The sequence below is a fragment of the Cupressus sempervirens genome, chromosome 3, assembly GCF_028749045.1.
Source record: "Cupressus sempervirens isolate cs-2001-9-10 chromosome 3, ASM2874904v1, whole genome shotgun sequence".
Classification (NCBI taxonomy): Eukaryota; Viridiplantae; Streptophyta; class Pinopsida; order Cupressales; family Cupressaceae; genus Cupressus; species Cupressus sempervirens.
The window spans coordinates 121,250,434-121,322,522 of record NC_143120.1 but is presented as its reverse complement, the minus strand read 5'-3'; the positions used below and the strand labels follow the sequence as shown (position 1 = coordinate 121,322,522).

Here is a 72,089-nt window from a genome sequence, read left to right as displayed (position 1 = left end):
CATTGATGATTACAACCAATGAAACATATTTTCCTTTATACAAAGTCCTTATAACTAATTGAGTCATCCCTGAAGCTTTCCCAATGTACAATTAATACTAAAGGACCATCATAAGATATTATAATTAAATTCCACATGCTATAATACAAGTTACATCAATTACAAAACTCCCTTGACCTTCAACGAATAATCCATACATTATCCTTCACAAGTCTTCACAAAATAATCATTTGATTCTGACATGTTAGCCATAGCATCACAAACATGTCTTCAACCAGAATCCAATTCCATTGAACAAATGTTGACCTCTCTAAAAAGATACAAGCCAATTGCCAATACTATGTTTCTTGTGACCTCCTCAATAAACTATCACCATAAAACTTCACATAAATTTGTTTGATCTTTATAATTCTTTCCGCGGTGTTAGCCAAAGCATCATAACATGTTCTTGAATTATAATATGAGTCCTCATAATATAATTATCAATCATCTAAATGTGCTAAAAAATCTTCCTCTATAACTCTGACACTACTCATTAGAAGTTTGATATGTTAACATCAATGACAAACCAATTCATAAATGCAACACATAAGCACTCAATCATCTCCAAAAAAAATGCATACAATCTCCCATAAGCATTCATATGAAAAAAGGTCAAACGAAAGGTTTCCCAAAGAGAACCAAGTAGGCACCACATCAAGTGGGAAAATCAAAGACATGAAGTACATGTATGGTACAAAAGAAGGGTACCATACTGAAGGGGATGAAGTAAAAGATAAAGAAATAGACCAAGACAAATTATTAGAAGATACTAGAAGTTGATTGAGAAACCTCACTCTCTCACCGAGGGAAGAGGTGTTAGGGGTCTGAGGGGAGAAGAAGAGGTTGAGGACAATGTTACAAGGGATACCAGTGCACCCACGAGTGTTAGAGGGACACAAGGGCACAATAGCTAAATTAACCTATTTGGCTCTAACACATGTTTATGGAAGTTATACACTACACTGGTAGTAACAAAAACTATAGTCATGTATCAAAAATAGAAATTATCAAAATTCACAAGCAACGAGAAGCAAGACCTCATGCACCATTATAGAACTTGTGAAGCCATATGGTCTCCCAACAAGGTGATAGACCAAGATGAATGGGACAAGAAACTCTCACCTATGTTGAGGGGAGCGATGATATATTAGCACTCAAACGTGGATAAAACCAAAGCCACCTCATGGACATATTTTCAATTGCTACAAGACTAATAAAATCATGGCAAGAAATTACAACACCAAATAGGTCAAGGATGAGAATGTTGGGTGTATGATTGTAGGTTGAAGGAGTTGTTGAAAAAATAAGACAACCAACCAATGGATGGCCTAAACAAGCAGTAGTTTAGTACAAGGTTGACACCCTCACTGAAGAAGAAAATGAAAATTGTACCTCCACCATCGTATGCAAATGTGTACAATAAAATAATAGACCTAGAAAGCAAGAACAAGATGACTAAAAAGAAGCACAAGTCATCATCCAAGGATGATGATTCCTCCACACAAATAAATGACAAGGAATCAAGTAAGAAAGTACAAACCCTCCAAATAACATGCTAAGAATAATGTCAAAATTCAAGTCCTTGAAGATCAATATGAGCAAAATGAGGACAAAGATTTGTATTGTATAGTGTAAAGAAGAGAGTCATGCCAAAAGAAATTTTTATGTGTTATTTGTTGGATTATGGGTTCATTACACTAAGGAATACCCATATAATATGAAGATATAGGGCCCACAAGTGGTGTTTACCCAAGAGCCCTTTACATTTATAGTAGTGGCCAACACTCAAGCGAATAACACCATGACATCGTTTGACAACTTCTAGTATAACAAGCATGAAAGAAGGAACAACAATAATAATAACAATAACAACAATAGTTGGAGACACATCCAATACGATGTGAAGGAAAGACAAATGAATTAATGTTGCGTATGTAGCTTGTGGGGACATTTTTCTTGGGATTGCCCAAGGGAAGGAACACCTCAATTCTTGTGTAGATGGTGTGGACCAAGAGACCACAAGGATGCAACTCGTCCAAAGTTTTGTGTCAACTTGTTGAATATTGAAAAGGTGAGCACAGGGGATGAGGTATTGGCAGTCACTCATGCATAGGCAAAAAAGGCCACATACGTCGGCCCATGTTCAAAGAAGCATAGAGTACAAGATGTGAAGATCGATATAGAAAAGAGTTTATCATTGAGAGGAGTGAGACACATGAAATAGAAAGTACCTCACTACAAATAGAGGATGGGGTGAGAAGAACATTTTGCAACAAATGAGGCAGATAGAGGTTCTTGTCAAACTAAAGGACCTCTTGAAGACAATGCCACAACTACGCATGATCCTTCTAAACATTGTATCAGTTCCAAACTATAAGACATACCATGCATAACATACAAAGGAGTCCAACGAACCTTCCATAAATCCAATGGTGTTGGTTGTCAACAATGGGCGAATCCGACTACAGTAGAAATGGATATTCTTGACACCCATTCTGATAGACACCATCATTGATGGAGGATCTAGCATTTTTTTTTTTTTTGAGGAGGCATGGAAGAAGTTGGCAAAGACTACACTTTGGGCCACCAACCTTCCACTTGGTGGCTATGTCAAGATTAAATCACAGACAAAAATAACAATTACATGAAATATAACCAATAATAGAAAATAATAGATCACACAGAAAAGAACAAAAGGCACCAAGATTTAACGTGGTTCACCCAATCCCTGGGCTATGTCCACCAAATAACAATTTTGATATTATTACGATCTAGTGATTACAACGTGATCACAATTCATAATCCCTTACAACTCAATACCGCTGCAAGAACCAATTTTTGCATCACCACAATGAAACAATCCCAAACCCTAAGCCTTTTTATACAAGTATTTTTATGTCATTTTAGGGTTACAACATGTCGACCCAAAATCCTAATAAAACAGGACCAAAAAAATTTTCATGAAGTATGTACAGTACTTTCCTGATCAGTCACCACAATCTAACAAACTTCCACCTGGGGACTAATCGGGCTCCACATTAAACAACAATCTCCCACTTGGAGACTGATCATGTCGCTATACCACTACCACATAGGGCTCCCACTAGATCAAACTGCCCTGGACTCTGTTGTTTTTTTATTCATGTTCAGTCTAGAAGACCAACTGAAGCAAAAGAAGAGTTCAGCTTCTCCCTTGTTACTACCTTTTTAAACATATCTATTGGATTTTCATTTATATGTATCTTCTCTAGCTTTAATTGTCTTCCCTCCAAAACTAACCAAATGAAATGGTACCACAACTGTATGTGTTTGGTCTTTGAATGCAAAGTTGAATTCTTTGCAAGATGAATGGCACTTTGACTATCTGTAAACAAATAATTATCCTTATGAGGATGTCCCAATTCTTCCAAGAAGAACTGAAGCCATATCATCTCCTTGGTTTCCTTTGTAGCAGCTACATACTTTGCCTCTATAGTGGATAAAGCATTAACCTTTTGTAACCTAGAAACCCAGCTCACGGTTGTCTACCAACAGTAAAGACATAACCTATAGTACTTCACCTAGTATCAATATCCCCTGCCAAATCTGAGTCAACATAGCCCTATAAATCAGTAGTAGAGCCCCCAGAGTGTAAACACTTATTGGATGTTCCTCTCAAATATCTGAGAATCCATTTGATTGTATTTCAATGCTCAATTCCTGGATGACTCATATACCTGCTAAAAACTTCCACTGCATGTGCAATATCTGGCCTAGTACATACCATACCATACATCAAGCTTCATACATCAGAAGCATAAGGTACCTTGGACATCTTATCCTCTTCTTCTTGTGTCTTGGGACACATCTCCTTAGTCAACTTCAAATGACCAGGTAAAGGTGTGCTGACAGCTTTAGCATTCTTCATAGAGAAACGTTGCAACAACTTCTCCACATAATCAGCCTAAGATAGCGTCAATGTTATGTTCTTCCTATCTCTGCAAATCTTCATACCAAGGATTTGTTTTGTTGCCTCCAAATCCTTCATAGAAAATGCATGTGCTAACTGACGTTTTAGCCCCTTAATATGATCCTTGTTAGACCCAGCTACAAGCATATCATCAATATATAAACATAAAATAATGTAGTTGTCATCATTCAACCTTTTAAAATAAACGCAATGATCTGAATGACACTTGCGATATCCATACTCATGCATAAAACTGTCAAATTTCAAATACCATTGCCGAGGTGCCTGTTTCAAGCCATATAAACTTTTCTTCAATTTGCACACTAAGTTCTCCTTACCTTTGACCTAAAAACCCTGTGGTTGAGCCATATATATTTCTTCATCCAAATCACCATGAAGGAAGGTTGTTTCAACATCAAGCTGCTCTAAATGCAAATCTTTAGTGGCCACAAGATTTAAAACAGTACGGATAGAAGTAATCTTAACAATAGGAGAAAATATCTCATCAAAATCAATACCTTTTTTTTGTGTAAATTTTTTCACAACTAACCTGGCTTTGAATCTTTTCTTACCTCCATCCTCTTCTTTTAACCTGTAAACCCACTTATTCTGTAAAGCTTTTTTACCTACAGGTAATTTGCATAAATCCTAAGTCTTGTTTTTCAGCAAAGAGTCCATTTCTTCTTTCATTGCAGACTCCCACTAAATTTTAGTATCCACCTACATGGCTTCATCATAACATTCAGGTTCACTAGTATCTGTTAATAAAATAGAATACAAAGAGGGAGAGAATTTTTCTAGAGGTCTAATTTGCCTTGTTGACAGTCTAACATTCGCCGATGTGTGTGGTATTTTTTGTTGCGGTTGTTGCACATCATGAGGAATGGTTGGAACATCAGCTTTTGTAGTATCATCCAGCACTACATAATCATTTTCTTTCTTCTCATGTTTCTGCAACAGATCTTTGTCCAACACTTTCTCATTGAATATGACATCCCTACTTCTTAAAATTTTATAATTTTCAAAATCCCAAAGCTTATAACCAAATTCATTAATGTCATATCCAAAAAATACACATTTCTTTAACTTAGCTTCCAACTTGGTTCTATTTTCAAAATCTATGTGAGCAAATGCTTCACAGCCGAAGGTTTTGAGAAAAGAATAACTCACCTTCTTACCAGTCCATGCTTCCTCTGGAATACCACAGCCCAATGGAGTATAGGGACCTCTATTAATCAAATATATAGCAGTATTGACAACCTCCACGCACATGTGTAAGGGCAACACAACATGCAACCTCATGCTCCTTGCACACTCTATTATAGTCCTATTCATGTGTTCAGCCACTCCATTTTCTTGTGGAGTCCTTGGAACAGGTTTTTGTCTACGAATACCATTAGTGGAGCAATAATCTTCAAATTCATGACTGCAATACTCACCACCATTATCAGATCTGAGACATTTTAATTTCTTACTAGTCTCATTTTCAACCAAGCATTTCCATTTCTTAAAAGTTTGAAATACATCATATTTTTGTCTAAGGAAATAAAATCATATTTTTCTAGTTGCATCATCAATAAATGTAACATAATAATGAGAGCCACCAAAGGAAGATACCTAAGCTAGTCCCCATACATCTGTATGCACAAGCTCTAATTTCTTGTTTTTGTTTTTCTTCCCAGTCTTTACAAAACTAACTCTCTCTTTTTTTTCATACACACAACTTTCACAAAAATCCATATTAACACATTTCAGACCTAGTAAAACTTTCTTTGAATGAAGTACTTTCATACCTTTCTCACTCATGTGCCCAAGTTTTTTGTGCCACAACGTTGTATCAGAATCTACAGTAGCTATTTGTTCTCCCTACTCAACTACAGCAATTGTTCCTAAACATTCATTTTTCTCTGAAACAATTAAAGTAAAAGGAACAATATGGCCTGTACAAAGATATAAGGTGCCTACTTTCACACCTTTTGCTAATACAAGGGAACCTTTTGAAACCTTCCAATTTTTATCATTAAAAGCAACCACACAACCCTCATCACCGCATTGCCTTGCTGAAATTAAATTTCTACTCAACTTTGAAATATGTCTTACCTCATGTAGTAGCCAATGATTCTCATTCTGCAACTTAATTTTATTTTTTTCCTTTCCAGCAATCTGACAGGGTTCATTATCCCCCAAATAAAGAAGCCCAAAATCCCTTTGGCCATAATCAATGAAATAACCTCTATGAGGTGTAGCATGAAATGAAGCACCAGAATCTAAAATCCATGAATAATCAACACTTTCTAAAGACAAAAGTAAAGCATCCTCTTCGGATTTGTTACTTACCACATTTGCCTCCTTGTCTCCATCTGATTTATCTCCTTCATTTTTCTTTTGATTCCAACAATCTTTCTTTTTATGCCCTAGTTTCCCACAGTACCAGCAGTCGTTCGGTCCTTCGATTGAGACCTCCTCCCCTTTGACTTTCCTCTTGATTTCCCACGATTTGTAGAATTACTTCCTCTCTCAGTCGTTCTACCCCTACTTTGTGCATTCAAAGCACTTCTTAATGTAGATCCACCTGAGGTTTTCCTACGAGTTTCCTCACTCAAAACAACACCGATCACATCATCATATTTTAGGGTACTAGATCCAGGAATAGAATTACTCGCAATCATTCTAGCTTTCAGGCAAATAATACAAAATCAAGAGAGCCCTAATTTCCTCCTCAAAATTGATACCCACGGAAGATAACTAACTAGTAATAGTATTAAACTCATTCAAATGATCTACAACAGATCCACCTTCTGCCATTTTCATATTAAATAAACGCTTCATGAGAAATACCATGTTTGAAGCGAAGGGCTTTTCATATAGTTTCGCTAGGGTTTGTGTCAATTCTTCTATTGTCTTCGCTTTTGTAATATTAAATGCCACTGATGGTGCTAAGCATAATCGAATGCTTCTAAGTACCTTTCTGTCCAAAAGATCTCATTCACCATTTGACATAGATCCCTGATTCTTGGCTTTGCCTTCTAACGGCTTCCATAAATCCTTATGATAAAGATAGTCTTCCATTTGCATTTTCATAACTGGAAGTTCTACCCATTCAACTTGTCAACCCTCAACTTACCCTCGTCTGCCATCACTCCCACTCAACCGTGAGACTTTCCTGTAGAGGATAACTGAAAAACAACCTTGCTCTGATACCACCTGTTAGGATTAAACCACAGACAAAAATAACAATTACATGCAAATATAACCAGTAATAGAAAATAATAGATCACACAGAAAAGAACACAAGGCACCAAGATTTAACATGGTTCACCCAATCCCTGGGCTACATCCACCAAACAACAAGTCTGATATTACTATGATCCAATGATTACAATCTGTAATCCCTTACAGCTCAATACCGCCACAAGAACCAATTTTCACATCACCGCACTGAAACAATCCCTAACCCTAAGCCCTTTTATACAAGTATTTTTATGTCGCTTTAGGGTTGCAACATGTCGACCCAAAATCTTGATAAAATAGGTCCAAAATTATTTTTCCAAAGAATTTATGAAGTATGTACAGTACTTTCCTGATCAGTCACCACAATCTAACAGGGTATTAATCATTACTCTTTATGCTAATCTTCGAGAGAGGGTGTCTAGTGCAAACTAATGTAAACCATAATTGAAAATGAAACACTTTATCTATGAAGAAAGGAGGCATAAAATTCACCGTTAACCTCAAGATGTACAAATGTTGAGTGAGGACCTAGCATCCTCGGCAAAATCTGAGGAGGGCCAAGATGAAGGGAAGCAACAGATGGAACCCAATGAGGAGGGTATCCTAGAATTGGAAGGCTTCTTTGAGGATGACCTATACTCCATGAATGATCTCTTCCATTGGAAAATGAAAGATTACGAGTTGTTGCATTAAAAAATGCTTCAAATGGACAAAGGGATGTACAACTACTTGTTGCCTCTAGCATACAAAGAGTACACTGAATGGGAGGCCCAAGTGAACAAGGCACCAACACATCAATTTGACATGGCAAAGCCAATTCGGTAGGAAGAACCCTTAATAAAAGTTACCAAGCTCAAAGATGAGGATAATTCAAGAAACATCTTTGTGGGAGGTGATTAAAACCCCATCCTAAAAGCGACAATGTTCAAGATCTTTATGGAGCATACAAATGTATTTTCTTGGACATGCAAATATTTAAAGAGAGTACCTTGATAGATGTACATGCACCACATTATGTTGGTACCTGGTGTCATACCAGTCTAGATGATATTGTACAAAATGAATAACAAGTAAATTGCATGAGTGAACGAGGAGATAAAATGCATGTTGGACGCGAGTATTATTTTCAAAGTGTAAACAAGCAAATGGGTCTCTCCAATAGTTATATCATTAAAGGAGGCTAACCAAATACAAATCTATGTACACTTTTGATGCCTCAATGCAGTCATGGTGAAAGACCCCTTTCTAACTCCCTTCATTGATAGAATCCTCAAAGAAGTGGTTGGGCATGAAATCTATACCTTCATGATTGGGGAGGGGAGTGGGGCGGGGTGCGGGTTAATCAGTTATATGCTTTAAACAACTTTCATCAGTCTTAACAAATTCAAAACATTTAACAAAACATATAGCAACCACACACACGATATGTTAATTAGGGAAACCCTTGATCAGTGGGAAAACCTAGGTGTAATGCCCACAAGATAATGTACTAATATAGAAAGTTCCTTGTGAATGGATGTGACCTTGTTGAGAGCCAAATGAATATAGTGAAAACATGAGTCCCTATTAGGAGACTTAAATTTTCGTTAGAAGATTTTGACCTTGTTATGAGTTGTGCCAAGCCTATTACGAGTTGAAAGGAAAATAACTGAACCCACATTGGTGCCGGTAGGAGATCATGAGTTGGACCACCCGGTCTATTTCACCAAGTTGTCTATGGCTGAGAAAATTTACAACACAACGGAGAGGGAGGCTCTTGGAATAGTGTACATTTTTAACCATCATAGTACGACCCCTAGAAAGAGTCTTGTGATTGACAACCAACTCACCTACATCAATTCTGGAGAACCACTAGAGGGAGTGAATATGGATTCCCCAAATGTGCATCTATTTCATATTACAATCTTGCTAGTGTGGTACACAAGTATTGCCAACTAACTATCCACATCCTAGTTTTCAATGGACATGTTGCCTAGATAGAGGAGGAAGTTGGTCAAAAGGAATAAAATGTTCTAGTTAATCAATGGATTGTTGTATAAGATGGGACCAAACCAGGTGCTCCAAAGGTGTGTCATGGGGGAATAAGTCCCTAGTGTCCTTTAGGAGGTACATGAAGGTTTGGTTGTCGAATACATAGAACTTGACACTATGAAAAGGAAGGTAATACTTGTTGGTCTATGGTGGCCTACATTATACAACGATGCCAAGGAGTGGGTCATCGTTGTGACACATGTTAGAGGGCCAAAAAACCCTTGAAGCAAGAATTCTTGCCCTTGAATCTCTCATAGGCACGAGTTGTTTAAAAGGTGGAGACTTGACTTCATAGGGCTGCTAAAGGCTAGTAGAGCAAGGAGGTGTGGATACTTCTAGTGGCAACAAAGTAAATTACAAAATGGATTAAGTTACAAGCCTTGTCAAGCAACTCAATATTGAGCACAACAAGATTCATTTATGGACAAATTGTCACAAGGTATAGTATCATGATACAATTGACTAGTGATTGTAGGGGTCGCTTCGTCAATCACGTCATTTGTTTGCTCACCGTGGAATTTAAGATCCTTCATTCATTGTCAAGTCCATATTACCCATAAGCAAAAGCCTAAGTTAAAACCACAAAAAAAATATTGATGTATGTGATCTATAAATAGCGTGGAGTAGAGAAAGAAGACTAGGAAAAGAAGCTATTGTTGGTACTCTGGGCCTACCATGTTACATACAAGGTAACTATCAAACAAACACCATTTCAATTAATGTATGAACATCAAGTTATTGACTCTACAAAATTCATGGATCCAACCCCAAGGATAGCAATAGAGAATCAACTGGGAGACATGGGAAGTCTTCAGAAGAGGTCATATGCCTTGAACAAATTGGATGAGCATCAAATGATGGCATGATACGATTCATTCCTGACCAACTTGTACTGAAATATAATGGAAGAAATGAGATTAAACTAGGAAATTTTAAGGTCAGGTGGCTTAGTCCATAGAAGGTAAGAGAAGTCAAAGGAAATGGAGCAATCAAGTTGTTCGCCCTTGATGGATAACACATTCAGATACAGTTAACAGATCCTAATTGTAGCCCTACCATGAAAGGCAAAGGCGGCAAGAAGGGTGACTCGAGCTAGTGAAAGGTGCTACGTGAGGTAGACTTATTATTTTAAAAAAAAATAGAGCTCATGACCGCATGGTGACTCCACCATATAGGTGACGAAAAACATCATATGAGTGATGAAAATCATTGTATTTTGTCACCAATGTACATGTGACTTTGGTCATTATACAGTGGTCCACAAGGTAGAAATTGATGTCATGTGGTATTAAGCTCGTAGAAAACAAGAGGCCAACCTCAAAAGATAGAAGATGCATCATATATTGTGGCCAGCGAACTCTGTATACGAACCCTACCTAGCACAAGATTGTACAAAGATCGATAACCTCGAAAGATTAAAAGTTGATGTTGTGTGAAGAACACAAAAGCACACAACAATAAGGAAAAAGAGATCATATGAATGTAACACATGTGCACCAAATAGAGAGGCGTAGTACGACACGAATAGTCATTCATCACCTATACAATAGATGATAGGAAGCTCGAATAAGTGGCATTGTAAAGAGAACACGATTGTTGAGGATGCAAAGGTAATCAAAGGGCCAAAAAATTGTAAACAGTATGGTCTGGAGATACCAAAGACAATCATGGCTAGAGGAACAATTGAGGAAGAACAAATGGTGAAGAGTGTATTGTAAAATAATAGGTGAAATAAACAAGTATAAGTCAAATCCAACAACCACACAATATGCACAAGATAAAAATGTCACACATCACCCTTAAGATGAAGCACAGAAGTCTAGAACAAGATGATAACAAGCCAAACAGTTAGAGGTATTGTAGGAAGTGGAGGCACGGAAAGAAAGGAACCTGGACATGCATTCAAGATAGAGACCTTATGGGAATTAAAGGTGGAAATACAAGCATACGTTGTCATTGAGTGACACTAGGAAGAGCTCGAAAAGTACAGTGATCAATGCGACAATTACATATTGGATACTATTGGGAGAACAATTGAAGTCACATAGTATAGTCTAAACAAAGCAAGGAAGGGTTCAGAAAGGTTTTTCATCCCATGAGAAATTATAGAAATAACCAAGTGTTAAAGGAAATCAAGGAAATAACGAAACAAATGAGGGAAGCTGCACAATAGAGATACGACCACAATGGGCGGAGATTGAGGTTGCAAACAATTACGAAGTAGTGTACCTTAACTGCTTTTGTTCACCTTGCACAAAATGACAAATGGACGATAAGTATTGATGGATCCCAAAAAGGACTAGAAGGAACAATTATAGTTAACCTCAAGCAGATCATTTGGGATGAAGAGGGATGCAAAAAAATGATGCTCTCATGTGAAAATTGCAAGAAGAATGGATACAGACTCGAGGAAAAAGAAGAAATCAAAGCCAAAGGTGTTAGGGCAGTCTCACACACAACAGGAGTATGTAACAAGGAAAAATATAGTTTTTGAAGGACTCAATAGATTGTAGTATAAAAAATGGTGATAAGGAACACCAAATATTTGACTTGGTGAAGCAAAGTATTAAGAGGATTGAAGTTCATTGAGTCATACAAATGCGGGATTATGAGGGTGCCCTTTGTATGTTGGTGGAGGCCTTCGACAACTTTACACATAGTAGTTATTTTGAATATCTCAAGTATAATCTCAAGGTATCCTTCACAACCATGGAATTCACGAGCTTGCTCGGTATTCCTATTAGAAATGGAAGTTAAATTGATTTGAAGGCCAAGTAGATGACTCACAACGAGATGGAACATTTGATACCATTAGTCTCACTGACTCTCATGCCAACAAACATGGACCTTGTAGCTAGTGCCTCCAAGAGTCGACGGATGTAGTAGTCATACATTGTTGAAGTACCATGGTGTTGTCTTATGGACATGGTGAAGAGCAAACTCATTGGTTCTAATTGAGCCTTGGACATTTCCCTCCCACAGATTCTTCTCATGAATGATATCAAGAATGGATTGGTCTATGATTATGTGTTCTTGTTGTCAGACCGGATGTACAAGTTTCTTATGATCCAGCACAAGACCTTTTATATGCCACATTATGCAATTGGCTTGTTATTGGATGCTACATGAGTGAAGATTCCACTCGATGAGTTAGAAGTGAAACACTAAGGTACTTTAAGTTACTTTGGCACATGGCGAGCTTCCAATATTTTATTGGAGGCATTTGAATGATGGTAGTGCAACTACTAAACAAAGTGCTAGGTAGTTTCTAACTCATAGTTGGAGGAAGACAATGACAGTGGCCAAGAGGAGACCATTGAGAGCTACGGAGAGTCTAGGGACAACCAAGCGATGAATGTGGAGATGGTAGATTCAACAACCACATCACCACCCGTTGGCATTGGAGCTTACAATGGAGTAGGTGTTGAAGTTGGCAATGGAATTTGCATTGGAGTAGGTGTTGAAGTTGGCAAATGCAAGCAAAACTCATAAAGGCATCCGTACAGTCTACTCACACGTGTGGTCTGCAACTGATTCTCATTCTAACCTCCAAAATCTTCATCCCATGCTCAAATACCCAAGCATGGGTGGTTACAACCACCAATTTCTTCATTTGCAACTTTTTGGCAAAAGTTGCTTGAGCAACTTTTGAGCAAATTTGCAACGTTTGAGCAATTTTGCTTTTTTTAGTGTTTTAGGCAAGTGGGTGCTCCTAGACATATCCTAGGACCCTAGTTAGGAACCTTAGGACCCTATAGGTGATCAAATAACCTAGTTACTCAATCTTAGCAACTTTTGACCCACTTAACAACATTTTGCCCCCATGAGCAAGTTTTGCCCTTACAAACATATTAGGACAAGTTTGGATCCAAAGACCATTGGATCTTATTAAACTCACACAAAGACTCTTAACTAACCCTAAACAACATCTAAACCAACACCAAACCAAAAAGGGAGGTGCTCTACACCACAAAGTTAGTAGTGGAGTCTACTAGAGGTATAGTTGTGACAAAGTCAAATGTGGCAAAGTTCGTTGGAGCCCCAATTGATCAGGTAGGAGATTCAGTACTATATGGTAAGGCAGAGGTAGTTGAGATGGTTCCCATGGAGACAATGGATGTGATCGAGGTGAAGGTCAGAGTAGTAGAAACTACAACAGTGGAACATTCGCAAGGGGCAGAGATTTAGGTTTGGTGGATAGCATTCTAGTGACGGGAGGTGCTCCATCTCGAGCAAACATGAGTGTTTGGCTTAGTAGATTTCAACTCGCACCCATGACCCCTATGGGAGCATTTGTCATATCTCTGTGATACAAGGTGTCCCTAAAGATAATGGTATTACAAGGAAAGACTTCACCAATAGGACAAATAGATATCAGTATATCTATAGTCATGCAGTTGGAGGAGAGTGCACCAGTGTCACAGTTGACCATGGCACCTAACATAAGCCTATCAAATCCTTTGATTGGGTCTTGGTGGCATTGAGCAGTACATTAAGGAGATGGCAGCATGGGCTAGGTGCACAATAGCCTCCATGCAATCACAAGAGGTGGTGGTTGAGGTACATATAGAATCCTTGTTGGAGTTTGTTAGGACGAGCTGCAAATAGGAGTTTTCCTAATGTTTTGAGTCTCGAGGGTGGCCAACCACCAAGACTCTTGAGATGATGGAGAGTTGGGGCCTTTTAGAGGGCAAGGGTGATTCCTGGAGTAGGGAGGGACAAGTTCAAGCTCTATTCCAAAAGGTGGACCAAGCATTCAAAGAGGGTTATTGTGAGTTGCAGAGGACTCAACACATAACCTCTGGGGTTGAATCTCAACAATTGGCAGTTGCCACAACCATGGAGGAGTTTTCATCTCACTTTTAGTTGATTAGGGAGCAACATAGACGTGAGTTGGCTCAATAGAGGGTTGCATGAGCAATTGAGAGGGAGGCCCTACCAATACAAAAGACGACCATAGCAACATAGTTGCAAGAGGATATGACAAAGGGTTATGCTTGAGAGTCACCTTGCTATTGCCCTAGAAGTAATAGTAAAGAAGAATAGGGAGGTTCTTGAGGTTGATTTTATGGTGAAAACAATCATAGAACAACAAATGATGGTTGAGCGAGATCTAAAACTGAAGATGGATCAAGTGTAGGAGTTGTGAGCTCGTTTGGTAGTGTCTACACCACCATCAACATCGTCTTCATTTCTTTATTTTTCTTCTTTTTTTGTGGGGTAGGGAGCGGTGATGTTGGTAAAATAGTTGTTAACGTGTGATTAGTGTGTTTGAAGGGATAAGGAGTTGGGTAGTTGGTTGCGACAATTCGTTGCAACCCTTCGGCACTTTATATTCTATGTATTTGTATCCATTTGTCATCATTGTGAATGAAGAAATAATGTTTTCATTGTAAGTTTGAATACATGAATAGACATTTCCTAAGAATAATAAAGAAGTCAAGTTATCAAATACTATGTCCTATTGCATTGTATTACTTGCTATTTATTATGCATGTGCTAGACTTGTTACCCGAAAAGGTAAACACCTATTCACTAAAATCACATATTACCCATCACAACTCCTAGTGGAGCTTGGGATGGATGGAGGGCACGGCCTCTGAATATTTGAGGAGAAATGGATAGCATTAAACACGCAAGAATCTTGATATAAAACTCATCCCCCAATGAACCTTGCAAATGATCAACGGAACATCGTTGTCAAATCTCCCTCTTTGTTACTTACCACACGTGAAACCCCATGAAAGCTTCAGCAGTTCTCCAATATCCACCTAACCTCCATTCTCTCTTTTCCATCAATGGAGGAACATATGGAGAGCAGCATCAATAGATTCCATTTCCCACAAACGAATTTTTCCCAATAAGTTTGACCAGTTTTATTTTCAGCTGAATGTCCCCCAGCAAAAGACAAATGGTGAATCAGGTGCAAGTTTCCCACATAAATAGCCTAATCAGGTGCGAGTTTCGCACATAAATAGTCTATCAGCTAACAAGTCTTGGGAAATTTTGGCTAATAAAATATCTCATAGTTTTCCATACAAAACTATTATATAGTTTTACACCTTATTATATGCTACGTAATTCTGCTCTCCATAACAATGAAGCACCTTTGTACTGCTAAATTTCTTTAACCAATCTAAAATTTCTTCGAGGTTGGGGAAAAATGCATTTTTTACAACCCTTGCCACTATTACAGAATCCCTTTTAATCTCTACCACTCTGGACCTGCCATGAATGATGCTTGGATTCCTGCCCTTACAGCTTCTTGGTATACTTCATTGTATATCTTGTGACCCAAATACTCTTGCGACACAATATAACTTATCCTTTCATATCTCATACTACATTAAATTGTTCTTTGGATTCCCATCAAATTAAGTTTTACTTCATTTACCATACCTTCTCTTCCCAGAGAATATATCTGAAAACAATGGTCTTAAATGTGATCCAGCACCCTTTGACCCATAGTTCTGGGCATTAACGGCCTTCCCAAAGAGATCATTCCTGTTCCTTCACATCATAACCCGTTACAAGTCAAAGTTAACCCTCATCACGGAGACATTTTGATTGCCATAGCATTTTGATCCTCATATCAGAAAAACAATTCTTCATGACCTGTGTTCAATTTAATAATAGACTGATATTATCCGAGTAACAAGTGCAAACTGCTAACAGATGCATGTCCCTGTCCCACCTCTTGCAAAGACATCATATTGCTCCTTTAATTCATTCTTCAATCGATATTCCTTTAATTCATTTTTATTTGATACATTACAAATTGCTATTCAAGGAAGCATAGATTGTTCTTAAACACTTTAAATTCAATCTTCAGATCCACTTCCCTTCAATTGCATCCAGAACACTCATTACCTTCCATATCATTCACAAGAGGATTCTTCTTAAACTTTCTTTTAGGAAAGCTCGCCATCATCCAATCAAGATGTCTGCAAATGAGTTTCATCAATTCCCAGTTCCAGAACTGGCTGTAAATATATGCACAATTCACCTGCATAATCTCTTTGCATCATTTTTGGAAATTCAGATTTAGTACACAATATATTGGCTACATCAAATGACAAAATGCATTGCAATATGCCACGTGAACATAGATTTAACCAGAAAAGGTGCCAAAAAAATGCGGGTGATAAATTGTATCCATTGAGACAACTGTTCTTAAGAATAGATTGTCATTCTGCAATAGGCTAAAAAACATTCTGCTATAAATTTGAGCAAAATACTGATTGTGTTTCCTATTTCGTGCCTTACAATCCACTAAGAGCATTTTCATGTATTAAAGAAACGCTAATGACCTGCAAATACATGCAGCTTCTAGCAACCATGAAGCTATAAAAGACAATTGTCTAAGTTAGCATTATGAAAAATGGTACTGACCTCCTAGTCACAATATAAAACTATGAACAGAATCAATAATTATTTCTGAACATGAAAAGAGCTGAATAGGAAGCCCTAATAGGAATTCATGACCTTTGCCAACGTTTTCAAAATAAAACAGTGGCAGCAAATGGGGTTGACATCAACAAATTTTTCAAAAAAAAAAAAAAACAGTTTTTATAAAAAAAAGTTGAAACGAAAAAAACATAGTTCTGTTCCATCTTTGTCCAAGTTGTTTCACTTAAATTTTATTTCAACAAAAAATATTTTACCGCTCAAAACCTTACTTATAGATAGATGTCTGTCATAAATGTTTGAAAATGTAAAATCACCATCATTGAACATTTTGTGATTGAAATGTAAAAATGAACCCCTTTAGGATGAATAAATATCAAAGAGTGATTGCTCAACAATAACGATATATGCATCAAGAAAATTTGGAACCACATAGATCAAAATAAAAAATTACAAGTGAACATTTAAAGATATAGGCATTGTTGTATTCTGCTTTCTTCAAAGATTACTTCATCGCAACATGAAACATTGACAAATCCAAAAAATGCTAGGTAGAAACGAATCAGTATCCCTCCTTGATACAAACTTTTTTTTGGTAGAAAGGGTTCTGCAAAGAAAGTTTTTACCGAGTGCAACTTTGTTGTTCACTGCAGCATATATTCAAGAAACATAGTTACTAAAAGAGTAAAATCTCATTCAGCATCATAATCACCGCAAATAATGTTTGTCTCGTGCTCTTGTCAACACCTGAACTCATTGTGCAGTCTCTGGAGTCTCTGAACCTCTTCCTTCTGATTTATAAACAATTCATCAGTACCAACAATCCAGTGTATTCCAAAATGAAATAAAAGTGACGAATCAATTTATTCATTGTCAGAATCTCATAAAACTAAACCAAGAAAATTATGAATTGAAAATTCTTACTACTAAAAAAACTTATTGTTCCATGTCAAAAAGACATAAAGGTGAGCATCAGATAGCGATTAGAGAGAACTACACAGCAGAACAATGGTGAAAAGATTATCCAATGCATATGCAGGGATAACACAAAACCATATATTTCTAAAAATACGCAAACTACTAAATATACCTGATTCCCAGAGTTTAAAAAGCCCGATATTAAATGCAGCATTTGACCAACAACTTTTAAAGAGTACTTCATTAGCAAGGTATTCTTCACACCATGGTAGAAATGCGTGAAATGCTGTTTTGGGGAAAAACTTGGAAATGACAGCAAATTTTCCGAACTCTAAAAAACTAACACAAAAGTTATTCAGAAATGAGCATAGTACTGAATTTATTGGACATATTTACTGATTTTCTTCATATTAGATCAAATTAGAGTTCAATAACCATCATAGACCAAAAGATGAGTTCAATGTGTATCCACTTCAATTTAATATAACTAGAAATTATAAATTACATTTTTGAAGTTCATAATCTAAAAAATTCTTCAAAAGCGAAAAGCTCAGAAAGTCCACTGCCATCGTGTAGGTGTCCTTGAACAAAATGCCATTTACATTCCTTTTACATATAAAAATGCCACTATTTTGACAAATCATCACTGAAAACATTTTTGTTAGACATTCAATGATATGTCAATTAGTTTTCAATTGAAATGCAGTCGAACACATCAGTAAAATTGCCTGTTCAGATGAATATGCATTTTAAATCAATAGTATGCCAAGTTAAAATCTTTGAACCTTTTGTATACTATGTAGATTGCATACAATGAATGATTTCATGTAAATCTTCATTTTATGAAATATCCATCTGTTTGAGAAATCATTGGCATATGAATCATTTTGACCACTCACATTAATATAAATTAGTTTTCATTTTCATCTCTGTAAAAGTGCAAAACCTTTAGTCCCTCTATTTTCGGAGACTGCTTATCTGTCTTGATGTGGAGGTAATGCGAGTATATTTTTATCTAGAAAATAGGGTGATTGAAGACTCTCTATCTTGTGTTGCTTCAAATACATCAGGCAGATAATATGATATCCAAAAAATTCGGAAGAATATTGAGTGCAAAAGATATGTTTAGGGTTCTGATGATGGGAGAAACATTGAAACATTCTTATCATGGGGGAAGTAGTTGGCAATTTTTTTTAATTAATTTTTATTAATTACAGAAGCTGTAAGACATTAAAATGTTCAGATTCTCCCATTTTTCAGAGACTTGTGGGAAACGTGAAAATAATTTGACCAAATAGTAGCATGGTGCTTGAATTAATGGCTTGAGCAAATGGATGAAATTTTGACTTGGCCAAAGAAAAAATGTCTGCTGGGAAAGGCAGTATGCTAGAGTTTTATGTTGAAGATTATAGCTGTGATAGAGATCTTTACCTCTGATATTGCTATATGTTGATATTTTCACGTAAGCACGACGTGGCATCCATCATGTGCTAAGTATCTCACCCTAAATATGTGATATTTTAATATATGAAAAATCATGCAACATGTGAAGAAACCAAAATTTCTTCATATTAGATCTAAATTAGAGTTCAATAACCATCATAGACCAAAAATGAGTTCAATGCATAATTACACCACCTTGGGGGACGGGGGGATGGTGGAATGGGGGGACAACTTTCCAAGATAGGGGGACAGAGGAGCCTTAATTTGGGGAGGGTGGAGGTCAGCGGGGGGACAGTGGCGGGGGATAGGAGGGGGTGTGTATATATATACATATGGTACTTTAAATGCTAGTTATGAAAAGATGTATTGCAATATAAGAGATGTCAAAGAGTAAATACTTGAACATTGGATGGAATTGGAACATCGAACATTGAACATAAATAGTCGAATCAGCAAATAGTCAACATTGGGACGTCCCCCATCCTCAGCGGAAGTGGTGGAATCTGGTGGCACCTCTGGGGACGGGGGGCCGGAGTCCCCAATGCGTCCAAGTCTTTGGAATGTGGGGCAAAAAGGGGGGGGGCGGATGCATCTCCGTGTTACTATGGTTCAATGCGTATCCACTTCAATTTAATATGAATAGACATTTATAAATTACAATTTTGAAGTTCATAATCTATAAATTTCTTCAAGGGGTAAAGCTCAAAGATTCTGCTGCCATCATGTAGGTGTCCTTAATCAAAATGGTATGGCTGTATCATCGTCAACAAAAGCCTCAAGCATAGGATCATGTTAGGAATGCAATGAACTTTCAAATTGTGGCTCACCAGCATCAGCTTCTACCATGTCAAATGTTGTCACTTCCACTACCGAAGTAAGTAGTCAATTCATCATCAGTGAACACTGTATACACCTCATAAGCAACCAAATCTAACTAGAGATCAAAGTTATCAAGGTCAAGCACCTAATATGCCCCCTGTTCCTCTATCTTCTTTGGATGCAATCACAATGACAGCAATTCAAATGCATATTGGTCAACATGTCACACTTTTTTGGGGGAATGAAGTAAAAAGAAAACTCCATTTGTGCTTACAACCTTAAAATGATACAAAGCTAAGCTAAGATGCAGATTACAAGATTTTGAAGATCACGTGTCACTGCAAATATTTGTCACCACAAATCTCTAAGGACAATATTTATAACTTTGGAAGGATTTTAGTAAACTTAAAAAATAAACAATAAACAGAGAACAAAAATTAAACATATATGGCTTTTTATCCAGTTACCTAGTGGCTCTACTTTGGAGGCATAGAGGTGAAGAAGCAACCTTCCCTCAATTGCCTTGAAATTTTGTAACTAATCATATATGATGTCCCTAAGGTTCTCACTGGAGACCATCCTCTCATTAGACAGGTTAAGCCCATCCATATCCTTCTTGTCCACTTGAAATGAAGTGAAGAAGAACCCGAGACTCGCATAGTAAGCAACAATTTGAATGTGTTGATGAAATTGTCACTTCCACCTCCAATCAATCAATAATGCAACAGATAAGTTCAAATTTGTTTTTATTCAACCCAAACAAATGATGACCCATTTCTTTGCCCCTAGTCATGGCCTCATAGAATTTGTCCCCATCAACCAACTATAGACCTCTAACAAATAGTTCTAAGGCATAAAACAAAAAAGTATCTAAAAAATAAATTAGAAAATTATACTAGATTGGATTTATTTTTTAACATGAAGTCAGCAAACTAAAATATCATAATATCACAAAATCAGTAAAGTGTGACATAAAATAAGTAAACAAAAACAAAATCTCTTAACGATTTTCTCCATGCCTATGGCAAAATTATCCTACAAAATCGTCTTCGCAACCCTCTAAACTTTGGCCTTCTTGCTATAAGGGCTCTCTAACAACCTTCTGCTCACAAACATGCACTTAAGTTTTGGCAATGTGGCTACAATATTTAGCTATCAGATTTAATAGAGCAATGGAGTTGATAAATTTTCTCATATAATTTGCCATTATGATCTACAAATATATAGGTTGAATAAGGCAACAATGAGCCTTAAATTAGTACACACAGGTTCAACCAATATTCTATGTTTAGCAATAGATAGTAACAAAATAAAACAAACTAAAACAAATAATAACAAACTACAATTAACATATAAACGTACTAAACAATGGAATATCCAGCATTCCCCCCTTATTACATCATTTCTTTGAAGTACTAAACAAGAGAACCCTAAAAAATTTCAAACTTCACACATGCAAGAGGCTCGATGAAAATATCCACACATTTTTCCTGTGTAGAGCAGAAATGGAGCTGAATGTTGTTTTGCTGAACATGTTCTCATATTAAGTGACAGTCAACTTCAATGTGCTTGGTTAGTTCATGTAACACTGGATGTCAAACAAGCTTGAGAACAATTTGATTGTCACAATAGAGGACTATAGGATTGTTTTATGGTACTCTCAATTCTTCAAATATGTGACATAGCCAAACTACTGCATGATATTCTGCTTCTGCTGAAGAACAAGCAACTGTGGCCTGTTTCTTACTAGCCCAAGAAATAGATCCTATACCCAAGAAGAAACAAATCCAAATGTGGATTTCCTAACATCAACTAAACTTGCATAATTTGCATCAATATACCCTGTCAAGAAGAATTGATCACTCCTTTTATATTCCAAACCATGATTCATTGTACTCTAGATATACTTTAGTATCCGTTTTATTGCTTTCCAATGAGACATTTTTGGTTCTTGTTTGAATCGTGATATATAATTAACAACAAAACTAGTATCTAGTCTAGTGTGAGTCAAGTAAATCAAACCTCCAATCATTTGTCAATGAAGAGTTGCATTCCCTCGAGCAGATGTATCAGATACAGATAACTGCAAACCTAATTCCATAGGAGTAGACATAAGTTTAAAATCCATCATTCTGAACTTCTCGAGCAATGTTTTGGCATATTTTATTCATGATAGAAAGATATGGTGATTTGTTTGCAATACGTCTAAGCCTAGACAAAATGCAGTAGCCTGAGATCTATCATATCAAAAACTTTCTTGTAATCATTTTTGGTTGTTCCAGCCATTGCTTCTGAGCTGCCTGTGATAACTAAGTCATCAAAATATACACTAGCAATCACAATATCCCCCCTTGATCCTTGAGGTAAAGATTTGGATAATATGGATGCCTAGTGAAACCATGTTGTGGAAGATGTTCATGAGTTTTTATATACCAAGCTCTAGGAGCTTGTTTGAGACCATATAGGGACTTCACTAATTTACAAACTAGCTCTTTTTTATTAGGTGCAACATATCCCTCCGGTTGGGTCATATAGGCCTCTTACATAAGGTCTCCATTTTGAAATGTATTTTTTACATCCATCTGGTATAGTTTCCAATCAAATTGAGCAGCTAAAGCAAATACCATTCTAATGATCTTCCTTTTTGCAATGGGAGAAAATGTTTGCTCATACTTAATCCCTTCTTTCTGGGCATAACCCTTGTCTACAAGTCTGGCTTTATGTTTATCTATACTACCATCTGCTTTATACTTAGCCTTAAAGATCCATTTACAACCAATGGCTTTCTTACACAGTGGTAGATTAACAAGCTCCTAGTATTGTTTGTCATCGAAGATTGATTTTCTGCATCCATAGCCTCCTTCCAAGGCTTTGACTCTAGTGCTTCCTGAACAGTAGCCAGATGAAAATTATCAACTTAAGTTATCAAGGCTAAATTCAACTCATTGTAAACCATGATGTGAGTCCTTGGACCTGAAGTGGAAGTGTCTGGAACTCCTTTCAATTTTGCATTTTTGATGGTACTAGTACAACAATTTGGTAATGGTTTTGTGACATTGATGGGCGTCAACTAACCACCAACATTCACATCATTTTTCCCATTCATGTTGAATATAGGAGCACTATCTGATGCACGTGATGATGTAGGAGAACTTACAACATTCTTCTCATCAAAAATTACATCTCTACCGATGTATACCTTCTTTGTCTTAGGATCCATAATGCGTTATGACTTAGATTCACTACTATATGCAAGAAGAATACATTGAAGTGAAGCTTCATCGAACTTCTTCCTGTTTAGGAACATGATTATGGATAGTGCATCCAAACATATGAAGATGAGAGAGAGAAGGCTTTACCCTTGCGGATGCTTCTTCTGGTGTGATGCCATCAAGAGCTTTTGTTGGTGCATAATTCAAGAAATAAACTGCTATATGAACAGTTTCAGCCCAATATGCATGCTCTAGCTTGAGAATCTTTCAACATACTTCTGATTATCTCCACAATGATGTGATTTCTGTGTTCAACAACTTCATTTTGTTGAGGTGAGTATGCTCCAGTCAATTGACAATGAATTCCATTTTCCTTCAGGTACATGGAGAATTGTGTTGGTGTATTCCCCTCTTCGATCTAGGTAGAGAACACAAATACAATAATTTGTATATTTCTCCACAAGAGTGTGAAACTCTTTCAAATAGGAGAAGACCTCCTATTTTGAAATTTATGTTGCACACAATATACCCACATTTTTCGAGGGTGATCATCAATAAAACGTTGTAAGAGTTTCTATCCTTTATGACTAGGAGTTATCCTTTATGACTAGGAGTCATAGGGCTGCACAGATCAATATGTGCCAGCTGCAAAGACAATGATCACTAGGATAGAAGGGTGCTCTATTTTGTTTTCCAGCAATACAACTAGAACAAACAACACTCGACTTTTATGTGGCAGAAGCCCTTTTACCATGCTTTTCTAAGTTTTAGCAAATAATTGGTGCTTGGATGACCAAATCTATGATGGCATTGAATACAAGGTCATCATCCTTGGTCACTAAGGCTTGAATATTAGCAGTTGGATCAAGCCTAAATATTCTACCAATCTCAGAAGCACCGGCAACAACCTTTTTCATTTTTACACTTGTCTTTGTATCCTGATTCATATCAAATTCAATCCTAAGATTATGATCAAGAAACTGATTAACAAAAAGAATATACTTGGTAAGTCATGGCACGTACAAGACATTAGTAAGACTACAAATATGTACGCCAAACCTCAAATGTCACCAATACCTTTGATGTCGTAAGTGATATTATCTCCAAGTGTGACTGTATCATGATGAGGCTTCAGTGTACAAAACCACTTCTTCTGTCCAGTCATGTGCTTGGTAGCACCGTAGTCCACGTACCAAATTGAGGTTGATTGTAAACCATCTTTTGAAGTGTGGACTGAAAGCATGTATTCCTCATCTAGAGAATCTTCTACTTCAGCAACATTGCTTTGTTGTTTATGTTTGTCCTCCTACTCCCATCGTGTTTTGCCACTTGGAAATGGTTGCTTTTGATGTGATTTATTGGATGATCCTTTGTTGAAGGAGTTGTACCAACAATTTTTCACATAATGTCCAACACCTTCACTTGAACACTTCTTCTACGGTCTAGATGAATTAGCAAATTTGGGAGGTCTATTAAACTGCTTCATAGGCTTCTTCACTTTATGATACACTGTCATGGCATGATCCTCCCCACTATGTTCCTGGCTTATAGACTCTTTCGTTTGAAGGAATAACACTAGCTTCTCAAAAGTAGGTGTCGTTATCATGACATTCAAAGTTGTCACAAACACCTTGTATCTAGACAATAGTGTCCATAGAACAATAGGCGCCAAGAAAACATAATCAATTGCTTCTCCCGGTGCTTAAATGAAATGTCCCTTTACTGGTTTTGTATGATATTTCAAGCCTCAAATCAGATTTTAAAAACCAAACAACCAATATTACAAAGCTCCACCAATTTCTCAAATAAACCCAAATCGGGTATGTCCGAAATAGTGCCAAAAACTTCACAACTTCACAAATTATTAATAAATCTGAAAATGGACATTTTTACAGAAATTTCAGCAACATAACAGCCTACAAAATGACATTTCCAGATTTGTATAGCCTTTACACAACAGCTCACAAATGTAGGACAAAACTATGCTCAATCGGGCTCCCAAAATCAACACAAAAATGCCCGGAAACACCACAAAAACACTCATAAACTATCTCAGAAGTTTAATCACGCCCCAATACATATATTCAGCTCTATTTTAACATCTTAAAGTCTGAAATACAGCAGCAACCCAAACTGATATGAAACACTCAACTGAAAACACCAAACTCAAACCAAAAACAACCCCGAAAACCCACAAATCGGCACTATTCAGCACAAAGGCAAACTCTGTATGAGCATGCACATGGAATGGCTTCAAACTCCCGTCCCTAGCCTTTCTGAAAACCTGCAAACTCTCGTTCTTGGGTCTCCTTCTCCACAGGTTTGGCAGCCTCTGAAGAACAACAAAGAAAATCAACAAAAATCAAGTTCTAGAATGAGCCCAAAATGCCTCCAAACCCCTTAAAAGAGGGCATAACCCTAACTCACGTCCAAGAAGGGTTAATAAAATATAATTTAATAATATTTTTTTATTTATTAGTCCATTGGTTTCCAAAGATTAGCCCCTTTTGCCGAAACTTCACCTTTTTGGAGCCTGCCTGCCTTAGCAAAGTTTATTATTTTTAATTATTTTGAAAAGGAGACATGACAAGTCCTCCCCTCCCAAATATTGCTTGTCAATGAAGGTTGGAATTCTCAAGAATATGTGCTCCTTCCCAAGTTGCATCCTCTAGTGGTAATTCTTTCCATTTGACCAAATGCTCTATGACGCTCCTGTTTCTCAATCTTTTCTCTCTTGTATCCAAAATCTCTTCTGGTATCAAAACTAATCTCCCTTCATCATCAAGAGATGGTAATTCTGTAGATACCATGGTTTTCTGGCCTAAAACCTTCTTTAGGCAAGATACATGGAAAATATTATGTGTTTTGCTATTTGGTGGGAGCTCCAATTCATAAGCTACTTCTCCTACCTTCTTGATGATCTTCTAAGGCCCATAGAACCTTGGCTTGAGTTTCTCTACCCCATTCCTCTTCAAGGTGCTTTGCTTATATGGCTGCAACCTAACAAATACCAAATCTCCCACCTCAAAAGATCTTTCAATCCTTTTCCTATCAGCATATAACTTTTGTTGGTTCTGTGCATGTTGTAGATTATCCTTGAGGGACCTTATTATGTCTTGGCTTTGCTTGACGAAATCACTTGCTGCAGGTACTCTGCTATCAGAAAGTATTAGATCAACAAAGAAAAGGGCATCATAAGCATAAAGAGCACGAAAAGGAGCCATACCAATAGACATGTGATGAGATGTATTATAAGAATACTCCTCTAGGTGTAACCATTTCACCCAAGCATATTGTTGATTTGAAACATAGTTCCTCAAATATCCCTCTATCCATTTATTAACCATCTCTGTTTGTCCATCTGTTTGAGGGTGATAGCTAGTACTGGGAGTGAGTTCAGTTCCTGCCAAATGAAAAAGCTCCTTCCAAAAAGAGTTGAGGAATCTACTGTCCCGATCACTAACAATGTTTCTAGGCAAGCCATGTAATCTAAAAATTTCCTTGAAGAACAATTCGGCCACTTGTGATGCCTTGAAATCAGATGTGATAGGAAAGAAATGTGCATACTTAGTTAGTCTATCTACCACCACATATATGCAATCCTTACCTTGAACCTTGGGCAACCCAGTGATGAAGTCCATGGAAATACTTTCCCATTTTTGTTCAGGAATAGGAAGTGGCTGCAACAACCCTGCAGGAAAATTTTGCTCACTCTTGCTTTGTTGGCATACCATACATTCTTTAATGTGTTTAAGGACATCCTCTTTCATACCCTTCCATGAAAACCGCTCTCGAATTTTCCTGTATATCTTGAAGTATCCCTGATGACCAGCCAAAGGTGTGTCATGAAAGGCCCTCAATACCCTCTCCTTAGTTTTTGATCTTGGCACTAAGAAGATCCTGTTCTTGTAATAAATCAATTCATCAACAACCTTGTACCTATTATCATCCACTAACTTATCCAAAATCTTGGTGGCAAAGGAATCTTTAGCATACTCTAAAATTATGGAGATTTTCCAATCAGCAGAGATAGATGATAAGGAACACAAAGTGGGCTTTCTTGAGAGAGCATCAGCAACCACATTATTCTTTCCTTTCATGTATTCAATATCAAAATCATAAGCTTGCAATTTGCTTACCCATTTTTGTTGACGATCATTCAAATCCCTTTGGTTCAAGAAGAACCTGAGGCTATTATGGTCCGTCTTTACAATGAATCTCCCACATACCAAATATTGTCTAAACTTATTAAGTGCATGCATGATTGCCAACATTTCCTTATCATAGATGGAGTAACCTTTCTTTGATTGATTTAATTTTCTACTCTCAAATGCTATTGGATGTCCCCTTTGAGTTAGGACAGCCCCTATACCTTCTCCAGAAGCATCACATTCAACAACAAAAGGTAAAGAGAAATCTGGAATTGCAAGCACAGGGCATGAACTCATTACCTCCTTAAGCTTATCAAATGTTTTTTGTGCCTCTTCTGTCCAAACAAAAGCTCCTTTCTTTGTCAAATTAGTCAAGGGGGCAGCAAGCTGAGAAAATCCCTTGGCAAATCTCCTATAGTAGCTACACAACCCAAAGAAACCTCTCAACTATGTAAGATTAGTGGGTGGAGGCCAATCCAAAATTGCCTGGATTTTTTGTTGATCAACCTGTACTCCTTTAGAACTTATTATATGTCCTAAATATAGGATCTCTGTCAAACCAAACTCACATTTAGATAGCTTAGCATAAAAGGATTGCTGCTCCAAGATTCCCAAAACAGTGTCTCTGTGCTTTAGATGCTCTTCCCATGTTTTACTGTAAATCAAGATATCATCAAAAAATACCAAAACAAATTTTCGAAGATGCTGGCTGAATACCTTATTCATACAAGATTGGAATGTTGCAGGTGCATTAGTGAGGCCAAATGGCATAACAAAAAATTCCAAGTGCCCAAAGTGACATCTGAAAGCAGTCTTTTCCACATCTTCACTCCTCATTCGGATTTGATGGTACCCTGATCTTAAGTCAATTTTTGAGAAGTATACAGCACCATGTAACTCATCAATGAGTTCATCTATGTGTGGTATGGGATACCTATTTTTTATGGTATTCTTGTTTAGAGCCCTGTAGTCTATACACATTCTAATTGTACCATCCTTTTTCTTGACAAGTACCACAGATGATGCAAATGGACTAGAGCTAGGCCTTATGAATCCCATGTCCAGGAGTTCTTGAATAGTTTTTTCAATTTCTTCCTTATAACCTCTTGGATGGCGGTATGGGGTCGTTATAACTGGTTTGGCACCCTGTTCTAACTCTATAACATGCTCGAAACCTCTATCTGGTGGTAATCCTGGAGGCAAGTCATTGAAAACTATACTATGCTTATCTAGAATACTTTGAATTTCAAAATGGAAATTACCTTGATTCTTTGGAGAGTTTGTTGGATGGATCATGACTCCTGCTGCCCATGCTACTTGTCCTCTTCGAAAAGTCCTCTCCATCCTCTTTGCAGAGATCGCCCTAGGTGCTCCATTCGATAAACCTCTCAATATGACTTCTTTCCCATTGGAATGAAATTTAAACTCCATAGTTTAATGGTTCATGTAATAGCCCCCAATAGAGTGCAACCATTGGACACCCAATACAAGATCTGTCTCCCCAATACCAACCACATAGAAGTCATCACATAACTCATAATCTCCTAAGGTCATCTTGAGTTGTTTCACCACCCGTGTGCAAGGCATAGTGAATCCATCAGCTACAGTAACATTGAATCCCTCAAAATCTTCTGCTTTAAGCCCTCTTTTCATGACAAATCCCTCATCAATAAAATTGTGAGTTGCCCCACTATCAAGAAGAACTGTCAACCTTTGCCCTGCTAGTACCCCTCGAATTCAGAAGGGATGGTATCTTGGGACTCCTGATAATGCTGCTAAAGTGCCATCCTTGCTGATTTCTTTTTCTTTCTCTTCTTCTACCTCCTCCTTAGTATCATGAAATTCCTCATGCTCCTCTGAATCAGATTCTAAAGCAACTTCAATATAGTGCACTTGACCTTTCCCCAAACATCTGTATCCTGGAACCCATGGTTCTCTACAAGTAAAACAAAGCTTTTTCCTTTGTAATTCACTCCTAGTCTCTTCATCTACCTTCTTTTTTGCCACATTCTTCACATCTTTTGGTGGTAGTGTTGGAAAAGTCTTTTTTTGAAAATTTCCCTTATGTTGCCAAAGATTTGAGGATTTTTTATTAGTGACTGATTTTATAGGCACGCAAGTTTCAAGTTGCAAGCTTCTTTTGATAGCTTCCTGTAAGGTTGAGGATGAGAAAGCCTTAACCAAACCCTTAACAGAATCTTCTAAACCATCAAAAAAAAGATAAACAATCCTCTTTTCACTCATATCAGGTACCATAACAGCCACTTTTTGAAATTCTTCTATATACTCATTAACTGATTTGGTTTGCTTCAACTTTGACAATTCTTTAAAGTACTCTTCATCATCCTTGAGGTCAAATCTATCTATCACTCTTTGACTGAAATCATCAAATGTAGTTACTTGATCGTGACCTTGAGTAGTCATTCCATGATACCACCAATCATAGGCTGCATCTTCCAAGTGTAGACTTGCAAATTGAACAGCATCACTCTCTTTCATGGGGTTAAGTGCGAAGAAAGTTTGTAATTTTTGTAGCCATGTTCTAGCTGAAATTTTATTTGTTCCATCAAAAGTAGGTGCTGTAAACTTGTTTATTTTATTTTTGAGCTCTCTTCCACTTGTGTCATGCTCCCTCCTGTTCTCTTTCTTGGGCATCAAAGTGTTCATCATATCCACATATTCTCTAAAAGGAACTGAACTACGAAAGTCATCATCTAAGCCATTGTAAGTAGCTCTTAATGTAATCAAGTTACCTGTAACCTCTTCCACAGGATTAATGGCTGGATTTGGTACTGGTGGCTCCTCTGCAGGCAAGAAAATAGTTTTGGTTGATTTAGATGGTGTGGATCTCCCATTTCTTGGCTCCTCTGAAGTGCTCCCTTTCTCATTAATAGATGCAACTCCTTGTCGTTTTTCTGTCAATATTTGCAAAGCCTCTCTAGTTTCCGCCAAACCATCCACTATTTGCTTCTCAGTATTTTGGATGTCTTGGAAGAATTTCTTTGCCATCTCATCTGGATCAGCCATACTTTTCTCTTCCCTGGATTTTGTACTTTTACTTTCAACTGGAGGTTTGATCAAAATTTCTTTATTCTTTTCTCGCTGCAAATATCTTTTTTCTCTTTCACTTAGTTGCATGCGACCATAAATTTTGACATGCAACTAATTAGAAGCAACATGCAACCATAAATTATGACATGCAAGATCTGGGTAGTTGTCAAAACTGACATACAAGATCTGGGTAGTTGTCAAAACTAACATGCAAACTTCTACAAACCCTCAGGCTAGCAAGATCATGGCTCTGATACCAATGAAATGTCCCTTTACTGGTTTTGTATGATATTTCAAGCCTCAAATCAGATTTTAAAAACCAAACAACCAATATTACAAAGATCCACCAATTTCTCAAATAAACCCAAATCGGGTATGTCCGAAATAGTGCCAAAAACTTCACAACTTCACAAATTATTAATAAATCTGAAAATGGACATTATTACAGAAATTTCAGCAACATAACAGCCTACAAAATGACATTTCCAGATTTGTATAGCCTTTACACAACAGCTCACAAATGTAGGACAAAATTATGCTCAATCGGGCTCCCGAAATTAACACAAAAATGCCCGAAAACACCACAAAAACACTCATAAACTATCTCAGAAGTTTAATCACGTCCCAATACATATATTCAGCTCTATTTTAACATCTTAAAGTCTGAAATACAGCAGCAACCCAAACTGATATGAAACACTCAACTGAAAACACCAAACTCAAACCAAAAACAACCCCGAAAACCCACAAATCGGCACTATTCAGCACAAAGGCAAACTCTGTATGAGCATGCACATGGAATGGCTTCAAACTCCCATCCTTAGCCTTCCTGAAAACCTGCAAACTCCCGTTCTTGGGTCTCCTTCTCCACAGGTTTGGCAGCTTCTGAAGAAGAACAAAGAAAATCAGCAAAAATCAAGTTCTAGAATGAGCCCAAAATGCCTCCAAACCCCTTAAAAAAGGGCATAACCCTAACTCACGTCCAAGAGGGGTTAATAAAATATAATTTAATAATATTTTTTTATTTATTAGTCCATTGGTTTCCAAAGATTAGCCCCTTTTGCCGAAACTTCACCTTTTTGGAGCCTGCCTGCTTTAGCAAAGTTTATTATTTTTAATTATTTTGAAAAGGGGACATGACATTAAATGGAAGCTCTCAACTCTGCAATCCTTTCAAGAAAGGATTCCAATTGTTCTTCATCTTCAAGTTGTGTAGCTGAACCTATAAATTCAGGATCTGAATCTAATTCTTTACCTCATACACTGTCTTGAGCTTGTCACGTGTGTCTTTGGATAAGGACAAGGCACGGACAAAAGACTGAACATCATCAGTGGGCCTTTTAGTTGGCTTGATCAAATTTCTTTTGTTTGTTGGCATCTATCTTATGGTATGTTATGGCACCATTGACCACATCCCAAACTTCTTAATCTCAAATTGAGTTTTGAGTTTCATCTTCCATGTTGAATAATTATTTTCCCACAATAGTTGAGAATTAGACAGAAGAAATTTTGGAGAGCTACCTATTGTCCTTAAGCTAGATGCTGATATTTTATTTCTTCTCATTAAAGTATCTCTAAAAATTGTCCCCTTTAAAAAAGCTGAGTAATATAATTTGGTTTAAAACATATGCTTACATTTTTTCATTTTGTTCCTATGTTTTAAAAATAAAAAATAAAGACTTGGCCATGCAAGTGACTCTACATTGAGAAATGCATCCCACAATCATAAGACACTACGAATGCTCATATTTAGAGTTTCATATAAAAGGCCACCATATTAGATTTCCAATCGCTTGTTATGTGTGCAACTCCAAGCTGGAACAAGCTTCAAACAAGTCGAACAATATTCCAGCACCCCTTGTGACCTCTTTTTGTTTCGTGGCCCTAATGTCAATGATTCTCATGTTTTGCCAATTTGCAATAGGCGGCTTCACTACCAAATGGTATCTGGGATCCAATGTGGAAGTGGAGCAGCCAAAGGCATTTGAGCATATTCACAACTTGATTTCGTTCTCCCAATGTCGTTAGCAAGCATTTGCCCTTTCTGCCAGATGTGCCCCCAAAGTGACTAACATACTTGGTCCAAAGCTTTGCATGGACTCCTATGACTAACCTCACCGACAATTTCTGGGACGTGCAAATCACCACATAGAGCTCTTTGACTAGTTCCAAAATGATCATGGTGTTGAAATTCAAGCTCCAAACGACCAAGGCAAGGAAGTACTCATCCTTGTACCCATTGTAGATGAGCAACGATTTTGGATTCCCTTAGAGATAGGATGGGCATTCATGTCCTTATGACCAAATAATAGGCACAAGGCCTATAATGCTCTAATATATATTGTCACTTTCAACATTATGTGGTTATGGCCACTGTAAGAGTTGTTATCAATCCTAATGCTCTAGTCATCAAGGAAAAAAGTGATAAGTTTAGAGGCTCCTCGAAAAACAATGGTCACAAAGATTTGGCCTCTACTGAAAACATAGGCAACTACATATGGAGATTCAATGCCCTTCGCCATACCAAGATTGGTGTGGATATCCTAATCTCCTCGAATAAGGTGGGTAAATGTAAGGGTCGGCGCTTTAGATGACAAAGAACTCTTTAGAGATGATTTCCCACGCTTTAGGTAGAGATACAATGCCTTATTTGACTCTCATGACTTCAACACATAGCTTTGGCAATGACAACAAATCTTTAACATCATACAATCCCTCCAGTATTGCCCCACTCTGATACCATATCAAATGTTATAGAGTAATCAAGTTGATAATTAATCTCATATCATATGTCAATATGATCTACAAATATTGCTACCCCAAGTTTTCTAGATAGGGGAACGAGGGGGCATCAAAGTAGGTTTCTAAGACGGATTTTTTCCCCTGAAGAAGGGGATGACAAGGGACAGCAGTGGGGGCAGTTATATAAAATATATGGAAAATTTCAAATCTATAGGGAAATTTAAAATATTCATATGAAAACTTGGATACAGCACGCTTATATACATTATAGAACATTAACATATAACTTGTGTTAAATAATTTAAATTGAGAGTGAAGTAAAACAAATTATCAAAGCTCAAACAATTATTTTATGGGACAGTCAAGGGATGGGTTTTTGAAAGTCTCTAAGTTTCTGAGACGATCATATTATGTCAGAAATGCATTCCTAGGCAGCATTGACAAATATTAGGTCGAATAAGGCAAGTGTGTGTTCTTAAATAGCACTCACAGGTTCAACCAATATTCTATGTTTCAGCAATAGATAGTGACAAACTAAAACAAATAATAACAAACTACAAACAACCTATACATGTACTAAATGATGCAATATCCAACATTTGCATATAGATGAAACGAGTAAAAAATTGTGTCTCCTAATCACAAAGGGTGACGATCATATTATTTCAAAAATTGATGAAAGAAGTCAAAAATTGTGTGACGGCCATATTATGTCAGAAGTGCATCCTTAGGCAGCATTGACAAATATTAGGTTGAATAAGGCAAGCGTGTGTTCTTAAATAGCACTCACAGGTTCAACCAATATTCTATGTTTTAGCAATAGATATAACAAACTACAAACAACCTATACATGTACTAAATGATGGAATATCCAACATTTGCATCTAGATGAAACGAGCTATCAATGTGCTCCCTCATGAGATTTAGGACCTTGTAAATGCACTTTGCAGCATTCTACACATCTTCCATCAATGTTGTTTATCGACCTAAGTTTCTCTATATCCTCAAGAAGAAGAAAAAGTAGTTGACAACACAAGGACTTCAAAACAAAGTGCAGTGCCTGACCTCCAAATGTTTCATAGCTTTTACAAAAGGCAATTAAATGAAGTCCCTACATTTTTTATTTCGCTAAATATATTCGCTGACTATAAAAAGATAATAGCCCTCTTGAAGCAAAAAGGAATTTAGTTACAGTACAATTCCTACTATCCATCCATGCATCAGATAAAATCTTGTAATCCTTTTCTAAATTGTTTTTTATTCATCTACTAGCAGATCTGTGTTTTTGATTGCGTGCTGCAATAATGGCCCACTCAACTCATAAAAATTCGATGCTTTAAACCCCTTTATCTACCACAATTAATTCAATACCTGACCACTCCCAGTTAGTACTCATCAGCATGAAATGGAAAGGTATAGTGCCAAAAATTAACACATGCCAACAGCCTCACACTGCAATTTCCTATTCCACACAATATACCATCCAATGAAATTTCTGCACCAAGAGTGTTGTTGGGTCCAAAAAAAATGGAACTACAACTGCGCACACTGCCTAATCCTCATATCTTTGGTCTAATAGAAGAAGAGCCCTTGATATCCCCCTTTGACCCTGTAGAACTAACACGTGCCAATGCTTCTACCATCACTTTCTTTGCCTTTCCAATTATAGACAACTCAAGATTTTGCTTCATTCTGAACCTTCTAAGTTGCTTGTACACATGGGACATCTTGACAAACAATATGTGGAAGGTGATATTTCAGGCAATTTAGGCCTCCTCGCATATCCATCCCACTATATTTGCAAATTATATTCCGTACATTGCATTTGCTCTCTCGCGTGTCCAAGCAAGAACTCTAGGGTCACCACTACCACTCCCACTTACAAATGTTGTTTTCTTTTTGGGAAAAATAGAGATAAACATTATCAGAACAGGAAAATCAAACAAAGACTTGGCAGCCTAACACACAAGGAAAAAATGCATGTAACTATACGCTAAACCTTAGCAATAAATTAAAAATTAAACTATAAAAAAGGAAAGAACAAGTTACTAAACCCTGTTATAGTGGCACAAGACATTTAGAAGTAGGCACAAAATTTTAAAAAATTAAAATATAAAAAAAATATTTAAAAATAATTTAGAATTCATTACAATTACGTAGCCTTGAAATGCTACCGATATGGACTAATTTCTGCTTCCCATATGCCTGCAAACTCAAACACTACTGCTAAAAAGAGAGACAAATGATGCAAAATGATGGCATTTTCAGGCTGAACAGACATAACAAAAGACAGCCAAGATTTCAAACAAATTTGCAAGTATTGCCAGGTTTTCAGCAAGTTTTTGGATAGATATTCCGCAAGTTGTGCAAGTTACTTTGTAATATTGCAGCTATGCTTCATGCAATGCTGTGAATAACCAGATTACTTGATGAAGAAGAAGAAGAATAGAGGTTTATTTTTTCAATAAAATTCCAAAAATGTATACCCATTTAAAACCATCAACAATAATTTTAATTATTTTAGTCTATAATTGGTTCACTAAGCATGAACTTGGCCCGAATTAGGTATCATAAAATATTGACTCTTCAATTGCAACGAGTAAATATGAAACAACACAAACAATAATCATAAAAAATAAACTTACGTAGGACAAGCAGTTGAGGAACACAGAGAAGGTGTGTCATTAATGTCAAATTAATAAGAAACACATGAATCCTCAAGCACTAATGGTTTAGCTACTACAGTTCCTGATTAAAGAGTGTATTTCCATCAAGTTTTTTACAGAAGTATATGTATTGCTGGACTCAAATTTTACAAAAGGCATCTTCGCATCTTTGGGTAGTCAGCTATATTAATAATGGCACTGACCAGTGGCCAAATGTAAGAGGGATAAACAAAGGATGAAGAATATGTTGAAGAGGGAATAAACTATGTTGACATTCATGAATGACCAAAGTAGGTAATTTTGACTCGTATTTAGTTTTACATTTATTTGTAGAAGGAAATCTCTTGCACAAGTTGTGTTCTTGTGAACCTCTACTTGTAAATCATATAAAAATATATTAAGTAGCCCTATAAAAACCAGATGTTATAACACAGATTAAGCCCGGCATAACATACAGTGGGCTACAGCTGCTTTTTACTCCAAAAGGTAAAATGGTATAACAGAAATTCTTCATGAATTGCAAAGCAGCAACCATTTCAAAAAGAAGCCTTCAGCTAGTGTAGTTTGGAGCCTTTCTCAGGTATCAGTTTCTTTTAAATCATAAAAGAATTGATATTGCAATTCGTAGGACCAATTAGCACCAAAATGCTTGCCATTTTTTTTATATGCAAATTTCAGTGCTCGAGGTACCGCCTAAATATGTTTTTCCCAAAAATGCTTTGCGTTCTATATGAGAGAACTATGAATCTTCATTTTATATCGTCGAATTATCCCTTTAACATCAAACAGAGGACTCAGGAGGAAGAAAATCTCACTGTTAAGTATTTCAAACATACAATGTTACAGTTCTTCTCCTCTGACCAGGGCACTGTAATGGAATGTTCCCTTCATTTTTTAGTGGTTCAGCGGGTGGCAACCCAGGCCCAACACCCGCTAGCTAAATGTTTTCAAAAAGGTCTCGTCTCAATCAGAGGCTTTACAGACCTCAAAATCCATTTCAACCAGCTCCTACACAAATTAATCGGAAAGAACAACAAAGCGACCATCTAATTGTTTCAGAAAGGCAAATGAGCAAACAAATAAAAGAAACTCACCAGATTGTTCTTCCACTCCATTCTCTTCATCCTCCTCCCGAATGGCTGTGTTCAATCCATACGTCTTATTTAGATACTCCACACCGTCCTTTGTAAAGACAAGCTTATCGGCCCTTAAAATGTCATACAAATTCAAGTTCCTGGGAGTCAAAATCTTCAGAGTCCCAATATTCCGGCTGGACAGGCGCACATTATCCGGCAACTCCGTCGTAAAAATGAGCGAATGATCTTTACTGGGATCCACGCCCCACTTCTTGAGCGCAGCAACAAAATTCTTGGTCTTGGGAGAGTCAAACTTCTCTGTGAAGCTGTCAACTACAACGCTGTCGACAGCGGCGCTAGAAAGAGCCGTAGAAATGGCGAGACGCTTTTCTTTCTTGTTGATTTTGATGGACCAGTCTTTGGGCTTGGGGCCGAAAGTGACACCCCCACCATGCCGCAAAGGCGTCGTTTGCGACCCCCGACGAGCATTGCCGGTGCCCTTCTGTCTGTAGGGCTTCCTTCCTCCTCCTCGCACTTCGCCGCGTGTTAGAGTCGACGCCGTGCCCCGCCGCCGGTTTTGAAGCTCCGTTATGACGCCCCTGTGAACCACAGCGCGCGCTGTCTCGCGCCTCGCTGTTTTGATATCCAATGCCGCTGTCCCTGCCTTCTCACCATCGAACGTTATGACGGGGATTGTGACGGCCTCTGCGCGAACTGAGAGAGCTAAGGGCCGCTTTTTCCGTTTCTCCCCATTCCATGGATGGAGAATTGAGCACGATTTTGACAGGGTCCTCTGGAAAGAGAGCGACGGCGGGCAGAGAAATGTGGTGGTGGAGATGGCGAGTCCAGTGGCCATAAATGGGTTCGTGTGTTGCAGTTGAGAGTGTGGAAAGGTTTCTTCGTGCTCCCAACGATGTTATCCATTACTCCGGATTTGAGTTTATTATTGACAACCATGTTCCGAAGGATAGATAGATAGATAAAATTTTAACGTCCATGAGGCTAAAAATAGCCTGTGGGACAGCAAGACAACTCAAGCAGACTTAAGTAGCGCTGTTCGCCTCTTGTGTAGACTAATGATGAGCCCCCCCAATTGCTCAATGTACTCTTCGTTGAACAGGTTATGCCAAGAACTGTCACATATAGTATCCGCAAACTTATCCCTGCTATCCTTGTAGGCCTCACATTCTAGAATAAAGTGTTGTTCAGTTTCCACTTTCTCATAATTGCAAAATCTTCAAATTCTCTCTTCCCAAGCCTCCTTTGGCCTCTTCCAACGCCCGGTCTCACAACGAAGTTGGTGAGAGTTGGTTCTCAGCTGAGCAATAAGAATTTTAGCTCTCCAAGAAATGTTGGCTCCTATGTACACTTTTTCGAGTTGATCACAAGTGGGGTTGAACTCATTTATATAATATAGTTTCTTCCTCCCAATCTCGCTTCCCCAATTTCTCTTGTAGAATTTCTCCATAACAAAGACCTTTATTTCTTTATTATTTGTGGGGCACATATTGAAATGAATATTCCATTTACTCATCCACTTGATGTTTTGTTGCATCCATGTCCTTTTTCGCTTACATAGTGTGTCCCTAAAGACAACTTTCGACCATCTATCCTCTTCCATTTTTCCGATTCTTTTTAGATAGCTTAAAAGGCGAACCATAGCAAGTGCCTCGATAGGCGCAGCCCCCATTTCACTTAGCATGATGTCATATGGAACAGTGCTTTTAATTTTAAACTTGCTTGTAATCAAGCGCTTTTGGATTCCTTCGATTTGTTTCCATTGTGTTATAGTAGTGCTGCTGGCCCATAATTCACACCCATAAAGAACAACTCGCAGCACAAGAAGACCGAACAAGGTTTGAATAGTTTTCCAATCCCACAACTCCGCTTCACGGCACCTATTCTGAAGAGCGTAGAAAGCCTTCCGTCCACCTAATGTCCTTTTATACCTGCAGCTAGACCAGCTTAGTTTTTTGTTGAAATCGATGCCAAGGTATTTATATTCCGCAACTTCTTCGAGAACACTTCCATTGTAATAAAATTCATGTTGATGCTGTTTTTTATTATTAGAGAAAATCATAACCTTGGTTTTGCTGATATTGACCTGCATCCCCACCATTCTACAAAAGCGCTCAAGAGAAGATAGATGGTCTTGCAAACCACAAGCAAATTTGGCAATTAAAATGAGGTCGTCCGCATATAAGATAAAATTAGTAAGGGTGAGGCGTAAGTTTTCTAGGAAGTGGAGGTCGTGTGAACAACGAAAAAGAAAATCGATGAGTAGGAGGGAAAAACATCATTTAAAAAAAGGGGTTTTCTAATAAATATCAATTGATGAGCTTAAGGGGCTTTCTAATAAATGGTTCATAAGGCATAACATTTGGTGAAGGTTTTGTAAATGGGGTTGCAAGCGGGGGAAACTCCTTCATTAAGTGTACTCAAGCTAGAGTAGTACTAGGATGGGTGACCCCCTGGGAAGTCTCGATGCTAACTCCCTAATTAAGCACACTCAAGCTCACTCAAGTTGGAGTAGTACTAGGATGTGTGACCTCTCGTGAAGTCTCAATGCTTCACCTCTATGAGCATCACCTTGATCTAACGAGTGCTAAGTATTCCATTTATTCTCATTAGAGATGGATTCGTGTTGAATCACTACTCATGAAATAGGGGTTAATGAGTTTGACTCAAAAACTACACAGTTAAATCCTAATAGCAATATCATAATTTGACTTGTTGTGGAAATTATCTCCAATTTATCAATTGATGAGCTTAATGGGCTTTCTAATAAATGGTTCGTAAGACACAACATCCTAGGAAGTCTCGGTGCTTCACCTCTGTGAGCATCACCTAGATCCAATGAGTGCTAAGTGTTCCATTTATTCTCATGAGAGATGGATTCATGTTGAATCACTACTTATGAAATAGGGGTCAATGACTTTGACTCAAAAACCACACAGTTAAATCCTAATAGCATATCACAATTTGAAGAGAAGTTAAATTGTAATATTGTTATGAAATGATAGTTATTCGAATAAATTAATTTATGATTTATGAATTGTGCGAGCTATCCTCTTAATAAAATGTATCTAATAGTCAAAATTTTCAAAAAAAAAAATCTTCAAATCTACAAAAAATTTCCAGATTTTGTGAATTTTTTGCTATTTAACATTGAAATTGTCATGAAATCACACTAAAAATTTCGTAAAAATAGGTTATGTTTTTGTAATTTTGAATAAAAAGTCAAAGGTGCATTTTGTCTGGAGGATAGTAGTGTCCTTTATGAATATTTAATGATTGATAATAATTCATTTCTGGTGAGAATTAATGGATCACTTAGTACTCATTGTATTCAAGTTAGAGAGTTCATAGGAGATTACTTGTCTGAGTACTACTCCAACTCGAATGCACTTAGCTAGAGAATACCTTCCATCGTTTAGACCACTTTACTTGCAAATGAAGAAAAAAAGTTTAAAATGTCTTTTCACTATACAAGAATAGAAGATAAAAGTATTTAGTTTTTAGGAAGTAGAGATCCCCTAAGGTAAAAGAAAATGACTTTTTAATATATATTCACCCTACAAAATTAAAGTTTTATATTTATGAGACCATCAGACTGAAGATAAAAGTACTATGTTTATAAGATCATTTAAGTTTATGAATATGATTGTGTATGTCTTATTTTAGCATCGACACAATCAAATCCAGAAACTTATGACAATAATCATTAGAATAGTTTAGAATGTGGTGCAAAGGTACCTTAATATTCTCTTCCTTTCCTAAAAGGTTTACACTTGAGTATTTCATCTAAAATATCCTCCTTTTAGTTAGACTTCTGAACATTATTAGGTCATTTTAGAATTTTGTTTTATTAATAGTATTTTGTTGCATGATTTGAATTTTGGCTAATCTTTATTTAATAGTTATTACCATTTTCTTTTCTTTTTTGAAGCTTTTGGAGAGTTCGATTAACAAGATTTTTTTCATTAAGTCAAATACATTGAAAATTATAACGAAGAAAGATGCTCAAAATATTAACAAGAAAATGAGAGAAAATAGTTGTCACGACAATAGGACAAGACATTAAGAATCTTAACTATGTCTGAAAGATAAAGAGTTTGTATTTTTCTTGGGAATCAATCTCAATGGAAAAGTAATAAAAGGAGCTCTTTCACCTCAAAGTAGGATTCAAAAAGAAAAGACCAAATACTATATGGTATATATTTTCAATCTCCCTATTCTTATTAGTTCCTATTGTCATGTCACTTTTCTCCTAAAATTATGTATTTGAGGCACAATTATTACAATGATTAATACTAAAGTCAACATAATTTGTAACATACAAGGTTATTCAATGTATATATATATATATATATATTTATATATATATAGAGAGAGAGAGAGAGAGGTGATGATTCATAATATCTTTACAAGAAATATCTAACATTGTAAAATGAACAACACAATCACATAAATCAATCATATTATTACCAAATTCATATATTATATTCTCAATATCTTTCATCATCAAGGGTTTTAAATACTTATTTGAATCATGAACTCTCGAAATAATCATTCTCACTCTAAGAGCGTCTTAATGGTATTGACCCTGACAGCTATAGCAAATCTAGGAAGAACGAGTTCTTATTTAGAACCAACACAAATTCTTCCAAAGCATCAACACAACATTGTTTGAAAGTAATTACTCAACATGCATACAACATGCTCCAGAGTAATCAATCAATATGCATAACCATCTTGGTTGGGTCAGTTCCTAGTGTACATTGTACCTCAAGCTAGACACACATTGTGTAGCCCCTTCTTCTCCTTCTTTGAGTGATCTCTCTTCTCTTAGTAGTCTTCATTCTCCTTTGTAGACTTGCATGAATGTTTTATCTAACATTTTTGAAGTGACTTCCAAACCATCGAACTCTTTAAAAAAGGTTTCTTTTTAAGTTATTTAAATAAATAATTATTCTTGACATTTAGTTATTAAAGTAATATTTCTTTTCACTAGAACAACATAATATCATTTATTTTTATCTCTTTTTCAATTGTAAATGATTGTTTTATATTTTATAATTGTTTATTCTCTTGAAAAAAACTAATATGGCATCCTTCCCTCTTTAATTTGGCTTATGAAAAATCATGAGCACTAAAGTCTTCATACTCTCATTCATCTCTCATATTCTAAACTTTTCCAAAAAGTAATTACCACTCTTCGAGAGACTTACAATGCAACATCTATATATTTGCCTCACATTCACCAAGTAGTTTCAACAAATTAAAGGAACTCAATTCACAAACAATATGAGGCTAACCTGACAATGCTTTACATACATACGATAATACGCTTAAATTATAATAGGTGCCAATATTTTTGTATAAAAATAATTTCCTTTATTCTCTTTCACGCTCCATCTAATATCTTCACGAAGTCCCAAAAGAGATATAAATGTGTTCAAGTAGCATTGTATCGCGATTGTGGAGGACTTGAACAAATTCAATATGAAATGGGAAACATCACAATTTATTCAATTATGTGCCGACTAACCTTCCATCCAATATCTTCACAAAATCCCAAAAGAGATATAAATTTGTTCTAATTAGCCTTGCATCGTGATTGTGGAAGACTTGAACAAATTCAATATGAAATGGAAAACATCACAATTTATTCAATTATGTTCAGAATGTTATTTATTGTCATGATCATTTGCAAGCAAAGTGTTTATCTCTATATACGTTTTCCACCTACTATTTTGCTCTAGAGATTATCTTCAAGTTGCACACGTAGGATATAACTAGAAAATCAAATTATAAGAATGGCTCCTTTATTGCAAGGCTTTTGTATTAAACTCAATCACCCATGAACTTGTTTGCATTTGTTTCCTACCACTATATTCTACTGAGTCTATTTGTTTGTTTCATTTTTTTAACCAACACTATTTCCTCTCTCGAATAAGGATATTGTAAAAGTTGTTCCCTTCATTTTTATAGACAGCCCTTAAACATCACACACTATGGAACAAATTAATCTAAAAAAAAAGTCACCTTTTAATATTTAACACTTTTAATCTCCCAGAGGGTGGGTGATGGATGGGGGTGATTAGTTGGGTTCAGGACAGACCATATTCTTCTTGGGTGGGTGGGAGATGTAGGGGGTGAGAGGAAGAGATGCCTTAGGGCCCTTGGAATAGTAAGGGAGGGTAAGAGGGACACATAGGTTGAAATCAGACTCAATCAAATGCTTAAGAATTGATAGTTAATTTATGATTTTTGAGTCATCCACATTTTTTATTATAGAATAGATGGCAAACCAGACCCAATATTTGCTAGCTAAATATTTTTTATTTAAAGATCTTGTCTCAATCAAAAGCATCAAAACCTCAAAACCCATCTCAACCAACCCCCAAAAAACCATCTAATAGTGTTAGAAAAGCAAATGAGCAAACAAATAACCATTTCCCTCAGCTTCTATTCTCTAAAACATTGTAGATTTTACTAAAAATTTGAACATTTGATCTTTATGATTTGCATTGTTTATAGTCAAAACCAATAAATTTTTTTGAAAAAAATCACTAAATTTTCGTGAATTAGCCTGTCCCAAAAAAAAATCCATCTAATTGTTTGAGAAAAGCAAATATAAGCAAACAAAGAAAAACTCACTTGACTCCTCTTCCTCTCCCTCGTCTTCATTGTCCTCCCCAACGGCTGAGTTCAATCCATACGTCTTGTTCAAATACTCCACACCGCCCTTGGTAAAAATAAGCTTATCGGCCCTCAAGATGTCATACAAATTCAAGCTCCTGGGAGTCAAAATCTTCAGAGTCCCAATATTCCGGCTGGACAGCCGCACATTATCCGACAACTCGGTGGTAAAAATGAGCGAATGGTCCTTGCTCGGCACCACACCCCACTTCTTGAGCGCAGCAACAAAATACTTAGTCTTCGGAGTGTCAAACTTGTCTTCGAAGCCGTCAACTACAACGCTGTCGACAGCAGCGCTGGAAAGAGCCGTAGAGATGGCGAGGCGCTTTTCTTTCTTGTTGATTTTGATGGACCAGTCTTTGGGCTTGGGGCCGAAAGTGATGCCCCCGCCTGGCCGCAGAGGAGTCCTCTGCGACCCCCGGCGAGCAAAGCCGGTGCCCTTCTGTCTGTACGGCTTCCTCCCTCCTCCCCGCACTTCGCCACGTGTCAGCGTCGATGCCGTCCCCCGCCGCCTGTTCTGAAGCTCCGTTATGACGCCCCTGTGAACCACAGCCCGCGCCGTCTCGCGCCTCGCTGTTTTCACGTCCAGTGACGTCGTCCCTGCCTTCTCGCCGTCGAACGTTATGACGGGGATTGTCACGGCCTCTGCGCGAATTGAGAGAGCGCCTGAGGCCCGCTTTTTCTGCTTCTGGCTGGCGCTCCATGGGTGAAGATTTGAGCACGGTTTTGACGGGGGCTTCTGGAGAGAGATTGACGGCGGGCAGAGAAATGTGGAGGTGGAGAAGGAGAGGCGTGTCGCCATGGATGTGTTTTTGTGCTGCAGTTGAGAGAGAGGATGGTTTTCTTCGGGGCCCGTAAAACGTTATCCATTTCTCAGGATTGGAGTATTTTTTGTTGATAAGTTTTATCATGGTGCGGAGGATTAAATTAGGTAATATGGTGCGGAGGATTTTTTAGTTTACTACGAAGTGGGGACCTTTTGAAGAATAAAGAAGCTAATGATTTTTCTTAATTGTTAGTCTTGGTACGGAATTAATGTTTTCATTTGCCGAAATTTATTTATTAAAATAAGAAATGTAAAAATCTAAAGTTTCTAAGATTAGATTAAAAAAATCAGTTATCAAATGCTAATTCATATTTTCTAATTGTTTGTTAGTTAATTTGCTAAGGTTTATTTGTTTTTCATCCCTAAAAATTTAGAGAAAAAAAGAGTTTGTGTTCTGAAAGACAATTAATTATCCTTATACTCCCAACTTCCTCTTCTCTCGAACCTTCCTACAACGTGCTCATGTCAATTAAAAAAAATTAAAACAAGAAAAAATTGTCTTTCAAAATGATCAAATGGGTAGGGGAATGCGTCATTTTATGTGCAAGTTTGAATTTGGGAGGCACTCAATACCACATGTCACCATGGGGAAAAATAAGCTTCCAAGAAACAAAACATTAAAAAGAGATATCTTCCTAGTCTTAAAATAAGAGGAATTTAAAAATATTTTTTAAAAAGGTCATTTAGAGAGAGCACAAATTAACTATTATGACAATTTAACTTAATAAAATCCTTAGATAAGGCATTTTTTTTTCTATGTTACTTTTTTATAAAGAATGGGATTAACATATAAATGATAAATGAAATATATATATAGTTGATGTTTTTAATATAATAAATAGATGTGCATTTGTCTTTTTAAAATTATATTTAAAATAAATATAATGAGTTAGGATGAAATTTTTAAAAATAAGGATTTTAGATATATGAAAATTTTATATAATAGGTCATTTTTGAGAAATTTGTTAATAATATTATTATTAAAGAAACTACTTAAATATTGGGTGATAAGTAAAATTTACTTTATGAAATCTAAATCTGAAGCACTAGCTTTATTAATTGAATATTGGATAAGTACAAATTTAATAAAACTTTGTACATGGACAAATTCTATTCTAGAAATTGATCATGAGATCAAATGAAATTATACCAATTCTATATGATTCATAGCAAACTTGAAATAGAGAATTAATTGTTATAGATCAATAGAATTCAAATTGATCCTTAATCCCCATATCCAAAGAACTCTTATATAACACTCAAAAGTAAGTAAATGGACAAATTCTATTGAAGTTAAGGTTAAATCATAGTATTAAAACATGTTAACAATTTTGTACTCATCAATTCAACTTCTACTCAAAGAAACATTGACATATTACTGCATTTTTAAATATAGAAAGAATCCAATCACTTTGCTACACACCCCTTTTGTTTGTACTATATGAAATATGTTTCATGTTTACAACTTATGACTTATGCTTGCTTTATTCTATATAATATAGTATTTATTTTATGTTCTCAAACCTATATTCCAGATTCAATTTAAGGCAAGGACTCCAGCGCAATAAGAGCTCTTGTTAGTCATATAAAGCAGACTAATGTTTTCAATCATTTGTGCATTAATTATTATTATTTTATGTCGAATTGGAGGATCCTATAGCATCCTAAGTGGATGTTTGAATTAACTTACACCCATCTCAATTGTGAAAATTTTGTTTGTAGTTGATGGGTTGTGTTCTGATAAAAGAAGGCACAAGAGTTTAAAGAAAAAAGAGATTGTAGAGTCTTATGATTCCACAAAAAGAATTACCACGTTAAAATAAAATAATTTTAGCCATGCTTTAATTCCAATCAACCTTTTTTTATCCTTAATGTGCACATGAACTTTGTCTTTGTACCACTCAGAAGAGGTTATGAAAATATTTTAGGTCCTTTGAAGTGGGCAACAAATCATTTTTTAGTTTCAAGTTTTGACAACAATATGGAGTATAGAAAATTTATTAAACTAAATTTTGTTTTCTTTTGGTCGGTAATAGCAATATTTTATTATTAAAATAAAGAGTACATCGTTGTTCAATCTTCAATACAACTAAAAATTATGTCCAACTTCCACATTAAGAGACTAAAATACCTAGCCATAAAACTCACTACTCGTGCACTATCCTATCCACCTAAGAAATCTAAGATATACATATTGTTAGCATAAATACATTGGCAATAACCCACTATCCATGGCACTTTAATAAAAACTATGATAAGCACAAATTTCCCAACTAGTGTCGCATAAAATGTTGGATTAAATCCAAAGAAAAAATAAATGTTAACAGAGCCAAAACCATCCTTCAATTATTGCTTCATTCGTGTTTGGTTCCCTCCAAAAAGGCCTACAAATGACTTCTTCCTTGCTTGCATCTTACTTGAACTTTCCATGAGCACATATCTTTGCGACCACATTTCAAATCATAAATGTTCACCCTCACTTTATCCACCATTGATGAACAAAATCATCCAAAAGAAGCCAAAAAGAGACCTCACCACACCATTTCAAACTATCGCTCCTACAACTCTCCTTATGTTGTAGCTTCTTCTGTGATGAGGCACATTCCTGAGCATAACCCCATTCCCTTCACACTCAATCAACTCAAACCCCACTAGTTCTTCCTTCACTCTTTGCTATGAAAATGTTACATTCTGATACATTAGTAGTCTATCCACTTTTGCCCTCCATCTTAGAAATTACACATACCCAAAATGCCTACCTTCATCCTCATCTTCAAAACATTCACTCAAGTCATCTCCCACACCCAAAATTGCCCACTCCAAGATTGAGTCAATCTCACCAAGCACATCACTTTGAAACAAAGTCCTAGCAATCCTTCCCACATCCTATGTGCTTTAATTTGATTCCAAACTCCATGCCACAAAAATAGAAATGACATCCAAATTTGTCTACTAAAATGACATCCAAAAATAGAAAAACCCACTTTTCTCTACTAAAATGATAGAAGGTAGGACCAATTTTAGCCTATTTGCAATAACTTTAGAAATGACCCTATAAATCGTATTGCACAAGGAAATGGACCTAAAATCATCAAAGGATTCCTTAGCACCTTTTGTTGGAATCAGATAGAGAAAAGTATTATTAAAGTTTTTAAAGATAAAACCCCCTTTCTTGATTCCTCCACCACTTTACAAAGATCTTTATAGAAAATATGCCAAGCTTTTTAAAAGAACAGGGTAGGGAAACCATTTGGACTAGGGGATTTGTCACTCCCCAAATTGAATAATGAAGTTTTGACTTCTTTCGTTGAAATTGGTCTTAAAAGCCACTCATTTTGATCCCTTGTAATGATGCTAGGTATCACATCTAAAAGTCCATTGTCACCTTGTTGATCACCATGCCCTTTGGAAACAATACGAGCATAATACCTAATCATTTCTTTATTAATTTGATTGGCTTCTGTCAATACTAATCCTTGTTTATTTTTAATAGAAAAGATCTTGTTAAATTCTTTTCTACCTTTAATTGAACTATAAAAAAAAGTGTTATGATCACCTTCCCTCAACCAATTCTCTAGACTTTTGCCTCCAAAACATCTCTTCCATGTGCAAGCCCTCATTGTAGGGTTTCTTTAATTCATTTTTCTTGAAAGAAAGTGTTATCATCCATGCCATTATGAGCAACTTTCTTATTTAGATTTTCCAATTCCTTTTCTAGCTTGAATTTTTCAACAAATATATTTGTAAAAACCTCCCTATTCCACACTTTTAATTTCTCCTTCAAGAACTAAAGCTTCTTAAAAAACCTAAAAGCAAGATTACCAAAGCATCTAGGAGTTGTGTTCCACCAATATTTAATTAGCTCCGTGAAGCCATCTTTCCTCAACCACATTTTTTTAAATTTAAATGGAGTTCTTTTAGGTGCAATGTTATCCAAAACTCGTAGACAAATAGGGAAATGATTTGAGCCTGTGATTGGAAGCATCTCTACCTGACATAACCAGTTTGAGTCCATCCAAGCACCCCCTAGCAGAAATATATCCAATTTTTCTACAATATTTGAGAACCCCAAGCATCAATTTGTCCATCTGAACTCACCATTCTTCATTTCCATATCATGAAGAATGTTTGAGAGAACAAAGTCAGCAAAATCTTTTTGACTCTTGTCACACCATCCTTTTCACCCAATTTTTCAGTTGGTGAAAGGATTGCATTAAAATCCTTGCATAAAACAAACAAGTTTTCTTTAACCAGATTGATCTTCATGGAGAGAGAAGACTGGAGCTATGATTTCAAATCCCTTCTACATGATCCATACACATTAAAAGAAAAGAATTTGAGTCTCAACTAGAAGCATATCACCTCTACCAACTACCAATTATCACTTGATTTAACTAATATCACATTTAAAGCATGTTCTCTCCAAAGGATGCCCATACCTCCAGAAGCACCGTCTGCTTCCAAAAAAAGGTTACCCCATGTATTGAAATTCATATCATATTGTGAAATACTATAACAACTCAACTTTTTTCTTGGAGAAAAACTAAATCATCTTGGGTTTGATCAATACCTCGCTTGATCAAACCTCACTCATCAGTGTGAAATGTCCCTTTTCTGATTTTATATGATATTTCAAACCTCTAATCAAATCTTTAAGATCAAACAACCAATACTTCAAAGATCTACCAATTTCTCAATAAACCCCAAATCGGGTATGCCAGAAATAGTGCCAAAAGCTTCACAGCTTCACCTATTATTAATAAATCTGAAAGTGGACATTTTTACAGAAATTTGAGCAGCATAATAGCCTATAAAATGACATTTCTAGATTTTTATAACATGCACACAATAGCTCCCAAACAGAGGACAAAAACAATGCTCATCGGGCTCCCGAAAATAGCACAAAATAGCCCGATATCACCACAAATACTTAATAATCTATCACAGAATTATAATCATATTCAAATAGATATATTCAGCACTATTCTAACATTTAAAAGTTTGATATACAGTAGCAACCCAAACTGATATGAAATACTCAACCGAAAACACCAAACTCTTACAAAAAATACACCTGAAAACTCACAAATCTGCACTGTTTAGCACAAAGGCAAACTCTGCATGAGCATGCACATGGAATGGCTTCAAAATCCTATCCTTAGCCTTCTTGGAAACCTGCAAACTCCCGTTCTTGGGTCTCCTTCTTCACAGGTTTGGCAGCCTCTGAAGAACAACAAAGCAATGCGCAAAAATCAAGTTCTGGAATGAGCCCAAAATGCCTCCAAACTCCTTAAAAGAGGGCATAACCCTAACTCAGGTCCAAGAGGGGTTAATAAAACATATTTTAATAATAATTTTTATTTATTAGTCCATTAGCTTCCAAAGATTATCCCTTTTTTCCGAAACTTCACCTTTTTGGGCCTGCCTGCCTTACAAAAGATTATTATTTTTAATTATTTGAAAAGGGGACATGACAAGTCCTCCCCTTCCAAATATTGCTTGTCCTCAAGCAATGGTTGAACAATAAACCAATCAATCCACCTGGATCCCAAATGTAGTCGTGAACTATACTATTGTCAATTAACACAGGCTCCTGCAATATCCTCTGCAATATAACCAAGAGGAATCTATAATCAAACTGACAATTAATGCTCAACCAAACTCCAAAGTCACAACTTCCACAGTTAGAAACCCACGAGACACAAACTCTTAGAACATCAAAACCCAAGTAAAGTGGACTACCAACACAGTAAATACCATCAATGCATTCCACTGGCCTATACGAAATGTACAATCCAACTCTGCAACAATGGTGAATGCTCCCGAATGAAACTGTACCAAGTATGGAGAATCCACACACTATACAATGCCTATAGTCAACACAACTCTGTAGATCACCGACCACTGTCTCATAACCATAACTACCATGCACCCCTGATGGTGGAAAGCCATCACAAGATAAACAGCAAGAATTGGAACCCAAACCAAATTTTCTTGCCATAAACTCCTCAACACAAGGATCAAATGCTAACTGATGTACATACCTTGCAATATAATGTTGATAAAAAAAACCAACCTCAGTCAACAGCTCACCATGAACAAGTGATACAAACCACTGTGACTGATCACCAGCTAAGTCAGGAGATGTCATAGCCAAAGGAGTAGAATCAATAACAACACCCACTAAAGCATCACTCTGAAACTCCTGATCTAAGTCATGTATTATCAAGTTGTCAACTATAGAACCTATCGCCATGTCGTGCCCATCACAACTCTCATCCTGAGGCATTAAACTATCCCATAACTAATGATAAGCACTAGGAACCAAAGTACATCTCTGTATCATCATCTCATCAACATGGTCATCAAAGGTAAATTGATGAGCATACCTCACAATGTAATGCTGATAGAATGCGCCAATCTCAGTCAGTGGCTCAGACTGCAATCCAGATGTAACTGACTGCAATCGATCACTAACCAAGTTGGAACTGACTACTACCTCTAAAGACATCGCCAAGGGAGTAGTATTACTAGCAGGAACCATGCCAACTATCGGCTCACCAACATCACACATGGTCTTTGATACAGCATCTCTAGTCTTCATGCCATTAGTGCTAGAGGTCACCATCATGTCAAGCATACCACAACAATCTACTACAGCACCCAACTCAACTAAACCTGACTCTAGTGGGGATGAACCTGATATGCCAATGTTAGTATCAAGGATGGATGCATCCCCATCTCCACTATCTTTGACAATCTCGACCATGGACATCCTCAGATCATCAGACACCACAGCTTGTGACTATACAAAATCTAGTAAAGACTGTAGTTGCTCTAACTCCATGGTCACCTTAGCCAAATGAAACTGTGACTCCTTGAAAGCCAACTGTGTGCTCTCAAGAATCTCATAAGTCACCTCAACCTGCTCAGTAAGCTCACTCACTTCATCTTCCTTGGCCAACAATGCATCATATGCTATACTGCCCCACTCCATAAGATAATCTCTGTCGGCTACCAACTGCATATAATCCTGTCTCAGAATCTGGATAGCCTCCCATAAAGAGTGGAACTCTGTCAAGGAAAGATAACTGCCTCCCTGCTCATCACTAGTAGGAGAACCCATCCATAAACTGCTAATAATTGATGAGCAGCATCGAAATGTTGGCAAGCGATAGCAATGTCTCGCTCACTAACTCTCAATTGATTAGACACATGATGGCACTGGCTTGACTGTCTCCTACAAACCTCCTCTGATGCACTGTCTAAAGGAGTATCCTCAAAGTTACTAGTCTCTATATTATTACCATCCATATCCTGTGAATCAGCTCTAAAGCTCATATCAACAAACGGAGTATCAAAAACTGTAGCATTGCTGTCCAACTCCTTTGTACCCAAGGAAACTAAGTCTTCAAAACTGCCCACTGCATCCTCTTGGATGTCATCAATGCCAATATGATCCTAGGACTCATCTGTACACACTGCCAAATATGAAAGATCATCAACACATTCCAGCAAGTATGGTCGACTGGATATATGGACAAAGCCCAACACCGGTGTATAAAAACTAATACCAACATCGGACAAGCTACTAGGACAAGAAAAGACAACACCATGCAATCTGCTAATCAAATCCATGATAGTACCCAAACAAACACTGCTACCAAAATGTGTTAGAGATCTCCAGTCAACTGAATCCCAAATGCCAATATAACAATCTCGAGTCCATATCTGTAAACTAGAATCAGCTGGTAACTCAAGAAAAATCCTCACTTGAGTAATATGTCCAATGCCAATTAACTCCACATACCTGTCATGATGAGATAATGAAGTCACAATACTATCTTTGTTCACTTTCAGCTAGCTAGACAAATCGTGTCAAGTACTACCAACCTCAACCTCATGTGACGAAGCATCTAAGTGTGCCTGGTACTCTTTCTCAGCAAATTCATGAATGCTCAATGTTTGCTCATCTCTACCAGGTATCTCACCATCATGCACAACAACATCCTCATAATCATCATCTGAACCCATTACGCTGTAGTCACTACCTGTTGTAACTATACCATCCTGAATACCTGTGATATCACCCTTTAACGACCTGTATACAATTGTCTCAATTTGAGTATCAAGCTTACCATTACTATCAATCTGCATAATATCCTTTCTCACTACCTCCTGTGGCGGAGTAGAATCTGAGACCTCTGCTTGGCTATAAGCTAGTTTCTCAAACTCCTCATGCAAGTTCTTGGTAATTGTGTCACCTGCCCTATGAGAAAATCTACCAAATAGAAATCTGGTCAACTTATCCACCTTAGCTGGGTCGGACAACATGTCATTCATCATATGGTGGTGCTCAACCAACTGTTCAGACATGTCATGGCTTATTTTTCTAAGTTTATCTTGAATGTCTAAATAACCATCCTTTGTACTGTTCTGACTCTAGATATCAATTGTCCAAGATCATGTCCTCTGAGACTCTGTACTATACCTGTCCATTTTGGATAAAGTAGATGTAACCCCAATAGGTTATAACTTCTTCAAACACCAAGAACTAACATGCAAATGATTAGAAGTAGCATGCAACCATAGATTTTGACATGCAGCTGATTAGAAGCAACATGCAACCACCAAATTCACCAAGAACTAACATGCAAATGATTAGAAGTAGCATGCAACCATAAATTTTGACATGCAGCTGATTAGAAGCAACATGCAACCATAAATTATGACATGCAAGATCTGGGTAGTTGTCAAAACTGACATGCAAGATCTGGGTAGTTGTCAAAACTGACATGCAACTTCTACAAACCCTCAGGCTGGAAAGATCATGGCTCTGATACCACTGAAATGTCTCTTTTCTAATTTTATATGATATTTCAAACCTCTAATCAGATCTTTAAGATCAAACAACCAATACTTCAAAGATCTACCAATTTCTCAATAAACCCCAAATCGGGTATGCCAGAAATAGTGCCAAAAGCTTCACAGCTTCACCTATTATTAATAAATCTGAAAGTGGACATTTTTACAGAAATTTGAGCAGCATAATAGCCTATAAAATGACATTTCCAGATCTGTATAACATGCACACAATAGCTCCCAAACGGAGGACAAAAACAATGCTCATCAGGCTCCCGAAAATAGCACAAAATAGCTCGGTATCACCACAAATACTTAATAATCTATCACAGAATTATAATCATATCTAAATACATATATTCAGATCTATTTTAACATTTAAAAGTCAGATATACAGCAGCAACCCAAACTGATATGAAATACTCAACTAGAAACACCAAACTCTTACAAAAAATACACCCGAAAACTCACAAATCTGCACTGTTCAGCACAAAGGCAAACTCTGCATGAGCATGCACATGGAATGGCTTCAAACTTCTGTCCTTAGCCTTCCTAGAAACCTGCAAACTCCTGTTCTTGGGTCTCCTTCTTCACAGGTTTGGCAGCCTCTGAAGAACAACAAAGCAATGCGCAAAAATCAAGTTCTGGAATGAGCCCAAAATGCCTCCAAACTCCTTAAAAGAGGTCATAACCCTAACTCACGTCCAAGAGGGGTTAATAAAACATATTTTAATAATAATTTTCATTTATTAGCCCATTAGCTTCCAAAGATTATCCCCTTTTTCCGAAACTTCACCTTTTTGGGCCTGCCTGCCTTAGAAAAGATTATTATTTTTAATTATTTGAAAAGGGGACATGACACAGTGACATTGTAGCTCCTGACATTCCATGAAAGGAGCTTCATTTTCATTGGGAAGAGGTATAGCCTCTCCTCAATATTAGCAATTTGGACTGGTATGTTGCATTACTAGAAATTACACGCTTAACCTTGACTGAATTAGGACCACACTTTATTTTTTTGTAACATTAGGCTTTTGAACTTGTGAAGGTGTCTGAGAAATAGTTCTCTCTTCATTAAATCAACCTGATGTTCAATACCTAATTCATCTTTTCCATTAGCTTAATCATGAGAGTAATATTCTGAATGTTAGAATCTGAAAAGATTAATAACCCAGAAAACTAGTGCAAAGAGTAAATATCTAAACTATGAATGCAAATGATACAAAATCAAAATAGCATCATAGAGTTAGTCTCCAAGAGAGTAATGCAAATGCTGGAAGCAAAATAGCATTAAGAGGATGCAAAAATAAGAGATCCAAATACAAGCCAGGTAGCATGCTTATATAGGCTAGGAAGAGAGAGGAGGTGGCAACACCAACCAATGAGGAGCAACCATCTATCAGACTAAAGATAGCAAAGTATCTTCCCAAGATAGCTAATGGATGCTCACATGTAGGAAGGTGACACCTCACAACCATTCACCTAATAAGACATGCTTTATTAACCTAAGCGAGATTATTAAAAGTGTAGGAAAAACCTAGCAAAATAGGAAAAAATAAAAAACTACACTAACACCCCCCCATAAGCGAAGCTTAGGTGGATGTAGAAATGGGTCCCGGCAACGAGGCCATGTTAGGTACCCAAGTACAATGCAAGAATATGCAACCTCTAAAAGCAGGGAAAGAGAGAAAACCACAAGGGAAAAACCCTCCCCCAAAAAGAGGTAAGAACCTAGTGAAGAACTGAAGAAGTCTCCTGCTAGGGAAATTGTCCCCTAAAACAGGAACAAGGAGTGATCATGAAGAAGCAGCATCACTGAAGCATGAAGAACCGCAAAACTCTATCAAAATGCTGATCTATAGAACCCCCATGGAAATAGAAGGCACGAACCATCAACCAAAGGAACCTCCATGGAAATAGAAGGCACGAACCATCAACCAAAGAAGCATAGAACAACAATATATCCTCCCCTTAAGGTAGGTGAGGTTACAGGCAGCTGAAAAGATGGGCCAAAAATCTCCTACAACACAGGAGCCAAACACATCGAGACTGAGGTACAAACACAAATAAAGGCATGTGTCATCGACACTGCATGAGGAATTAGAGAAAGAGGGCCTATAAGAAGCAAACAACTATCCCCCCCATGGCACTTTATATAATAGTGCGAGTACAACGAATCACAATGATGAAAAGGATCCTGAATCGCAAGAGTGGCACTTTATCTCAGTGCATTGCATAAAGATGCTTACAGTGAATATCAACAATGATCAGAAAAAACATAAGGCTGAAACAACAGAAGGTAAAGCCCAAAACGAAGCAACTGAAGCAACAAAATCGATCTCTGGACCTGAAACAAACAGAATATCCACCAGAATGCTAAAATGCAAAAGACTGAATAGGATGTGTCTGGAACAGAATCTGGAACAACAACCAACATCACTGGAAAGAGCACAGAAAGAGCTTTCCAGCGATATAAAGAAGTCCAAAAATGGAGATCGGAAGCTCAAGATACGCCTCCCGGAGTGCAAAATAGAACATCTGACTTTGATTGCCATAATAGGCAACCAAACTGTATCAAAACTCAAAAAAACCTATACTAGTATCTCTGTCTTAGAACCAGTTTTTCGACGCTTCTTTCGGATCGGATAAATACCTCCATATGCAAAAGTTATGGCCAAAAAACCACAAGTAGGTCTTGATTTCAATGCATTACAAACCCTCATGAAGAGCATATGTTAAAAGTGAAACTTGGGCACAATAATCAAAGAAACGAATAGCACCACTACGATCTACTCGAAAAATCATGCACTTTCAAAAAAAGAATCGCCTCGATATGAGGTCGTATGAGAAAGTTATGATCCTCCGAAGTTTCCAAAATAAGAACTGTGCACAGTCACGACTGAGAATCTGCAATTTCTGATGAATTCATGCATGAAAATCAAAAAATAACTCCAATAGTGGATAGAGCATAAAAAAATAGCCAAGTTCATAACAAGAATCATCAAAATCGGAGTCTGTATGAGCAAGAACGAGACATTTGAAAACTGCATTCAAATCTGCGGCTGCCAACGGAGAGGGGTATGGCTGTAGCTTTGCATGCTCGATTCTGAAAAATATACAACTTGCATGCAAAATCTAAAAGATACCCAGATGGTTTTTCGGGGCTGCAAACAAAACCCAGAAAGCGTTTTTCTTGCTGATGAACAGAAGATGTTGCTGTAGTGTAAATCAGACGCCTTTAATAGTAAAAAATGGCTCCAAAAATTAAAAAACGACCCCAGCAATCAAAATATGGCATGCAAATGCTGGATCAGCTTCTTAAGTCCATCAATGGCATGCTGGAACCTGCAAAACTGATTGAAAACTCCAAATATGCAAGTTGGTTGTCAGATTTGAGATTGAAACCCCAGAGAAAAATTGTTTTTGTCAAAACTTTTCTGATTCTCAAGATCATCCAAAGATGCAAGAGAAGAGCATACTTCGTTTTTCAAAAAACTACAATAAAGTTTATTTGCCCCTCTCAAATCTCTCAAATAAGGAAACTAAAATCTACTCTTGCACATAGAAAAGCTCTGATACCATGTTAGAATCTGAAAAGATTAATAACCCAGAAAACTAGTGCAAAGAGTAAATATCTAAACTATGAATGCAAATGATACAAAATCAAAATAGCATTATAGAGTTAGTCTCCAAGAGAGTAATGCAAATGCTGGAAGCAAAATAGCATTAAGAGGATGCAAAAATAAGAGATCCAAATACAAGCCAGGTAGCATGCTTATATAGGCTAGGAAGAGAGAGGAGGTGGCAACACCAACCAATGAGGAGCAACCATCTATCGGACTAAAGATAGCAAAGTATCTTCCCAAGATAGCTAATGGATGCTCACATGTAGGAAGGTGACACCTCACAACCATTCACCTAATAAGACATGCTTTATTAACCTAAGCGAGATTATTAAAAGTGTAGGAAAAACCTAGCAAAATAGGAAAAAATAAAAAACTACACTAACACTGAATCCATCTATAAGCTATCCCCACTGCTATTCCTCAAGCCTTCCATAGACATCTTTAGATTTCTAATAGGGGGAATTTGAATGTCTTTGAACATCTCATGAGATTTTGTCTACTCTCCCTAGGGGTAGAAATTTAACTATTAGAAACATCATCTTCCCCCATATGTCCTAATTTACAACATCTATTATCTATAACCTTAGTTTCACAACCTAAAGAGGCCCAAAACTCATCCAGAGAGTTAGGGACAATCAAAGGTGACCCATTATGACTTTCCTTAACACTTCCTACATTACCTCCAAGTGAAAACATCTTTTCAAAATGAGAGAAGGACATTTCCTTCACTATCTAAGTAGAAATAGAAATATCTCTCCTTACATCTTGTGATACAACCTCTTCCTCCCTTAACTCTTCATGAGCACCCAAGACAACTCCAACCTATCTTCCCTAAATATTCCCACCTTATTTCTATCACATATCATATCTTCCTCAAACTTTTTTTGACAAAGAGGGGATCCACTCCCAGTTTTTTCAATCTCTTTAATGAAATCCAAACATCTATTATCCTAAAATCCCTTACCTTCCCTATTGGTCTCCTCTTTCCTGCTTCCCAACACTGCACAGTCCATCTCAACCTTCAACATCCATTCTCCAAGGACTAAACCCAACATTATGTAATATAGAATACTATAAAAATCACACATCTTAATTAGTATTTTGGTATACTAATATAAATTATTTGCATCTAAAGCTTCTTCCAGATCTATAAAGGACCCCAGACTATTCCCTATGGCCTATAGAATTTCCTCATCCTTATATACCTACAACAAATTCTTAGGCTTTAACCATACCAAAACTTCATTGAATTTTTCTACATCAGGATTAAAATTAGCGCACTAATCGCAAATATAAATCCCTTTCCCATCCATTATGTAAGGCCCCCTTTAATGATCTCCTCCTTATTTGATTTTGTCGGGCATAAAACAATAAAAAAAAAATCATTGGAGAGAGTTTTTAAAATTAAATGTTTTCCTCACTACCTATCTATATAGCCTTGCAGTTTATGGAAGGAAGGCCATAAGAAAAGCCCTTTCTTGTAATCTTTTAACTGACTCATCCCAAGAGGGATTATTTCTTGGAAAAGTAGAAGCTTTGAATATTTCAACATTGCTTACCTCCTTATAAGTCACCGACCCTGACTTGATATTTTTGATATGATTCAAAGTCATTCCACCTTTTAATGGTCTCCTTAACTTTCTTTCCATTTGCTTAAACTAAAAGTTGTTTGGGAGAAAGAAAACATCATTGTGACAACACAAACCATGATCATTGTTCTTCTTGTTCGCACCAATTTGCTCTAGCACTGGTTGAATAGTTTGATTCAAACTAGATGTATTCTCTAGAGGTCGACCACAAAGTTTGGTCTTCCAATTAAACCTTTACAAATAATTTCTACTAAAAGGCCATTGAGCCATGTTGTTGGGGTTTCTACCACCAAAAGCCATATCCCTTCTATTTTGAGATGAACCTTCATTCCCTATTTGACTTCCCCATTTTCTTGGAAACCCCAACTTCCCCTAAACATCATAATCATTACCATTATTTCCAAACCAATGTCTCTAAGGAGACTGTCATGGATGCCTGTCACTACCATAGCCATTAATGCTTGCCATTTTAGGAAGAACTATTAAACTAAATTTTTTATCATTATTTGTATAAACATAAATACATTGTATTGTTAGTCTTTCAATATATTTTTCTACCAAGTATGAGCTACTCTTGATGGCCCTAAGAAATTATTAACATCTCAACTAGCGAGTTTGAAGTTACAAGAATATAGAAAAATTCAAGCGTATAAAATTTTCTGTTGCAAAAGAAATAAGGAGCACAAGTGCCAAAGTTCCTGGCTTTCAAAGAGGTGGGTTAATTAATTGATGTAGCTTCAGAAGGGATGCGAGTCAAGTAGTGAAACATTGATCAGACATCAAACATATGAATAATTTAAATAATTTATAGTAAAGAATAAAAAACATGAGACCTGTGAATATGTAACACTTTGGAAATGATTCACACAACATATATCTTTAGAACATGCAAATTAAAGTAAATATTTGACATAAAAGTATGTGTATTTCATAAATGTTAAGATCCAAAATTGATGTCACTTGTACACTTTTATTTAAAATATTTGTAGTGGAAAAACAATAGATATATGCACAACAATTTGTTATTGTTGTAAAGGAAGGTACAAGTTGAAGTGTTGTAAGATGTATGAGACTACTAGAGTGATAGAAACATCAACTTTTTGAGCATATAACATGCAAATAAGATCCACTTTGATCCAATTAAGTTGAGTATGTTCAATATGTGGTGTCATTATTTCATATCAGTGTTGAATTCAAATTTGAAGTCTACAAAATGTGAATGAAAACTAAATTAAGGTTTAGAGAAAGAGAAGAATAGGCATAAGTTGAAAAGTTGAAAGTAATATGCAATGTCTATGAAGAAGAGTTTGACCTTTTTGGCAAGTAGAAGAACAACCCCAATATGCAAGTAAAATACACAAGATATGCAACATGTTGGTTGCTTACTATTTGTTGGAAGAAATGATTTTACCAAATACAGTGCCTTTGTTATTAGAAAGTATTGAAATAGTATTTAAAAATATATGAACAAAAGCAACAAAGAATCCGATGATTGTAAAATGAGAATTGGCAAAGGAAAACTTGGTGTAAGCCAGCATAACTTTTAAAAGTCCAGTCATAGACAATTGTATTATTGTGTTTTAGTTGGACTAATGTACTCTATTTGGTTTGTTATTAAGTAGTAATGGAAGTTGTAACCTTTGTGACGCTCTTAGCTGAAAGAGAAACATATGCAACTAAATTAATCAATAGTTTTTGTCAAAGTGGCTGATATTACAGTCAAATTAGAATAAATAAAACTGAGAACATATATTTGATTAGAAAGCTTTAAGTGAATATTAATTCTAAAGAATCTACTTGAGTAAAAGCATAAAGAAAGTTAATTTGAACTTATTAGAACAACTCATGCCAATATTGTGTGATGAATACAAGCAACAAGGAGGGAATGTTGCAGGAGACTCAATGAAAATGTCTTCTTGATCTAGGAAATAGTGAGAAAGAAATTATAATAGCTTTTTTCAAGCCCGAGGAGAGTACAAGTGTATTTGTAGAATTATATTGTGCTTGTATAATGTACTTGTAACTTTGGCAACAAGTACTCATCAATTATCAATTGAAGAAAACTTTAGAATTCAATCTAAAATAATGAAAGATAATTAGTTGTAGCACATATGTGAGATGGTACATGAAATAACATTGTGCAAATATAGTGAAAACATGAGGAAAGTGAAGAAGGAAATGATACCTAAATGTGGTTTTGATTGCATTAGTTTGTGGAATGAATACTCTCTGTCTAGTGGTGACCATTTGATTTTCGTGTAGTCAATTAAGATAGTGGAAGTAGGTTAGTTGGAAAAGAACTGTGAAGATAGTATTATATCTACAAATAAAATTGGATAATGGATATTTTGAAAAATAAATAATTTAGCAAGATATGTACATGCAAGAGAAGTTTTAATGGCTTGATGCATATTGCATGGTATATACATGTAAACAAGAATGTTGGCCTACATAGTATGTTGAGAAACTCCAAAAATTGTGAAAGGGAAATATGCCAAACCTACAATGAAATCAGGGAAAAAGAGAAAGCACATTTTTGTTTTTGTAAATAGAATAACACAATCACAATTATATATGATAAAATAGAGCATTTAAATTCAAAAGTAAACACTAAGCCTAGATGCAGTTGTATGGTGTTTACACTATACAAAATGTGATGTGCATGGAAAAAATAATGGATGCCTGGAATAAGTAGGGTGCCTATAATTAGTACGCCTAGTAAAGTGTATTGATTGTTGACTATGTCTCATTGAGTTTGTACATGAAATTGGAAAAAAAAAGCTTTGCCATATCTTTCTTGAAAATACAAGATTAAACTTTACACTGTTAACTATTAAAAAACAAAGATCCTGCTAGAAGGAACAATCCAACAACCTTTCATTTTGTTTGTAGGGATTGTTTATGTGCATTGAGAAATTACTTATTTAGTCGAAGTGGCATAAATTGACTTTTACAATTCAGTAGCCTTTCATTTGCATTTTAAAGAACCTGCGAATCTGCATTATATAACCAGAGAGTAGCTTTAAGTACAACCTATCAAAAATCTTATGGGATCTAGTAATCATCTAGATTGTTGTCTTGGCATAATTAGCATGAAAATATATAAGATAACATGCAAAATTAATTCATGATAGCCTATTTAGAAATAATGCTTTGTTTCATAAAAGAGCTTTCTAATTTTTGAAAAATATGCCTCATCAAGAGAAGTTCAAACGAACATAGGCACTAATTGAGCTCATTGTTTAATATGATTCAACTAATTTTTTGTTTGGCTTTAGAGTAGGCTCTATATGAAGATTATGAATTTTCTTACGTTTTAATGATGAAAGACATTTTACAGTCTCATAGTCGGGATTTAATTATTTTGATTGAAATTATATTTTCCTTTTATTTTCCATACCCCTTTCTCTTATTTTCTTCCATATATTTCCTTAGTTTAAATTTATATTATTAAAGAAAGAGGGTTTTGCTAGATTTAAATTTATATCAACATCAGTAGTGCTGGGATGTTATATAGAATTTAGTTTTTAATTAAGGATAGGAAGCAAAGTTTGTCAGTTGATTACTATTTTTGAGCTTTATATTGCTTTTGATTTCATATAGGTTCAAGAAATGGTGGTCCAATGCTATTGAAGCTCTAGATTAGGGAACTGTTATAAGAGTTTGTTCTAAATAAAACAAATAGGAGATGTCCTGCGGCTACTTCATGCTAGTAACTTCCTAGTTTAAATTGTAGTAAGCACCTAGGTGCAAAAGAAAATAGAACATTTATGAGATAAACCAGGACCAATAGTTAAACCAAAATCAAATCATTTTGCTATCAAAAGAAAGAGAAAAAGGCTCTGAAGAATCTAGTCACATAGGAACAAATTCATAGAAGAATACAGTCACTAAGGAAAAAAAGGTTATATTTTCATTCCATGCTATTGGAAGAATACCACGATCCATCAGAAGCGTCATTATTTTATTAGCACACAAAAATGCAAGGAAAGATCTATTATTCATGGCATGCATATTTTTCAAACTTTCAGGAAAAATATGAAATACCCTTATCCTTTTTTATCAAAAATATGATTGTAGTATCATAAAGAACTCACAGGTTTTTCAAAAAAAATATATGAAACCCTGTAAACTCAGCACAAAACCTACGAAATGGGTATGCAACAAAGGGTTAGAAAGCTTAAACAAATGAAATGGGTCAATTACACAGTGATTCAAAAGCCTAGAGAACTCAAATGGGTCAAGTCCAAAGCAATTAGAAAGCTTGGAAAAACATAATTAGATTGTATATTCTATTAATAAAATCCATATAAGAAATAGTCCCATGAAGAAACTTTACTGTAAACACAAATTTGTGAATTTGGCTTGTAATTCTAGCCTAAAAACATCCTAACATATTCACAGAGTATTAGCAAACATAAAGAAAATTGGACTAGAAACAAAAAAATTGAGATTGAAAACTAATGTGTCAAAAAGAAGCAATTTTTATCTATAGAAAAGTTTAACAAATGATGTGTTGATGGAAGTTGAACTCAGACAACCCGTCTACTGCGAGGAGAATTTGTGTAGAAGTGGTCGTTTGATTCACAATCATGAGGCTCATTATGAGAAAAGATTTTATGAAAATATAAGTACATAAGACTCACTTAATAACATTAAATTGTATTAATGATATTATAAATGTGACAAACAGTAAGGTGATAGTAAATTTCCTAATTTTTTTTTAATACAAATATATTTATTTCATTGCCTTTTTTTATGATAGACCAATAGAATTTAAAAAAAATGATATTTTCTAATTTTTTAAATACAAATAAATGAATAGAATTCTTATAAACATTAGTGTATCTCCAGATTTTAAAAAATACATGCTCTTCCCAAAATAATATGGAATCTAATGATTCCATTAGTTACCTGCCAAAGGCAGGAACTAAAAATCATTGACTACTAATGACTTTTAGTATTTAAAGTTGCTAGCTATTTATATTATATTTGAAGTGAGAAGTAAACGGGGGAGGGGGAGTGTAAATTTAAATAACATTAAACTGGTGATCTTGCTTTGTATAAATTCCATCCAAAGACACAAAAACATATATAAAAATGTGAACTGATGAAATAACGAATGTGCACTTGAATGAACTACAAATCATAGATGAATAAAACATTAATAGATGATTATAAGTCATTTTATCATTTAATTGGAAATCTGACTATGTTGCTACAACCAAGTCTACAACTTATAATTTTCACAAGGTGTTTGTCCTAAGCATGTACACCCTAATCTATAGTCTAAAATTCATTGAAAGATATGCAATTAAGTTTGTATATAAAAACTACCAAAACCACTAACATATGTTATTGTCACATTTGAAGACTATAATGGTCTACCATGGAATCAAAAAACTCAACAACTGCACCAAAACAACCAATACCCTAAGACAACTAAACACAAATACCACTGCCTATGACACAAGCTATCACCGAATACAAATCACAAGGACTAACAGTAAATAAAACAACAATAGATTTTAGTACAAGTAAGTACACCCGAATGAGGTGCAATGGTTAGACTGATAAGAAGATATGTTTAGAAAGGAAAGGGGAGAATTTAGGGAGCACATTCACTAGTGATTATTGACATGATTTTTTTATTTTGTGCTTCATATCATTTTCCTTTGAGATAGAAAGAATATAAGTAAAATATTGTGTTCATATTATCTAGTGGAACACTATAGATTTTGTATTTTAATATGCACGCTAGGTCATCTACAAAAGAGAGAATTTTAAATGTTCATAAAAATCATATAGGTTGTTGCAATAAAACACATTTCTAGCAATACCACATAAAGAATAAGCAAGGAAAATGTTCAAGAGATATAGAAGAGAGTTGCATACCTTGTTTTTTTAGAAGGGGAGTTGTTCTAGGCGAGCTTCCATTGTTATCCTTATAATTGTGTATGGATTGTTTTGCATTTTGGAGTATGTATTGTTGGCAAATGTCAGGTGAATGCAAAGGTCATTTAACGACTTGACTCTAGATATCATTGTGAATGGTAGGCCCTACCTCTCCACCCTACCAACATTTGTGGTTCTTTTATGCAACATTAGGCCTTGGATTTTTTGAAATTCCTATAGATCATGCCACTATGGAGTCAAGAGCAACCACACAGGGGAAATTAGGACATAATTGAGAAAGGAGACACGGGACACTTATCTTGGGTTCTTGGGGGAGGCTCAATAAAGTAGGAGGAAAACAACATAAGTTGCAAGAGCTTATAATTATATGCACCCTAAAATGGTCTCCTAGACTATGGGTCCATGTTATTCAATTTATTAAATTTCCTGAATCAATGGTTTGCAGTATTTTATTTGATCAATTCAAATCAATTTCTTTGATCAAATTGTAATTAATTCAATTATTTCAACATTTCCTAAGGTTTGATCATTTTATCCTAAGTCTTATTTAATTAAAAGAAAACCCCTATTTTAAGTAAATTAAATATTTCTTATTTAATTAAAAGAATTTGCTCCCTTTTAATTAAATAAAATTCCACTTGAAAAAAGGGAATAAAAATTAAATAAATTCTTTTTTTCCTCTACACTTAAGTGCAAAAATTTCTAAGTGGGATTCCATTTAATTTTCCTCCTTTTTTCTCATTGGTGGAATTTTGTTTCGCACGGATCATTCTTTCTCCACCCTTGATTAAATCTTATTGCCTCTTAATCTTAATTGTCCATTCTTCTTTATAAGGGAGAGCTCTCTGCTCATTTTTGACATCCATGTTTACACTATTGTTATGTTGTAGGTTTGGAGAGTTATTTTTGGAGGAGTTTGAGCATTAGAGCTTTTTGTGGAGAACTTATTGTTGTGGTGTCCACAACACACACCCCATTCCTTACTAAGAATGGGGACCCCCTACATTTTTTGACTCCCAAACTCACAGTTTGAGAGTCAGGAGAAGAAAGTTTTGTTAGAGTTAGAATTTTAGAGTCAAAATAATTTAAAAAAAAAAAAAAAAAACTAACTCTGGAAAATTTTGAAGTTGGAAAAAAAATCTAACTTTGGGAAATTCTAAAGTTGGAAAAAAATCTAACTTTGGAAAATTCTGAAGTTGAAAAAAAACTAACTTTGGAAAATTATGAAGTTGAAAAAAAAAATCTAACTCTAGAAAATTCTAAAGTTGGAAAAAAAATCTAACTCTGGAAAATTCTGAAGTTGAAAAAAAAAACTAACTCTGGAAGATTCTGAAATTGAAAAAAAATTCTAACTCTGGAAAATTGTTAATTAGAAGAATTTTTGGATTTTTGGGTGTTGTCATCAAGGTTAAAAAGGCATCCTCAACTTGTCGGGGTCATAACTTTTGACCTAGAGCTCAGAATGTAGAACCGGTTACACCGTTGGAAAGAAGAATTGAAGATCTAATTTCAATCCCTAAAATAGAGAGCCTTCAGTTGCCTAATTTTAGGGACTAATGAAGGTTTCAACTTGAAATTTTCAGTAGAAGACCTCGAAAAAAGCCATTTAGAAACGCCTAGAAAAACTTGTGAAAAAATATGAAAAATTTTCAAAATATTTGATCATCTAGATCACTTGGTTTCTCGTCGGGAAGGATAGGGCAATTGGAGAGAAGACAAAGGTTGAAGATACATAGGTTAGACACATGAAGCAGAACAACTTTCTCATCTTATGTAGCTATTAATGACAAGATTCAACGTAGGTGCCTTGGGATTTTAGATTGAAGAAGCAGAAGGAATTCAAGTTTATGAAATTGATTGGCTATAAAGAGGGTATAAATCATCAAAAAAAAAGGCAAAGTGTGCACACAAAAAGTAATCTAAAACCACATTTGAGCAAAACCCATAAACCATTTTCAAAATTGAGAACTTTGATTTTTTGGCAAATTGAGCTTCCAAGGTGCACAAGTCCGCAGCTTTGCATTTTCATGTAGCTCCACAAGTACGCAGGTCCGTAGCCCCGCAATTTAGAGGTGCGCCGACAGTTAACTGCCAATTCCAAAAATAGCACTTTCCATGCATCAGGAGCTCATTTTGACGACAATTTAACTCCGACATACACCTAGTGAAGGACCAGCTTCTATTTTTTGTGTCTCCATGCACTTCCACTTCGATTGATGGCTACCTCCTACTTTCTCTCTCATGCTTTTATTGTTTTTGACATGTAAGGGGCTCACGCATCCAATTAATGAATAAAATATGGATGGAGTCCCTCTAAGCACTAGTTAGATTGTCAGTTTGTATATATTTAGTTTGTTTTAATGTTTTAAAAGCATTTTATTACATCAAGATATCTCTCACTCTCAACACAAATTGAGGAGACAATTTCTTATAAATACCCCATTGTAAAATGTAACAACCCCCACCGTTATTATGCAATAAAATTATGCTTCTAGTGCTAGCATTCAGAGTGTAGTTATTCTTACCTGAATGTGTCATTATTTTGTGGATTTTATTCATGAAATTATGATTGAGCCAAAGGTTTATTGTGTTGTTTTTGGTTGTGCGATCTTTTAGTTCTAGTGTTTGCTACAAATATATGAATTTCGTTGACGTAACAAGCTTGAGAAGAGATCACCCAATTGTGTCTACATAACTTTTTGTCTCACATGAGTGCACTTTCTGTGGCCTTGTGATTTGATAAAGAGTGAAACATCATTCGATTTGTTAAAGATTCTCATCGATGATTGCATCAGTGGATTCTAGGAAGCATTGCTCCTGTTTTCATTGATTTCCTACCAATTTCTTCAAAGGTTTAACTCACAGCATGTTGTGTTCTATAGCTTATGTCAGTTTAGGAATTTCAATTTCAAGTCATTTGATTTCTTGTTATTTTGCTTTCAGTTTCATTATTGTCTTTACCAACCCCCTGTTAGAATAGGACCTCATAGTAGCTACATTGTTAGAGTTGCATTCATTGAAAAATAGAAAATACAAAAAATATTGTTCTTTTGGTGTGATATTTTGAGACAATGAACATATTTACTTCAATTTTGAGATAAAAGAGTTTTTAGAACTAGCAAAGGCCTCCTTGTGAACACTCACATTTATCTTCTAATGAGCAGATTTTGGTACGTCACAAGACAAATACTAAACCTTGGAGCAGATCTTTAAAAAGATTTGCTTTTCAAGAGAGGAATTACGCAATGGATTCCTATCATTGACCTCGTGCAAAATGAACACCCAACACTTATATCTTCTTGTCTTCTTCTCTCATGCATCCATGGCTTCCATCATCATGATCCATCCTTGCTTTTTCATATTAGCTTAGATCTATATTTTCTTTCATAGATTAACCTTGCATTGTTTTTGGTAAGATAAACATGTTTTACAGGGACCCTGAAACCCAAAAGTAGTTACATAAACATTGCTGAAAATAAGCAATAGAAGCCCACCCAGAAAAGAACAAGTATAATGGCTAATAATAAGCACAAGGCCCAGCCAGCAACAAAGTCCAACGGAAAGGCTATAAAAACAAACTATCTTTAACAGAACTTAGCAAAAGCCAAAAAAGATACAATAATAAAACAAAAAGATAGAACAAGATGGCTACTCTTCATTCTTCTTCTCGAGATCCTGCATGGTCTGGGCAGCCTCATAGATCTTCTGGTGCTCCTTGGCCATCTGCTCCTAGACTTTCTCCGTATCCTAGTCCAAACTGGTAAAGGTGATATCAGTGGCCATATCTTCATTAGACCTGGCTCTACCTCTATCCTTTACGTCCTCACCTACTAGTAGGCCTCTGTCTTTGAGCACACCGGTTAAAGAGAGAATATCGTCATTGATCAAATTGAGGAGAGAGATCATCTGACTAGCCAAATTATGATTGTAATTTTTGAGATTCTTAATTCTCCTCTCAGCTAGACTGACTCTTTCCTCTTGATCCTCTTGATTCTCATTATTTGTGTTCTTCTTGTTGCCCTCCAAATGACAAACCTTCTCTTTGACCTCTTCCAACTCATGGTATAGCCACTTGATTGATCTAAAATTATCAATCATGCTGTTACGAGCACTATTCAAAAGATTCATTCCAGTCTCCCCAGCATTATCAGTGATAGCCAAAATAGCAAGGTCAATGAGCTCTTCAAGGCAGGGATGTTCCTAGTTTTCCACTAGAATCTGAGGATTCATTGCTTCCCTAAAAATTCCCATCATCACAGTCCTAGGATTAATCTTACATTGTTATTTCTTTTCATAGATTAGATTTTCTTTCTTGCATTGCTTTGCATTGTTATCATTTAGATTAGCTAGCATTTTCATTTGCGTGCATATTTTGATCTTTGAATCTGTCACTTTATGGTGTGCTTGCATGGGCACAAACTAGGTCAAAGTGAGGCTCTCCATTACAAAACCTTTGCACACCATGAATAGAGATCTATGAGTCACCATTTGAGATATTATTCTTGAGAAATCTTGGATATAATGACTCATAGAAGTGTGTCAACATTTTAGCACATATTTTTTGGCACCCACCATGGGGCTCTGTTGGTAAAAAAATAGTTCTTTCCAATGTAATTCTTAAACACCCAAACCTGTGAGAAACAATTTGATACCAACAGTTGGATAATCTATTATGAGGTTGATAGATTTCCTCTAAATTGAAAGGTACAACTCCCTTATCAATGATATTCAATGAATTTGTTTGTTCCTAAACTAATTGGGTATGTTCTTAACCCGAGAATGGAAGAGGAAAACCAAGCCAACGCTAGAGAGAACTAAGTCAAGTAGATTTTAGTTCCTAAATCTAGTAAATATCAAGAACCCACAATTCTTATGACTTCTTGATACGGGTAATGCAATATGGATGTAGATTATGTGAATGCAATGAAGGAAGGAAGATTTAATATTTAGATTTTTACAATAGGAGTACATGCAAATATTCTGATCTACAACACATTCATTATTTGACACAAGATGCAAGATAATGTCCAAAACTGAATACAACAATGCTTTGATTGAATATATTCAGAAAATAAAACCCAAATTCTCTGATTCAAAGCAAAACTCTTCTTTGTTTTGAACACAACAAATACAATGCTTTTATTTTTATTTGCTTGCAACTCTAGCCAAATCTTTTACAGAAATCAAAACATAAAGCCCCTAAATGCATGAAATGAAATACATGACATAAACTACTATCTCTCCTATACTCTAGCAATACCTACTCTTACAAAAAAGAAGAACCCCTGGCAAATGAAAAGGTTCTACAATAAATACATTCTCCAACAATCATTTGGTTTCTTTCGGTGATTTTTCAACTCTGTAACCGACTCTTGTCTCTTTGACTTCTCATCTTTTTCCTTTTGAAACTAATGTTCTTATTAACTTTTAAAGTTAATAATGCTATATATTAACATATTTAAATTATATTTTAACAATTGACATTTAAATGTGTTAAATCAATATCAAAATCTTTCCTTTGTTGGGCGAAAATAAATACTGCTGCCAGGTAAAAATGGGTCATGTTTTGGGGGGCATATTTTTTCTTCCATTGTTGGATTGAGCTCATTTTTGGATATATTTTTCCAAACCTAATTATCTACATTATGACCAAAGTGATCAAAAAAATAATCACCAAGTCAAAAGATATGAGCTACTGAATGCTGGTCTATATGACTGTTACAAAATCAGAATTAATAAAATAAAGTTTCCAACCATTCTTCTTTCACATGCTTTGTAAACCAGATATCTTTAAATTGCTAGTATGTTCTTCCATGCTTACCATGTTGATTCTTTGCTGAATTTTGGGAGTGATTCTCTGGAATGCTTGTGGCTATAAATCCCAAATTAAGGTTGAAAAGCGTACCAAGTACTCAATTTTTTACTTCTCTATTGTAGGTGAAATTCACACATTCTAGTAACAACTACACTTTGAAAATAATTAACAAGCAATACTTCTTTGCTATCAAGTCACTGGTTATGGAACACTCCAATTCATCCTTTGTAGAAATTTAACTTTTGTCTTCTCCCTTTATGGAAAACTCCAAACTGACTACGAAAGGTGTAGCAGAAAATGAATTTTCCAATTCATATTTAACATCATGTTGATGTCCAAATCTTCAAGCGATAAATCATTATGAGATTATCATTCTTTGTTTAATCAATTAAGAGCTCTTTTCCATCTCTCTATTGTGGATTTGATGCTTGGTGGAAATTCCATTTTTGAGTATGAAAAGCACACCCAATCTTCAATTTTCCATTTCCATGTAGTGGGCACAATTTTGATGTAGATTGATTCACAAATTACTTTTTTGGAGTGATCTTGATACTAGATCCCATATACCTTCATTATGGATTGAGATTTTTCTTTTCTCTCCTCATGTGGAAAACTGAACTTTGACTGCGAAAGACGTAGTGGAAAATTAATTTTCCACTACGCATTTTTCCTTTTGGTGGAAAATGAAACATTTGCTTCTCCAATGGAAAATCTAAAAATGACTATGAAAGGCATAGCGGAAAACAAGTTTTCCACTATGCTTTTCCCTTTGGTGGAAAATGAAAAATTTGCTTCTCTAATGGAAAATTTGAAAAAGACTTCGAAAGGCGCAATGGAAAATGAGTTTTCCACTACACATTTTTCCTTTGGTGGAAAATCCTAATTCGACTACTCCAGTGTGGAAAATTCAAGAAGTGCTTCTTCATGGTGGAAAAATGAACTTTGACTTCAAAATTTGTAGCGGAAAATGAATTATTCATTTCTTTAAAACTTTGTCGAATTTTCACCATTTTGCTTCCACATCTACATATCTGGACTCAAAAACAATTCAATCCTTCATAGAAACTTTCTTATAATCAAGGAATACATTAGTGAAAATTTATCATGGGTGGTGACTTAAAAGTTTTTAAAATTGGGGTACTTTTAGTGCGCCTATAGCTAGCTCTAAATGGGGATTATGTGTTGTAAAGTGCATAAAGAATCCAATATCTCTAGCAAAAGACAAGTGCCTATACATTGGGCTACAGAGTCTAAGCACAAATAGGATTATCAAAGAATTGCTTGTTGGGAGGGCAAATGGGAGCAAGGCAAAACCAAAATTGAAAAAGTGGGAAACACTAAGCTAAGCACACCAAAATTGCGGAAACAAAAGCTTATTTACAAACACGGGTGAGGAGGTCTCACCAAAATAAAAGAGAGTAGGGAGAAAATCAAACATGACCATTAACCAGCAAGGAGAAGTATAATCCTTTCTGAAAAATAATCTTGCACTCCAACAAGTTGCAACAAAACCATAGCCTTTTCATGACTTCATCATTGCTGAAAGTGAATCTGAAAGCATGCTAAAAATATGTGACCCAAAAATATTTTCCAAGTAATCGTGCTTTGTCATAAATTTCTGATTCTTCTTTATCCTTTTAAATGTAAAATTTAGAATCATTCCCAATCTCAAATTGAAACTTAGATATCTCCAAGGAAAATATCATATCATCTTTATTATCCAAGCACTTGAGACTACTATAATCAAAATAATTTCCAGCATCCATGGTGCTCTCAACATACAAATTTGCTTCTTCAGGGTGAGGATAAATCTTGACTAAGATAACTTTGTCACCCTTTTCTTTAATCAAATATGAAAATCTTTCATTTAAAATAGAGATATAGATTTGATCAATACCTAAAATTTTGATAGGAGCATTACCATTAATTGGCAAAGAGAAGTATGAGCCTCTCCGACAAAGTGGGTTATGTTTTGCAAGGCTGAACCAAAACCAAGACCTCTAGGAAAACTC

The 72,089-nt window shown here is 36.0% G+C and overlaps 1 protein-coding gene across 2 annotated transcripts; it reads right to left on the bottom strand.

Annotated features, from left to right (window-relative positions):
- Nucleotides 1-17,068: 17,068 nt before the first annotated feature.
- RPL4 (ribosomal protein L4) lies at nucleotides 17,069-44,337 on the bottom strand. Of its 2 annotated transcripts, none has more exons than XM_089818624.1 (2): nucleotides 43,402-44,337; nucleotides 17,069-17,451 (listed from the first exon to the last, which is right to left on the bottom strand). In XM_089818624.1, the coding sequence occupies exons 1-2, from the start codon at nucleotides 44,243-44,245 to the stop codon at nucleotides 17,414-17,416; spliced, it is 882 nt and encodes a 293-aa protein (XP_089674750.1). In that variant the 5' UTR covers nucleotides 44,246-44,337; the 3' UTR covers nucleotides 17,069-17,413. The 2 variants fall into 2 exon arrangements, with proteins under 2 accessions (XP_089674750.1, XP_089674752.1); XM_089818626.1 differs by lacking the exon at nucleotides 43,402-44,337 and adding an exon at nucleotides 36,757-37,879.
- Between the last annotated feature and the right edge of the window lie 27,752 nt (nucleotides 44,338-72,089).

What these genes read in the sequence shown, in the direction of transcription:
- RPL4 (XM_089818624.1), bottom strand. Translation starts at nt 44,245, where the DNA reads ATGGCGACACGCCTCTCCTTCTCCACCTCCACATTTCTCTGCCCGCCG. An exon ending in GGGAGAGGAAGAGGAGTCAA is followed by an intron (nt 17,452 to 43,401) that starts GTGAGTTTTTCT and finishes TTTATAAATCAG; the next exon opens with AAGGAAGAGGTTCAGAGACT.